Here is a 72,089-nt window from a genome sequence, read left to right on the forward strand (position 1 = left end):
CGATCAAACTGATAAACCTTTAGATAAGAAGGAAGGGAGCTCCTATCCCATATTGACGAGACTCGATTGTAATTCTACACACGTCATCTATGTGTTAGAATGTCCATGTGAACTGCTGTATGTTGGGAGAACTATACAAACATTAACGAATAGATTAAACAAATATTGATCCAACATATATGAAACACAGTGTTTCCAGACACGCCGCTGAATACCACGACGGGAGCCTGGTCGGCTTTAAAATTACTCCTATTGAACAGATACCAGCACATCAAAAAGATAATGTACAGTTCATAAGAAGGAGAGAAATGTACTGGATTTACAAACTCAATACTCTGAATCCGCACGGATTAAACAAGGCATTTGAAATTAATTTATAAACTACCACTATTTAGTATTAACTCCATGTCACCATTCCTATATCCCCCCGTCCCTACCCCTCCCTCTTCACCTATCCCAGGCTATTTTATCCGACTCATTAGTAGATTTTAATATTTTCATTCCTACCCCCCAATTTTATAAATTTTTTATATACATTTTAAGTCTATTATTCTGTATTTACCAATTATTATTCATTATTATCCATTTTATATCATTCATATATATATATTTTTATTTTATTCTTTCTATCATCATTACTTAATTCATTCCTCAGCATGCCCATCATTTAACACACTATATCCCCCCATCCCACTGGCCATACTCACGTATAGCATAGGTGTATACATTGAGGTTTATAGGCGTCCCCCTTTCCATCATTCCTCATATATCCCCTTATCTATTTCCTTTTTATTTCTATATAGTATATATGTATACACGCGTCCTCCCAATTTTTCCCTCTATTATCCCCGTTATATTCTCCATTATATTCATATTCATCTATATATATCATTTACACATTGTGCTACAGCCTGACCCCTGCCACCATTCCCCTCCCCTCCGAGTGACGCATTTTCAAGCCGCGCCTATCACCTTTCATCACTCATCTCCACCAGCCGCAGGACCTTTCTCTCTCCACCACCTTTGGGGAGCACGTGACCGGAGATCGACACGTGCCCTCCAAAATATCTGTCTCTATTGGCCGCTTCTCCCACAGCATCTCTGGTACCCATGAAAACTGGGCACGTGAATGGTGACTTCCGGATCACGTGACCCTCCTGCCGCAGGAGGGACCATGCAAAATTCTAGTTTTAGTCCGGTGAGAAGTGTCTAGAATCCACGAGTTGCAAGAAATCTTGGACCGGGGGGGGAAGCAGCTTTAATCTGCCCCCTACCTGACTTCTGGTGTCATTGCTGATCCTGTTTCTTTTTGTCTCCAAAGGGCTGGTTGAAAAAATAACTTCTTACCTTTCTTTGGTTTCTAAATCTATTCCCCCTTGATTTTTTTATCCCCTTCTCGGCTATTCCTAAATAGATGAAAAGGACGGCTAAATTTATTCCTCGAGGAAAAGGAACCCTGAAAATCTTTTCCTTTTATCCGCAGCTTTGTCTAATAGATCATCCAGCACTGACACAAAGATATTCCCCTTCACACAGCTTTTTTTTTTTTTTTTATGGGAAGTCACCAACCCAGTTTTTTAGCAAGAGAGCTCTACAGGCAGAATCTGATAAAGCGGCAGATCTAGCCACCAATCTAACAGAATCGGCTCAGAGAGCCAGACCATAAGGGAAGGGGCCGTACATGTGGAAGCTATACTTTGTCTGAATGAAGAGGTAGACACCTCCCAGGCTCCTTTTAAAAAAGACTCAGCTTTTTTTTAATCTAAAGGATCCTTTAGTACTCCCATGTCAAAGGGAAGCACAGTTTTCCTAGAGACTTCAGATATAGCTACATCTATTCTAGGCGACTTATCCCAAGTAACACTTTAAAAGGATATTTTCGCTTAACGTTTTTTTCTAGACCCCCCCCCCCCCCCAAACATAACACCCTGAATGGACTTTGGTTCTTTCATCTCTTCTATGCCCATTGTGGATCTTATGTCTTTTAAAAGTCAATCCGTATCTTCTATTGGAAAACATGGCTTGCCACTTATCTCGCCTTCCTCAGAAGATAGGGACAAAGTTTCAGAATGCCAATATAAGATGGAGTGCATTTCATCTTCATAATCAGATTAAAGGGAGTCTGTCAGCAGATTTACCCCTTTTTAACAGTTGCCATACCGCTGTAGCCGCAAAACAGATGATTAACACAGTACCTTTATATGCTTTGGTGGACTTTTAAATATGCCAAAAATGAACTTTGATGAGGGCTCGCAAGTGCCCAGGGCGGAGTCCACCAGGTTGGAGCCCAGGCAGCTCTGCCTCTTCGGCTCTTATCCCCGCCCAGCCTCCTCTGCCCGCCTATCTGTTGTCTCTCCCCCTCAGCGAGATCCCGCGCTGACACGATGACTTCCTTGGTCGGGGCAAGAGTAGATAAAGTGGGATTATATGCAGATCTCCTTTTTTATGGATGAGCCTGAGACCACGCTTCCTAGAGCGATTGAAACAGGAAAATTTGGGGAGTACTCGGGCTGGCACATAAATTGGACGAAGTCTGCAATTATGCCCCTATGGGCACATACATGGCACTCACAATACTGTAATTTACCGGTTCAAATACCTGGGAGTTATGATCACCAAGGATCCCCAATTGTCATACTCCCTAAATATAGCACCCCTGGAATCCCTGTTTATTGATAAATTTAGAACGTGGAAGTCCCTATCGTTATCAATCATGGGGAGATTGAACCTGGTCAAGATTATTCTCTTGCCCAAGGGTCTATATCTAAGCTGGTACCGCAGGGATTCTTTGGTCGCATCCACGGCCTGGTGGCTAACTTTGTCTGGGGAGGAGCTAGAAGGAAACTTTCCCTTAATGTTCTGCAGAGCTCTGAGGGGAGGGGGGGGGGGGGGGGGGGAGTGTCATGGCTTGTCCCCACACATCTGCTCCCTCTACATAAATTGGCTCATCAGGTGTGGAATGCTGCCAAGATGCGATCATTTACAGATTTCCTGGATGATATTTCAATATGGGATAATCCCATGTTTGCTACTGAGAGAACTGGAAGGAATCTGGAAATCTCATGGTGTCCTTATCCTGCGAGACCTATATGTTGAGGACACTTTGCGCTCCTTCTTGCAGATGCAGGAGAAATTCGAGCTATCTTGTAACTTTCTTTAGCTATTTGCAACTGAGACCTGCCTTAAAGGCCCAGTTTGGGGATAGAGCAAAACATTTTAAAATACCCTTTTAAGTGGGTATACTGAGGTCACAGGGCCTGAGGTGTATCATTTTTTGTGCTTTATACACACCCGCTTAGTAATCGCATGTTGAACCCTCTAGCCATCGAGGGAAAGTGGAAAATCTCAATACAGTCTGACAGCTGGATGATTGGAATGAAGCCTTAATGGCCCCATTGAAGGTTTCTCCATCAACTAATAGGTTGAGTCAGCTGTTTATTCTGCATAGAAGTTACCTTACACCCACTAGGCTACACAAAATTTGTAGATTACCACACTATAGATGTCACAGATGCTTAGAGGATAACGCTGATTTTTGGCACCTGATGTGGGGTTACACACTTGAGGCTTCTGGTGAGAAGTGATTGAGGTATTGACAACTCTGGTCCCCTCTGCAGTACCACTGTGCCCTAAAATTTGTGTTCTGGGTATATTAGATGGAGATTTGGGGGCATTATCACAGGGTGTTCCTGAGTGAGACTATTCTTTGCTAGAAAAGCAATTGCCTTGAGGTGGCTGATCGAGCACCCACACTAAGGCAGTGGGAATCACTGGTCAATCACCCTGTGAGTATGGAACAAGATTGTAATTATCCACAGAAAATTGCCACAAAAGTTTCACAAGATGTGGGGAGAGTGGTGCTCATCTAACTTTACACAATGCCTGCATGCACTCTGGCTGATATTGTTCACACATCTGCTGTATAATAATGTGCTGCTCTCGGGTTCTGGATTATTGCTTTATCATACATGCTACTTACCTCTGATTAAGAATAGATCTTTCTTATATCTGCTGTAGGATTCTAAAAGCTCCATCATGTCAGTGTATGCAATGTGGGATTTATCCCACAATGCTCTATTGTAACATGCCTTATTTGTTAAACTTCAATAAAACAAGTTTAAAAAAAGTGCAAAGCCAAGTAAATTTTAATTGTTGCAGGTTTTTTGCTACCATTTTGTACAGAACACAATTTGCAGTACAATCATGCTGCTATACACTATTAACCACCTACAGGTCACTTTTTAAACTGTTGGGCCTAGTGAAAAGGCTAGGCCATCCTCCACCCAACACCAAGTAACTGAAACCTGTTAGCTAGAGTAGAGTGGATTTTACAGTAATTTTGGCAAGCAATACAAGTTTATTAAGAGGTAAGCCCTGCTTAATAAGTTTAGCATGGTCACTCCACACTACTATTTCCCCCCCAAGACTGGCATATGAAATGCCAGCCTTTAGTAAATCTGCCCCTTTACCTTACCCATACAAGGCACATGTCAGGTGGCACCAATTGTCTTCATCTCTTGGACATAAGCTCCTGGACAAACTATTGGGCACCAATCATGTGAAGGAACCTGCAATCCTGCACCCATGTGTAAGCAATTTTTTGTAGATTAGAAACCAATAGAGTATTTGTGCATTTTACTGGTGAGCGCAATACTCTTTATGGAATTGTTTCAACTAGGGATGAGTGAATCGACTTGATGAATCTGCGTGCAAGTGCTGTGCATCAGTTTTCTGGTGAGTATTTTGTGCAAGCCTTCTCCCATATGCAATTTTCTAATGCCATCAACAAATGAGCACAAGCAGTCCTAGTGATGGGTGAGGCCACTGCAGCCCAAGAGACAACCTTCACTGGTGAAGAGGTGTAAACCCTAGCACATGATATCCAAAGAGGTGCCAAACCCTCCGAACCTGTCACTTCATGCCCCAGATCTTTAACAAAGTTCACAGATCAGCTCCCATTAATTCCTGGGAAAGCCATTTGATCACATACTTCATGAACACAAGGACTAGTTAAGAAATGTTTATTCAATTCTATGTACAAGTTACATTGTGACTGGTTGCATTCTGCACAAATCTTTGTGGTTTGATAATCTATTAGAGGAATCAAGTCAAAGATCCAACTTCATGATCAGTAAACATTCAGTCAAGCTGGAGCGCTCCATCTAGGAAGAAAAGGGTTGTTAGAACTGCAGGAAAAGCAAGGAACTTTACATGACTGACAGCATGGTTTCCAAGTAATACTACATTAAAGGGGTATGGATAACAGACTGGTGGGGGTCCTACGATTGGGAGCCCATACCCCTGCAGCCTTTTAAAAAAAAAAAAAATGAAACAGCTGGTTGGGCTAGTGCATATCCCCTCCATTTCTATGGGAGACCCACAGATGGCAGTAGGACTATAATACCCCTTTAATGAAAATGCAGCATGGCAAGTGGACTTGTTATGCAAGATCTGCATGTTAAAGGCTTGTCTCATCAGGGTGAACCCAGGTCCACATCATAGGGATGCCCCTACTTGGGCACTCAACAGTAAGGCCCATTCACACGTCCACAATTTTGTTCTGCATTTTCCGGAACAGAATTGCAGACCCATTCATTTCTATGGGGCCACACGATGTGCTGCCCAGATCCAGAATTGCAGATCTGCACTTCTGGGTCCTGGATTTTTAATTATTTTTTTTTTAAATCCTATTGTCTGCAATTGCAGACAAGATTAGGCATTTTCTATAGAATGCCGGCGATGTGCGGTCCATGGAATGCACATTGTCAGTGTCTGTTTTGCGGATTTGCAAAACACACAAGGACATTTGAATGACCCTAAAAGGGGAAAACCCTCCCAAAATTTCACTATTGTAGATTTTTGGACGCATACCTTGGAGCACAACTCAGGGAACGATTGGGTGAAATACCAATTTAAGCCTTAAAGGGGTTGTCCGGGTTCAGCTCTGAACCCGGACATACCCTTATTTTTTCACCCCGGCAGCCCCCTGAGGCATCGGAGCATCTCATGCTCCGATGTGCTCCCGTGCCCTTTTGTTTTCAATAACACACTGCTGGGCGGTAACTTCCGCCCGGCAGTGTGTTCAGTGCCAGTGACGTCACTGGGGTTCCTGTCAGCCCCATGGAGAGCCCCGATACGTCACCGGAAGTCCTAAAATGCCTTTGCCCTGCACGATTTAGCGCAGGGCAAAGGAGAGCATCGGAGCATGAACTGCTCCGATCCTCCTGTCAGGGGGGCTGCCTGGGTGAAAATGGAGGGATGTCTGGGTTCAGCTCTGAACCCGGACAACCCCTTTAAGGACCAGTGACATTTCCCCTTTGTGTTTCAGCAGTCATAACAATTTGTTTTATTTTGTGGGATTAGTTGTTTAAGAAACCATTTAGTAATGTATTAAACAACTATTTTAGGGGAAAAGAAACCGCAATTTACATTTTACAGCATTCACTGTTTAGTATAAACAACCATAAGCGGGTCAGCACAATGATTCCCAATTTATGTCTATTTTATTTTTTCATGCTGCCAGCACCACAACTGCTTGCCCTCCAGACTAAAGGGGCTGGCTGTTTTAGCCGCTTGTGTATCTCTAGATAGGTAGCAGCTAAAATGGGCTTTGCCTTGTTTGAAAGCTCCATGGGAAGACATCGTTGTTTGAAATCAGGATGGCCGTGAATGCAGATTTTGCATATTTTTTTCCAGACTCCCCCATGCTCCGGCAGAACTTTTAAGTGCTTTTCCCAAAGGCCAGGCGATTAAAGAGGCAGTTTTCTCACCTGGCTCCTGTGATGTGCATTACAGGTATTGGCTTATAATTATCACCCCTACCAGGTGAGTGCTGCACTCCCTGGTCTAATTAGGTCACAGGCACTTCCAGGATCATGTGCAGATCATTGGGACACATGATTCTAGCCTGGTTTTACCCCACAATTTATACAGGCAACCCATGTGCATTGTGGGTTGAAACCAGGCTAGGATCACATTTGATCCCTGGAAGTGCTTGTGACCTAGATATAATGGGCAAGCACTGCCAAGTCTAGAAATTTTAATCATAAGGCAATAACTGTACTACACATTACAGGGGGCAAGACTACCACATCAGCACACTTCCTTAGATTGAGTCCAAGGGTGCCTTCACATGGCAAATTGTTGCAGAAACTTAAAAGGGAACCTGTCAGTTTTATGGTGTCCTAACTAAGGGCAACATAAATAAGTGACTGATTCTTTTAGCAAAATGCTGGGTCACCTTCTTTAATTGACCCAGTCAATCTGCCAACATCTTGTATTGAAAAGCTCCAGCTGATGAGTCCTGAATATTCATGAGCTCCTGATTCTCCCCACCCACCTGCTGAATGACTTTCCATATAAACCAGCAGCAGGTGGGCAGGGGAGTGGCTATAGCTCTGAATTAAATATACGCTGGACTCAATGACATCACGCTGGACTCAAATCAGCTCATTAGCATGCTGCATCTGTGTGTATATTATGAGGTAACCATCTGGCACACCAGTAAGTGAATACATCTAATGCACTTTTTAGTAGTTAATGATTGTATATATTTAGTTAGATTATAATCAAATATCCACATGACAGGTTCCCTTTAACAGATCCATTATTCTGAATGGGGTTATAGCAGCAAGCACATGGTTTTTAGCAGGCCCCATTCAGATGACGGGAGAGAGTTTCTCGTTTCAGAAACTTCTGCAATAATCTGCATAGTGGGAAGACACCCCAAAATGGCAGCTAGAAAAACATGTCAAGTGTGGACTTTAACCCTTGGACAATCCCTTTTACCACACAAGACATGCAGAGTACGTAGCACAACTGCTACAGAGAACCAGCCATTGATTTGCAGAGGCCTCAGTAGTAGAGTGTCTTCATGTATAACATGTCAGACAGGGATAACAAACATCACAGGCTCTCCACACTGCATAAATCCCCCACAGCATAGTTCTTACCTGATCAGCGCCATACGTTTTCCTTCACATGCAGCAAAGACTTGAAAGGGATATGGCATCTTAAAAAAAAAAAAAACACAAGTGTAAAGGCATGGAACCAGGATATGACAGTCATCTGGATTTTACAGAGATGGTGACAATCAGCAGGAATAGTTATTCGTCAGTTATCGCATCTGACGGCACTTCCTATAATCCTGGTCTCATCCTGTGTCAACCAAAGTTACGGGGTGACCATGTTACAAGTGGAGCACTATAGTTTTAGTTGATGGCCCCCTAAGGTGCCCATCTCCAGCTTTACCTCCTTTATCTGCAAGCTGAGAAGTGTGACCTTCAGTGATTAGTAATAGGCTCACTTGGCTGTTTTTAGATCTAGCACAGGTTAACCCCATAAGGACCAGGCAAATTTTTGTTTTAGCTTCTGCTTTTTACTTCCCATATGGCACCATTTAATATTTTATATGATGCATTGAGATGCTGAAAAATTCCAAATGTGCTGGAGTTTGGGTTTTGTTTTTATATAGTGTTCCATATGCAGTAAAACTGACCCATTACCTTTATTCTGCAGATCACTACAATTACAGCGAAAGTGTATTGTCATGTTCTCATACAAAACATTCAACTAGAGTGCTGAGGGTGCTCTGCAGTTTACCACCATTAGAGCGTCATTGTGATCACTATTCAATTTTAAAGAGGACCTTTCACTGATCCTGACATTGTGAACCAAGAATACAGACATGGAGAGCAGCGCCCGGGGATCTCACTGCACTTATCCCTGGGCGCCGCTCTGTTCTCCTGCTATGCCCTCCTGTATCTTGGGTCACTAAGTTATAGTAGGCGGAGTCTGCCCTTGTAATGCTGGCCAATCGCAGCACAGAGCTCACAGCCTGGGAGGTTATTTTCTCCCAGGCTGTGAGCTCTGCAATGCGATTGGCCAGCAGAACAAGGGCAGACTCCGCCTACTATAACTTAGTGACCCAAGATACAGGAGGGCATAGCAGGAGAACGGAGCGGCGCCCAGGGATAATCTCCATGTCTGTATTCTTAGTTCACAATGTTAGGATCGGTGAAAGGTCCTCTTTAAGGGTTAAAGTGATGAACAGTGAATCAGACACTTTTCTTAGCGATTAATAAGTTAATATTTTAATAGTATTGGCATTTTGGGATGTGGTGATTTTTTATTTTTTTATTGTTTGATAAGGGTCATTTGATTTTTATAACACCTATCCCCACAGGGCTCTTTAATATGCAATTCTCTGATGGCTTGTGCCAGACTGCAATGAAGTACCACTACAGCCCAGGGCAGTTTATGTTCCTATGGAGCCTCAGGCAGAAACATTGTATGGTAGGCATAGGAGCCGCGATCAGGCTCAATGCTACCACAGCAAACAGGGCTGCTGTTTGGGACCCAGGAGTGCAGCACCCCTAAGGTTACAGTGCTCAGATGCTGCTGTCAATTTGTAACAGAATGAGGGTTTAAATGCCTGCAATCAGGTTCATTGCCGATTGAGGACACTGCCTCTGTGTGCCTGCTATGTAAAACATCTAAGGCAATGAAGGCTAACCTTGGCACTCCAGCTGTGGTGAAACTACAACTCCCAGCATGCTCTATTTATTTCTATACAGTTCTGAGAGCAGCCAAGCAAGGGGGGCATCTTGGGAGTTGTAGTTTTACCAGTTTGAGTGCCAAGGTTAGCCATCACTGATCTAAGGCATCGGCTCCATCTTTAAAGAACTGCACCTGGATGGACAGTTATGCTCAGCTGCAGGAAGTGTCCTTATACTTTTTTTACAGAAGAAATCAATTTCTGAAATTACGTCGTGAAGTCTCATGAGACTTTGGGTAATGACCAGCTCATAGCCAATACTATACAGCAGGGATGTCAAACTCGTGGCCCTCCAGCTGTTGCAAAACTACAACTCCCATCATGCCTGGGCATACTACAGCTATCAGGGAATGATGGGAGTTGTAGTTTTGCAACATCTGGAGGGCCATGAGTTTGACATCCATGCTGTACAGAGTGCTCGCTCTGTACAGTATTGGAACAGTTATGCGAATTGACTTTGGATGCATCATCCAAAGTAGATTTGCTTATCCCTACTTGTGACCAAGTGATGTCCAGAGTGATGGCTGCATCTGGTGCCCATAATACGCTAGGCTACCCGCCACTAGCCTAGAGTGTATGCTCTCAAGTGAAAGCAGGTAGAAAGAGCAGTTAAAACTAGTGAACTTACCGAGTACAGAACCAAATCAAACCTAAAAAACAAATAAGAACTGCAGTTAGTTATCTGAGAATACAACTCCACTGTACATTATAGCCTTCTATATGTACTCCACAGTCCAGGAACAAACTATGCCACAGGTGTCCAAGAGTCAAGACAACTTCTGAAGTGCTCAGATCAACCTTTATCACCACCAACAATCTGACGGTAATTCCAGCTCTTTTAAGGTTAGTCTCATCACTGCACAAACCAAGAGGGTGTCTAGTTCTAATCCTGGGCATTTCATCTGGGCCATCTGAAAGTTATGGAGATCAGAAGCCCAGTCACTAGCTTTGCACAGTATTTGATTACATGTAGGTATGGGACCAACTTCCCAGGGAGTCACCCCAGCTGCACAACTATCCCTGTGCTTTGAGTCCCTGTGAGAAAAAGTACATTACAAGTGTTTGTCGCTCAGACAAAAGCTAGACCTTAAAGGGGGGGTGGGGGTCACCCACCAGGCCTGTGGAGGGAAACATAACTTGCCTGTCCCCACTGCCAACTTCCCTCTGTCCAGCACTATGTTCTGGTGTCTGCAGAAATTATTGGGCAACCAATGACTGGTTACAACAATCACATCTCCACAAAGTGGCAACCCACTGACATGCTATGTCACTTTGGGACAACTCCATTCAGCTATGGTAGCATATGACCCTCACTCATTTCAGAAGTTTCCAAGCAGGGACATAGCTGTGACATAGCAGGAAAGTATGCCATGTGAAGGCTTGAAGGTTGGTTAAAAAAAAAAAAAAACTACAAAAGCAGAACAAACCCTTTTAAGACCAAGTGCAGCTAATGATATTGCAGTTTAACAGTAGTGTGAACATAACCTAACCCTGCAGTCCTACCTTTCCCACTTGCTGACATATCTGAGTGTTACCCAGAAGCACACAATTACAGCCCATTCACACCCATATTTTTATATTCACACCCACTCAGCAATTTTAAATATCTGATGTGGACCCATTCATTTCAACACGGCCGCAAAAGACGCTGACAGCACACCATGTGCTGTGCGCATCTGTATTTTCATTCTGTGGCCCCACAAAAAAAATATGAACATGTCCTATTCTTATCTGTTTTTGCAGAGAATAGGCATTTTTACCATGGACATTGATCTGCAAAATGCAGAACACACAGCCTGCAATTGTTTTGCAGATCCACAGAGACTGATAGTTGTGTGAATGCACCTGAAGTAGTATGACCCTGTAGTAGGAGCAGTATTGTGATCACTTCAGATTAAAACAAGTTACCTTGCCAGTCACTCGATGCCCTCCGGCCTCTTCAGAAACAAGGGCTCCCATACCTGAAAGATACAAGAGTACAGTTAGTACATTATAAATCATGTACATAACATGAGCTGTAACATCCATCGTGTGCTCAGAGACCTGTCTCACCACCTGCAGTCTGCCGGTAATTCCAGCTATTTAAAGGTTAATCTCATCATTGCACTACATAGGCATAGCGGTCAATAGGGCTTCCATGCACATTTAAGGAGTAGTCTTACCTCTAGTAGCATTCTTTGATGTCTGGTCACACCAGCAGACACCTAGAGAGAAAAAATAAAATATCAGGCATCCTGTCCTCAAGTTAGAAAATAAGAAAAGCCTCAGTGTGTACGGTGTCCTCATCATTTCAGACAGGGATAACAAAGCATCATCGGCTTTTCGTGCACAGCAGGTAAAGAGCTCCAATTCACCTGAGAAATAAGCCTATGGATCCAGCCGGCAGCCATATACTGCTCCCATTGAGGCCATTAAAGGGAGATCCTGGTGAGATGGAGTTCTGTCACCCACAGGACAGAGAATCATCATAAGATTACGAGTACAGGGACCTGTACCCCACCATAGTGAACAAACCAGCACTAGGTGCTCCACTCCATCTCTATGGAACTGCTGAGGGCTGTTCTGTGCCATCTACCAGTCGAAGAGCAACAGAGAACACTCAACCTGATATGGTCATTTTAGGGATACAGGACCACCATTCTCAAGATAGCGGAGGTCCAGCAGATGGAGGCCCACCATTTAATAGTTAGACAGGGGATCACTTAATCTAACCAGAATTCCCTTTAGGGTCAATAGACTGGATCCCTTAGTAGTGACAAGCTACAAAGATTTTAAGCAGGGCCAGTAGGAGGCACCATATGCTCCTATCCCAAAGAGTATGGCGTGTTAATATAAGATGTGACCACAGATCAATAGGTGGCATAGCAGCACCAAGCAAGATGTTACTGGAAGCCTCAAAAGTAAAGTTCAATCTTACCAAAGACTAAAGGCCCCTTTAGAGGAGACAATTAGGAGGGAAGTGTTCCTCCCTAGCAATGACTTACTCATTGGTGAAGGAGACCTGTATTTACATGCAGCGATCTCTATAGTATGGGGAGGGACACTCTGCCATCACTCATCCCCATAAATAAGCCATCTACCCAATGAATGTACATTCCACATTCATCAGCAGGACCTTCACTATAGCAGATCACTAATGAGAATTCGGAGGAACGCTTGTTAAAAATGATCTGCCCAATGCTTGGTCAGTGTGATAGGCCCTTAAGGCATGAAAGTGAAAATTCAGGACTTGTGTTACCACCAGACTACTTTACTGCAGCTTATAGTAAATTTATTGGCTCAAATCTACGGTAAAATTGACACCAACAGGGTAAAAGGAGTCAGTGCAAGGCTTCCAACAAGCCATGATAGGTTCCTACAGTAATGTCCAAGCTGGCCAATTTTGGAAGGACCAGTCAGCCATCTAATGAGTTTGTCCCAATTGACCAATGCCAAAGAACCTAGGGTTGGGCACACTATCAATATATCCAGGAGCTTAGTGGAGATAGGTCATGGCCCATGAATGTGTCAGAACTCACCAGCTTTAGTGTCAGCCAGGATCAAAGTGCTTCTTGAATGACATCTGCACAGCTGTCCTGTAAAAGGAGAAATCCAGGTTACTAAGAAACTGTCAAAATCAGGTACCACAGATAACTGCATCATTCACAAGAGCGACCACACAACCCCTAAGAGAGGACACTGCCTGAGCCTGCTGATAGCAAGCAAATGTGGGATGTGAGGTATGTGGTGCAAGAACCATCTAATGCCATCCATACAGGCAGAACTACCCATCATATGTGACTGAGTGTCAATACCCCCATACTTCCAAACCATTAATGTCTGCTGAGATGTGACGACCCACATTTATCACCAGAAAAGATGTCCACCTGCTCCTGGGCACCACATGCAGGTGGAGAATGAATGGAGGTGCCACACGTGCTCAGATGGCTCCATTCAAACCAATGCAATCTGCCAGGCATGCCTGCTAGAAGTGAAGCGAGAGATCTGTCATCTGCATGGCAGGCCTTCATCCAATCTCCAGAAGGATGACGCACGTGGTGCCCCAGGCATGATGAGGGTTGTGGAACCCCCCTGTCTGAAGGTAAATATGGGTCCCAAAGGCTGGATCCCACAGCGATCAGACATGTCTAACATCCTAGGGAAAGGCTGTCAATGGGCTCAAAACCTAACTATCACCAAACCACAGGATGGGTAATCAACCACTGAGACCCTCAATTAGGAGAACAGCGGTCCCATGTGAGCAGAGCATTGGTGGAGGTGCACACTGCGGCCCCAAACTAAAAAGGACTATATGGTCAGTCACAGGAACCCCATTAGAATGAGTGGGACCACTACCATGACTATGCCACAGGTTTCCAAGAGTAAAGACAACTTCTGAAGTGCTCAGATCAACCTTTATCACCACCAACAATCTGACGGTAATTCCAGCTCTTTTAAGGTTAGTCTCATCACTGCACAAACCAAGAGGGTGTCTAGTTCTAATCCTGGGCATTTCATCTGGGCCATTGAAAGTTATGGAGATCAGAAGCCCAGTTACTAGCTTTGCACACTATTTCATTACATGTAGAGCCCCGAATATGGGACCAACTTCCCAGGGAGTCACCCCAGCCGCACAACTATCCCTGCGCTTTGAGTCCATGAGAAAAAGTACATTACAAGTGTTTGCTGATCAGACAAAAGCTAGACCTTAAAGGGTCACCCACCAGACCTGTGGAGGGAAGCATACTTGCCTGTCCCCACTGCCAACTTCCCTCTGTCCAGCACTAAGTTCTGGTGTGCCTACAAATTTCTGCAACCAATGACTGGTTGCAGCAGAGTCATGTCTCCGCAAAATGGCACAACCCAGAGACATGCCATGTCACTTGGGGACACAACTGGCCATTCAGCTATGGTAGCATGTGACCCTCACCCATTCCAGAAGTTTCCAAGCGGGGACAAAGGGGTGGACATAAGCTGGCAAATAGCAGGAAAGTATGCCATGTGAAGGCTGGTAAACAAAACAGGTCTACAAAAGCACAACAAACCCTTTTAAGACCATGTCTATAAGTGCAACTAATGATATTGCAGTGTAACAGTAGTGTGAATGTACCCCAACCCTGCAGTCCTACCTTTCCCACTGTGCTGCCATATATCTGAGTGTTATCCAGAAGCACACAATTAGGGCCCATTCACACCCATATTTCTATTCACATCCATTCAGCAAATTTGCATACCTGATGTGGACCCATTCATATTAACGGGGCTGCAAAAGACGCCGACAGCACACCATGTGCTGTCTGTATTTTCATTCTGTGGCCCCACAAAAAAAAAATTATGAACATGTCCTATTCTTGTCAGTATTTTGAGAATAGGCATTTCTACCATGGACATTGATCTGCAAAAAATGCAGCACACGGCCTGTAACTGTTTTGCAGATCCACAAAGACTGATAGTGGTGTGAATGCACCTGGAGTAGTATGACCCTGTAGTAGGAGCAGTATTGTGATCACTTCAGATTAAAACCAGTTACCTTGCCAGTCACGCGATGCCCTCTGGCCTCTTCAGAAACAAGGGCTCCCATACCTGAAAGATACAAGAGTACCGTTAGTACATTATAAATTATGTACATAACATGAGCTGTAACATCCATCGTGTGCTCAGAGACCTGTCTCACCACCTGCAGTCTGCCGGTAATTCCAGCTATTTAAAGGTTAATCTCATCATTGCACTACATAGGTATAGCGGTCAATAGAGCTTCCATGCACATTAAGGAGTAGTCTTACCTCTAGTAGCATTCTTTGCTGTCTGGTCGCACCAGCAGACACCTAGAAAAGAAAAAAGAATCAGGCATCACTGACATCACACAGCGTCGGCTCAGGAAGAAAGTGTAGCATGCAGGCTGGCGGGTGACCCTAGAGCGGTAATAGCAAGCGCTTCACTCCCGCTCCATGGTCACATGACAAAAATCCTCAATGCTAAAAAATTTGCAATGATGTTGGTGTTGTATTACTCAATTGAAAATAGAGTAATAGTTTCAGCCCTACAGCAGAGCACTTGGTGGAAGTGCACACTGCTGCCCCAAACTAAGACTATGGTGGGTCACAAGAACCCCATTAGGATGAGTGGGACTCTTACCAGTCTAAGTCTGCCCCTATCCAGCAGAAAGGCATTAACTCATTCCTGGAATACCCCTTAAAGAACATGACCACCATGGTAAGCTATGACAAGCCTATAGTCACATAAGTCGCAAAAACAGCTTCTATATGTACTCCACAGTCCAGGAACAAACTATGACACAGGTTTCCAAGAGTCAAGACAACTTCTGAAGTGCTCAGATCAACCTTTATCACCACCAACAATCTGACGGTAATTCCAGCTCTTTTAAGGTTAGTCTCATCACTGCACAAACCAAGAGGGTGTTTAGTTCTAATCCTGGGCATTTCATCTGGGCCATCTGAAAGTTATGGAGATCAGAAGCCCAGTATTTGATTACATGTAGATGCCCGAATATGGGATTAACTTCCCAGGGAGTCACCCCAGGCGCACAGCTATCCCTGCGCTTTGAGTCCCTGTGAGAAAAAGTACATTACAAGTTTTTGTCGATCAAACAAAAGCTAGACCTTAAAGGGGGAGTGGGGGGGGGGGGGGGTTACCCACCAGGCCTGTGGAGGGAAGCACACATGCCTGTCCCCACTGCCAACTTCCCTCTGTTCAGCACCATGTTCTGGGGTGCCTATAAATTTCTGCAACCAATGACTAGTTGCAACAGTCACATCTCCCCAAAATGGCACATAAGCCACTGCCATGTCACTTGGGGACAACTGGCCATTCAGCTATGGTAGCACGTGACCCTCATCCATTTTAGTAGTTTCCAAGCAGGGACAAAGTGGTGGACAAAATAAGCTGTGACAAGGCATGAAAGTATGCCATGTGAAGGCTGGTAAACAAAACAGGTCTACAAAAGCAGAACAAACCCTTTTAAGACCATGTCTATAAGTGCAACTAATGATATTGCAGTTTAGCAGTAGTGTGAATGTACCCCAACCCTGAAGTCCCTTTCCCCACTTTTCTACTTTGAGCTGCCATATATCTGAGTGTTACCCAGAAGCACACAATTAGGGCCCATTCACACCCATATTTTTCTATTCACATCCATTCAGCAATTTTGAATATCTGATGTGGACCCATTCATTTTTTAACATGGCCACAAAAGATGCCGATAGCACACCATGTGCTGTCCGCATTTGTATTTTCATTCTGTGCCCCCCCAAAAAAAAAAATTATGAACATGTCCTATTCTTGTCTGTATTTTCAGAGAATAGGCATTTCTACCATTGACATTGATCTGCAAAAAATGCAGCACACACAGCCTGTAACTGTTTTGCAGATCCACAAAGACTGATAGTTGTGTGAATGCACCTGAAGTAGTATGACCCTGTAGTAGGAGCAGTATTGTGATCACTTCAGATTAAGACCAGTTACCTTGCCAGTCACTGCGATGCCCTCCGGCCTCTTCAGAAACAAGGGCTCCCATACCTGAAAGATACAAGAGTACAGTTAGTACATTATAAATCATGTACATAACATGAGCTGTAACATCCATCGTGTGCTCAGAGACCTGTCTCACCACCTGCAGTCTGCCGGTAATTCCAGCTATTTAAAGGTTACTCTCATCATTGAACAACATAGGCATAGCGGTCAATAGGGCCTCCATGCACATTTAAGGAGTAGTCTTACCTCTAGTAGCATTCTTTGATGTCTGGTCACACCAGCAGACACCTAGAGAGAAAAAAAATAAAGAAGAATCAGGCATCCTGTCCTCAAGTTGGAAAATGATAAGAAAAGCCTCAGTGTGTACGGTGTCCTCATCATTTCAGACAGGGATAACAAAGCATCATCGGCTTTTCGTGCACAGCAGGTAAAGAGCTCCAATTCACCTGAGAAATAAGCCTATGGATCCAGCCGGCAGCCATATACTGCTCCCATTGAGGCCATTAAAGGGAGATCCTGGTTAGATGAAGTTCTGTCATCCACAGGACAGGAAATCATCTTGAGATTACCCCCCATAGTGAACAGACCAGCACTAGGAACATGTGCACCCCCACTCCATCTTTATGGAACCACTGAGGGCTGTTCAGTACCACCTACCAGTCTGAGAAGAGCAACAGGGAACACTCAACCTGATATGCTGGTCATTTTAGGGGTATAGGACCTACCATTTGATAGTTAGAAAGTGGATCACTTAATCTAACCAGAATTCCCTTTAGGATCTATAGACTGGATCCCTTAGTGGTGGCAAGCTACAAAGATTTTAAGCAGGGTCAATAGGAGGCACCATATGCTCCTACCCCAGAGTATGGCGTGTTAATATAAAATGTGACCACCGATCAATAGGTGGCATAGCAGCACCAAGCAAGATTTTACTGGAACCCTCTGAAGTTCAATCTTACCAAAGACTAAAGGCCCCTTTAGAGCAGACAATTGTCAGGAGGGAAGCATTCCTTCCTAGCAATGACTTCCTCATCAGTGAAGACCTGTATTTACATGCAGCGATCTCCTCTATAGTATGAGGGGCACTCTAATGCCATCACTCATACCCATAAAAGATCCATATACCCAATGAATGAACATTCCACATTCATCAGCAGGACCTTCACTATAGCAGATCACTAATTAGCATTCTGAGGAATGCTTGTTAGAAATGATCTGCCCAATGCTTGGGCAGTGTGATGGGCCCTTAAAGGGAGTCTGTCACCTCCATATGGCAAAATAGTGCTTACATGGCTCTGTAGCACACATACAGGATTATAACAGTACCCTTGTTCTTTTCTTTAGACTTGCACCAGCAGGAAAAACGAAGTTTATTTCATATGCAAATGAGCACTCGCAAGTGCCCAGGGGCGGCGTCAGTGTGTAGGTGCCCAGGCTGCTCTGCCTTCTTTTCACTTTACTCCTCCCCAGTCTCTGCCTTTGCCCGCCCTCCAAGTCTGGACCTATCGATAGGTCAAGAGACTTGGAGGGCGGGCAAAGGCAGAGACTGGGGAGGAGTAAAGTGAAAAGGCAGAGCAGCCTGGGCACCTACACACTGAATGCCGCCCCTGGGCACTTGCAAAACTCAGTTTTTCCTGCTGGTGCAAGTCTAAAGACAAAGGTACCATTACAGTCCTGTATAGGTGTGCTACAGAGCCATGTAAGTGCTGTATATGGCCATATGGAGGTGACCGATTCCCTTTGAGGCATGAAAGTGGAAATTCAGGACTTGTGTTGCCACAAGACTACTTTACTGCAGCTTGTAGTAAATTTATTGGCTCAAACCTACGGTAAAATTGACAACAGGTACAAGGAGTCAGTGCAGGGACTTCCAACAAGCCATGGTAAGTCTGTGTATGAGAACCTATGTACAAGCTGGCCAATTTTGGAAGGAGCAGACCACCATCTGATTAGTTTGTCCAAATCGACCAATGCCAAAGAAGCTAGGGTTGGGCACATTGAATTTTAATATACCCAGGAGCTCAGTGGAGACTGGTCATTGCCCATGAAGGTGTCAGAACTCACCAGCTTTAGTGTCAGCCAGGATCAAAATGCTTCTTGAATGACATCTGCACAGCTGTCCTGTAAAAGGAGAAATCCAGGTTACTAAGAAACTGGCAAAAGCACATGTGAGGTATGTGGTGCAAGAACTGTCATGCCATCCATACAGGTAGAACTACCCATATGTGATTGAGTGTGAATACCCTCATACTTGCAAACCATTAAGGTCTGACAGTGTGATGACCCACATTTATCACCAGAAGAGATGTCCACCTGCTCCTGGGCACCACATGCAGGTGGAGAATGTATGGAGGTGCCATATATGTGCTCAGATGGCTTTATTCAAAAGCATGCAATTCGCCAGGCATGCCTGCTAGAAGTGAAGCGAGAGCCAATCTCCAGAAGGATGATGCAGGTGGTGCACCAGGCATGAGGGTTGTCGAACCCCCTGTCTGAAGGTAAATATGGGTCCCAAAGGCTGGATCCCACAGCGATCAGACACATTCCAACATCCTGTGGAAAGGCTGTCAATGGGCTCAAAACCTAACTATCACCAAACCACAGGATGGGTAATAAGTGTGATGGGTGGGTGGTCAGCCACTGAGACCTTCAATTAGGAGAACAGTGGTCCCATGTGAGCAGAGCATTGGTGGAGGTGCACACTGCAGCCCCAAACTAAAAGGACTATATGGTCAGCCAAAGGAACCTCATTAGAATGAGTGGGATCCCTACCAGTCTGCCCCTATCCAGCAGAAAGGCATTAACTCACTCCTGGAATACCCCTTGAAGCACATGACCACCATGATAAGCTATGACAAGCCTATGGTCACAAATACATTATAGCCTTCTTTGTACGTCACAGACCAGGAACAAACTATGCCACAGGTTTCCAAGAGTCAAGACAACTTCTGAAGTGCTCAGATCAACCTTTATCACCACCAACAATCTGACGGTAATTCCAGCTCTTTTAAGGTTAGTCTCATCACTGCACAAACCAAGAGGGCGTCTAGTTCTAATCCTGGGCATTTCATCTGGGCCATCTGAAAGTTATGGAGATCAGAAGCCCAGTCACTAGCTTTGCACAGTATTTGATTACATGTAGATCCGAATATGGGACCAACTTCCCAGGGAGTTGCCCCAGCCTGCACAACTATCCCTGCGCGAAAAAGTACATTACAAGTGTTTGCCGCTCAGACAAAAGCTAGACCTTAAAAAGGGGTGTCAGCCACCAGACCTGTGGACAGAAGCATAATTGCCTGTCCCCACTGCCAACTTCCCTCTGTCCAGCACTATGTTCTAGTGTCTGCCCATAAAGTTCTGCAACCAATGACTAGTTGCAGCAGAGTCATGTCTCTGCAAAATGGCACATAACCCACAGACATGCCATGTCACTTGGGGACACAACTGGCCATTCAGCTATGGTAGCATGTGACCCTCATCTATTCCAGAAGTTTCCAAGCAGGGACAATCCTGCAGTCCTACCTTTCCCACTTGCTGCTATATATCTGAGTGCTACCCAGAAGTACACAATTAGGGCCCATTCCTACCTGTATATTCTTATCCATTTTTACAGAGAATAGGCATTTCTACCATGGACATTGATCTGCAAAATGCAGAACACACGGCCTGTAACTGTTTTGCAGATCCACAGAGACTGATAGTTGTGTGAATGCGGCTGGAGTAGTATGACCCTGTAGTAGGAGCAGTATTGTGATCACTTCAGATTAAAACCAGTTACCTTGCCAGTCACGCGATGCCCTCCGGCCTCTTCAGAAACAAGGGCTCCCATACCTGAAAGATACAAGAGTACAGTTAGTACATTATAAATCATGTACATAACATGAGCTGTAACATCCATCGTGTGCTCAGAGACCTGTCTCACCACCTGCAGTCTGCCGGTAATTCCAGCTATTTAAAGGTTACTCTCATCATTGCACTACATAGGCATAGCGGTCAATAGGGCCTCCATGCAGATAAGGAGTAGTCTTACCTCTAGTAGCATTCTTTGATGTCTGGTCACACCAGCAGACACCTAGAGAAATAAAAGAAGAATCAGGCATCCTGTCCTCAAGTTGGAAAATGATAAAAGCCTCAGTGTGTACTGGTGTCCTCATCATTTCAGACAGGGATAACAAAGCATCAGCTTTTTGTGCACAGCAGGTAAAGAGCTCCAATTCACCTGAGATCTAAGCCCATGGATCCGGCCGGCAGCCATATACTGCTCCCATTAAAGGGAGATCCTGGTTAGAGGAAGTTCTGTCATCCACAGGACAGGGAATCATCATGAGATTACGATTACAGGGACCTGTGAATACGCTCCTATTTTGGGAGTAGTATTCATGTGCACTTTCACCCCACCTATCTAATAGACGACCTTGATTATGGTGGTACATATAGGTGTGTGCTCCTCCTCCCACCGGTTGCTATTGCACATGGAGGTAACTAGGAGCTACACTATATGTGCGGGGTCTGCACTCCTGAACATAAATGCATAACGGCATAGGCAGGTTTAGCGTAGGACCCGCCTGAATTGAGACCACCTTGTCGCTTGGTAGGTGGGCTTAGATGTGTTTTGATCAAAGTGTATTGAACAAGTGTCAGATTTTATCGAGAGTGAGTGCTTAGTCCAAATGTTATACTTGCATCTATTATAGTGCATTATTCTCTGACTATAAATGTAGCCATGTACATCCGCAAAATTAATTATATTGTGCAGGATGCGTTATATATTTTTCCCTGTGATTGGCAGTGTAATAGGCCCTTAAGGCATGGAAATTCAGGACTTGTGTTACCACCAAACTACTTTACTGCAGCTTGTTGGAACTTTATTGGGTCAAACCTACAGTAAAATGGACATCAACTGGTACAAGGAGGCAGTGCAAGGCTTCCAACAAGCCATGATAGGTTCATACAGACTAATCTCCAAGCTGGCCAATTTTGGAAGGAGCAGCCAGCCATCTAATGAGTTTGTCCCAATCGACCAATGCCAAGGAAGCTAGGGTGGGGCACATTGAATTTCAATATACCCAGGAGCTCAGTGGAGACAGGCCGTGGCCCATGAAGGTGTCAGAACTCACCAGCTTTAGTGTCAGCCAGGATCAAAATGCTTCTTGAATGACATCTGCACAGCTGTCCTGTAAAAGGAGAAATCCAGGTTATTTTTATTATTTATTATTAAAGCGCCATTCATTCCATAGCGCTGTACATATAAGGGGTGCACATACATAATACAGACAATTGCACTAAGGTTACTAAGAAACTGGCAAAATCAGGTACCACCGATAACTGCATCATTCACAAGAGCGACCACACTACCCCCGAGAGGACATTGCCTGAGCCTGCTGATAGCAAGCATATGTGGGATGTGATGCATGTGGTTCAAGAAGCGTCTAATGCCATCCACACAGGCAGAACTACCCATCATATGTGACTGAGGGTGTGAATACCCTTATACTTCCAAACCATTAAGGTCTGAGATGTGACAACCCACATTTATCACCAGAAGAGATGTCCACCTGCTCCTGGGCACCACATGCAGGTGGAGAATGAATGGAGGTGCCACACGTGCTCAGATGGCTTCATGCAAACCAATGCACCAAGCATGCCTGCTAGAAGTGAAGCAAGAGATCTGTCATCTGCATGGCCAGCCTCCATCCAATCTCCAGGAGGGTGATGCAGGTGGTGCTCCAGGCATGACAAGGGTTGTGGAACCCCCCCTGTCTGAAGGCAACTATGGGTCCCAAAGGCTGGATCCCACAGCGATCAGACATGTCTAACATCCTGGAGAAAGGCTGTCAATGGGTTCAAACTTAATCACCACCAAACTACAGGATGGGTAATAAGTGTGATGGGTGGGTGGTCAGCCACTGAGACAATCAATTAGGAGAACAGGGGTCCCATGTGAGCAGAGCATTGGTGGAGGGGCACACTGCAGCCCCAAACTAAAGGACCATCTATGGTGGGTCACAAGAACCCCATTAGGATGAGTGGGCCCCTACCAGTCTAACAGTCTGCCCCCACCCAGCAGAAAGGCATTAACCCATTCCTGGAATAACCCTTAAAGCACATGACCACCATAAAAGCCTATGGTCACATAAACCACAGCTCTCAGCTTCTGCTTTCAGGGCATGCTGGGTGTTGTAGTATAAGAACAGAGACACATGTTGGCTATCATAACTCTAGATATAACCCATTGACCCCCAGTACTACACGTGGCACTGCCAACTAAACATAATGCCACCTCCAGCTAAAGATAAGCCTAGAACAGGCCCCAAGGTACCCTCCTACCACGGATGGCACCGGATTGTGCACAGACAGATGACGTACCTCACTCCTGCCGCTACCGCCATGCTAAAAGACCATACACGGATGTAAAGCGAGTTTTTATAGTACGGAAATCCCGCCATGAGGCACCGCGATGCTAACAGGAGCATGTCGGGAAATGTAGTCCTAAGTGATTCTACAGCGCATGCGTCCTTCAGTAAACGACCGAGGAGATTCATTATTATTCAGCAAAATAACGACACGAAGTAGAGCCGAGTTACCTTTTAATCTGCGGATGAATTTGCAGTAAATGTGATTGTTTCCTTATTTTCCTCGTTCCGCTGAGGTGTACTGTGGCAGAGTGACCACTAGGTGGCGCTCTTTAGCCATATACTGTAGAATCCATGCGCAGTGCGGGGAATGTTACCCTGCTCAGTGCACTGTAAAGTGCACCTGGATGAAGGGGGGCTGCCATGGTGAGAAATATTGCTGGTGGCATGAAGATCCACCAGGGGCTGGAAGTGCTGAACAGCGGATCTGGAGAGATAATGAGATTTCTGACTTTGCATAGTACTTGGGCCATTAAGCAGACGGTTAATTAGAAATGAAATGGAAGATTACCCTCTTATAGAGAGATAAAGGCATAATCGAGCCCTGCGTCTGTATCCTTGTGCCTTGGTAGTCACCGCTGTGCTATCACCCCCCTGCCCGTTATTAATGGTAATGGGGATCCACGCACCGTCACCGACTTCATCCCTCTCCTTTTTTATTTGCAAGGAGTCTCTTGGAATTTGTGCAATGCTGGCCCGCTGCCATTCCCCAGAAAAACAAATCCTTCTCTAGAAAACGATGATGCCGTCTTCCTGATAATTGGGCTTTAGAGCGTAATTTTCCATGACTAAATAATTTTGCTAATAAACAGACAAAACGTGACTAAAACCGGATGCTTGTCCCAGAGGTGCGGCGGGAACAAATATTACACTACATCTGGCTGAAAGCTGCTTTATGCCAGGTGCACACTTGGTGGTAGTGCCACATCATAAAGCCGTGGTGCAACCGCACCGCACACATACCGTGAATTCTAGTCCAGTGAGCGCCTGAGAGGGCATCTCCAGGTATTTTCCTGCCTGATGAGACGGGAACCATAAGTAATGGTAGAACGGCAGTGACTGGGATTGGTGAAGGTTGTAATCTCTTGTTTAAAAGGGCATCTGCCAGCAGTTTTGTATGTATGAAACTGTCACGCCTTGCCCTGTGAATGTGCGGAGATCTGCCAGGCTGGCTGCACATGTCTGATTCTTCTCTTTGTTTTGGTTTGGGTTTGAGCTGGATCCATCTTCCCTCAGGTGTACTGGGTTGATTATTAGCAAGGCTATTTATTCCTCCTTCTCCCAGTGGCCTGTGCGGGTTATAGTTCTTTCCTGGGAGCTCTTGATTTGTGGTGGATCGTCTGCACCAGCTCTGCTCAAGATAAGTCCTCTCCTTCCTTTCCCTTTGTGTGTTATCTAGGCCTCTAGGGAGACGCTTGCTTCCTCCTGGTTTGAAGAAGCAGGTTGCCTCTTCCCTTTTCCCTGCTGCTTAGGGTTTGCCCAGGGTGTTCAGGTTTAGGCACGAGGGCATGTGCATGTCCACCCTAAGGGTATGCACATGGGCACAGCAGTTTAGGGAAAGCTTTTAGGGATCGCTAGGAGGCGACCCTTTTCTCCCCTGCTTTTGGGCCTAGTTGTTTATTCTGTTTGTTTTCCAGTGTTTGGTTATTTCCCTGCTTACCTACCTATCGTGACAGAAACTGGCTGACCTGTTGGCAGCTGAAGGCATCTGTGTTGGTCCAATGTTCATATGTGCCCGCAATGTCTGAAAAACATGATGTTTTAATATATGCAAATGACCCTCTAGGAGCAACGGAGGCCTCGCCATTACACCTAGAGGCTCTGCTCTCTCTGCAACTGCTGCGCCCTCTTCACTTTGATTGACAGGACCAAGCAATGTAAATGTGATCACACCTGGCCCTGTCAGTCACAGTGCAGAGGGTGCGGCAGCTACAAAGAGAGCAGAGCCTCTAGGAGTAATGGCAACGCCCCTGTTGCTCCTAGAGGCTCATTTGCATATAGTAAAATCTCATTTTTCTCAGCAATGTGGGGACATATGAACACAGGACCAACACAGATGCCTTCAGCTGCCTGTATTTTTTCTATTTTTTTTTTCAATTCATTTTATCAAAAAAATTAAACAATGTTAACCATAACATGTTTCAAACACAGTGTCATACAGGTACTTTCACACTTGCGGCAGAGGATTCCGGGAGGCAGTTCTGTCGCCGGAACTGCCTGCCGGATCCGTCAAAACGCATGCAAACTGATGGCATTTGTCAGACGGATCAGGATCCTGATCAGTATGACAAATGCATTGAGATGCTGGATCTGTCTCTCCAGTGTCATCCGGTAAAACGGATCCGGCATTTATTTATTTAAAATTTTTGCCGTCTGAGCATGTGCAGACCACAATGCCGGATCCATTTTGCCGGAACACACGGGACGGATCCGGCATTAATGCATTTCAATAGGAAAAAATGCCAGATCCAGCATTCTTGCAAGTGTTCCGGAATTTTGGACGGAGATTATCCGTATTATCTCCGTCCTGAAAAGTAAAAAAGACTGAACTGAAGACATCCTGATGCATTCTGAACGGATTGCTCTCCATTCAGAATGCATTAGGATAAAACTGATCAGTTCTTTTCCGGTATTGAGCCACTAGGATGGAACTCTATGCCGGAAAAGAAAAACGCAAGTGTGAAAGTACCCAACTAAAACATATTTCCATGAAGTCATCTCTGGGAAAATCGGATGTTAAGTCAGCACATTTACAAATCAGGGAAACCACCTAGATTACAAAGGCTTGTAAAACATGTATGACACATATCATTAAATTCAGCCCCAACACGTACGTGCTTGAGGGTTTCCCACCGCCTGTCTCTCCAAAGATCACTCCAACCAAGGTAATTATAAGGGATTCATCAACAAGGTCATCTTCAATGAAGAGAAAACCACATGGTTGTATTAAGGGAACTCATAGTAGATGTTGGACAGTAACCACTGAGACCAGGATGACCACCCGGGCACATCATCGGTAGGGCAGCCACGACACAACAAAGAAATGCAAAGATGAAACCCAAAAATTTACTAATAACACATTGGCCAATCTCCACTCTCATTCTCACATCCTTTAGTATCAAAGGGTTTAGGTAACCCCGTAGTCTACTCAGGGTCCTGGGCAATTTCTGGCAATGGATGCCGGATTATTGCACGGACCTCCGCCAAATTTGATACAAGAGAATGATGAGAAGACAGGTAAAAATTTTTGTTCTTTTTTGGGAATGTCATATTGTGTTTTATCTATAAAGCTCAAGATCGCCCAGGTAGAGTTCAAGGGCGTGTTAGGGTTCAGGTGTTGAGTAGAATATTAATGTATTTGTCCCAAAATACTTGTATTTTTGGGCATTTACAGATGCAAAATTATATAGATTTGCCTAGGGGGCGCTACATTTGAAAAAATTAAAGAGGTGGAAAAGATATCCATTTTGTATCCTTGAATAGAGGTTATATATGCTGTGTGGATTACAAATGAATATTTTTCAAGGTATTTAGGCCATGAAGCGGATTATTCCAAATTATCTGCTTCTATTCCCATTATAAATGATTAAAGGGAACCTGTCATCGGGATTTGGGGTATAGAGCTGAGGACATGGGTTGCTAGATGGCCGCTTTTATTGTGTATACATCCGCAGTACCCAGTACCCATAGCTCTGTGTGCTTTTATTGTGTATAAAAACCGATTCAATACATATGCAAATTAACCTGAGATGAGTCAGAGCTTGAAAATATGACTCTTCTCTGGTCACACAAGTAAGATATGGCTCTTGTATGTTAATTTGCATATGTATCAAATCGTTTTTTTTACACAATAAAGCACACAGAGCTATGGGGACAGTGTATTGCGGATGTGCTAGCGGCCATCTAGCAACCCATGTCCTCAGCTCTATACCCAAAATACCGGTGACAGGTTCCCTTTAAACTCTGGATGTCTGTAAACACCACTAGGGGGAGCTAAGTACCTAGGACTTTATACAGCTAGAACTTAGTAGAAAGTGTATGAATCTCTATGCAGTGAGCACCCCCTAGTGGAGGCTGCAGAAAAAAACACTTGACTGTGTCAGGAAGCAATAAAAGCTGCTCTGTGATGGATCTCCCTCTTCCACCTTGAGCCAGTGGTCTGCCTCCATGAAAGGTACGCCACTGGCTGGCAGTTTTTATTACCTGGGGAGGTTACAGTCAGCTATACTAATCAATAGCTGAACAAAGATGGGTCGGAAACACTGGGAACTATTGCTTGATAGTGGCTCTCTGCTCAGGGCCACAGTGGGAGGCTTAAATAGGGGACCCTCTATGACATTGATATGTCTTAACAGGATATATGGACAGGAGTTTTTTCTCAGTGAAACAAGTCATTTAAACAATTTGGGTTCTATCTACAGTACTATATAACCAACTCGTTATAGCTCAGATTTCTCATAAATTCTGTTATTCTGTTGTATCCTTCTTAGATAATGACTTTTCTTGCTGATAACAGGGCAATGACCATAGGATCCTGGAAAAAGGCGGAGGTCCTGCCCTAGAGAGAGAAATGGAAAATACGAGTGGTGCTGATAAGTCTTTGGCTTTGTTAAGAAGACAATGAACTACGGATACTTTGGCACAGATACTCAAACTCCCCCGAGTGCAACACGCTCCACTGCTCTAACGTCTTTAAATCATAGAAGGATAAGGTTGAATCGCTGTCCGTCCACATGGCATCTGCAACAGCTGAAAATGTCATCCTTTTATAGATGATTTCAATTGGGAACAAACTTTAGGGGTCCACATTAGGTTGAGCAAAGTGTTGTAGCCCTTTATAAGGGAAATTGCAGATTTTTGTAAGAAGGGTCCTTTGTCGATAAGCTGATCACTGCTGGATATAATTGCGGATATCGGGCCTATGAAAGCACTTTAGATGCCTGTATCTTCAATGCTTCTAGAATGGGTGAAAGGCTTCAGGCCAACCAGATCGTTCTTCCAGAGCTCAGAAGACTGCCCAATCTGCAGGTCACCGGTATCATTTGTAATCGTGACTGACAAAGCGTTTGGTTGTCACCCCATGGGATGCAGCCTTTCCCAAGAGACTGCTGGTATCCAGGGAAACAGGGGGTGGGTGGGGGACCACCTTTAACTCACCCTTGGCCCCTTTACCCAACCTTGACCCATAACAAAAGACACCGACAACTGTATCACTTTATTGCTGGGTGGTGATCGGCCACAGCTTCTTTATTAAAGTGGCAAACCTTAATAAACCATAATATCGGAGCGACATGCGAAAGGCTGGACTCCCAGCGGGCAAGTTAAACCGTAATCATCCGAGCTGTCTGCCAACCGCTGGACTCCCAGCGGGCAGTTACTCCATCTGCTACCACCATATCTCCGCTGTACTCAAATGCCGCCAGCTGTGACTTCATAAACTCGACCAAAATTCGCAGCTCTCCAAAGCCATAATCATCGGAGCAATATCCAAAACCGCTGGACTCCCAGCAGGGTCTCTTAAGAATAGAAAAAAACAAAACAGAATAACCAAGTATCCATAACTGATCGGAACCGCGCACCTCGACCCGCCTCCCAAGAATAACTGCAAAGGGAGGAAGGGCCAATCTGCTTCCACTTGCAAGAGGAAGTGACCAGGACAGAGAAGAGATATATGTGACCTTCAGGATTTCTTGCACCGCCCCCATCCTGTCTAAGGAGGATCCCCAGTGAATTAACCCTCAATGACCCTAATCTGCCACCTACTTAACCATTACTGAGACGGGCCAGATTCTTAAATGCCCCTAAGGGAAAAAGGGGGGGGGGGGGAGGGGGACCATCAGTCCCTAAGCACCCTCCCTATACAGTCGGGCGCTTTCCAGACAACTTAGACAACAGGAGGCACATTTTCAACTACTGGCAGACTAGAGCCCATTTGTGGAGTGCACTTTTGGAATACTTTCCAAAAAGTGGAGGGTATTCATGTCGTCCCCACAGATGGATCCAGATAATGCCACCCTGGTGATTTAAGCCTACAAAACTTCACCAGGATCCATGTGGCTTTTTTGGACCTAGCTTTGACCTGCACCAATATCTGACCAAAATAACTGTCACTTTGGACCAGACACTGCATAGACCACCTGGAAACATCAGGACTGGCTGTTTGGGAACTCTATACGGACTACTTCAGCAGCCCTGAGACAGCAGTTCCATGGCAGATGTACCATATTTGTGGCAGTCACTGATTTGATCTGGCCCCTTTAGTTTACCCACTTCTCTAGTTAGTTACCCTGTTGTTAGTGTAGGATTCGTAAGAGAATGAAGACTCTTGAGGTTGGCTCGTAAGGGTGGCACAACCAGTGTAGTATAGAAGCACAGGAACCAGGCAGGTGGAAGATTTTACACAACTTTACTTCAATAATGAAATATATATAAGTCTGGGTTGTACAGTGACACAATATCAGTCTCTGCAGATTCCCACAAACCACCAACACAGGTCTCCCCTCAGCTTCCAACTGCCCCTCTCAGTGGTAACTGTCCCAGCCGCTCTCCTGTAGCTGTGCTGTCTCTACCCCTGGCCTCAGTCTTCTCATATGTCTCACTAGAATCCACTCTCCTTGATGACTATCCTCAGGGATCTGTCCACAATCCTTGCAGACTCCCATCTCATAATGGCTCATTCAGATGGCCGTAGTGTTTTGCAGTCTGCACAGATACCGGCCGTGAGCTTTCCGCGTTTTTTGGACCGCACATGCCTGGCCCTATAATAGTGATTACTATTTTTGTCCGCAATTGAGGACAAGAATAGGACTTGCTCTATCTTTCTTGTGAGGCCGCATTACGGAACTACAAATGCGGACAGCACACAGTGTGCTGTCCGCATCTTTTGCGGCCTCATTGAAATGAATAGGTCCGCACCCGTAATGAGGCCAAAATCTTTGCGTATATTAAACCACTGCACAATCCCTGAAACCTTTATTATTAGCACGTTCCTCTCGGATACTGCAGTTGTCATTGGCTTGGCAGTAGTTGGTCGCTGGTCTATGTAGTTGTACCCACCACGTTCTGGTCAGTGGTAAATATGGTAGATCCACCTTTCATATTCTTTTTATCTTGCAAAATAGATCCCAGATGTTTAGGAGGTCAACTCTGCCCACCCCACAGCACCATGCTTGGACTTCCTTCAGGTTAGCCAATTGATCTATGAGGCTGGCAAGAGAAGTCATTATTTCTTCAAGAATTTTTTTTCTTCTCTGTACTTGAGAACTCAATAGATGGTCTTGGGGTGGCTCTGGGGCTTCTTCCTGCTCCCCATGTTCATTCTGAATCCACTCCTCTTTGCTATATTCAATTGCCTCTGTGAGTAACTTTTGAAAACTTTTGGTTGAGACTTGATTCTTCTTCTCAAAAACTGTTTTACGGGAATATACTTTAGCCCCAAAACAAATTGGTCAAACAACAACTCATCAATAGGCCCAAGACTAATTTCACCATTCTCCTACATTCTCTGCATTAACTCCTGCAGTGCCAGGGCAAACTGCAGTAAAGTTTCTCCATTATGCCGACACCTGCTGAAGAATTTCCTCCTCAGTAAGGACGCAGATAAGGGGTCTCCATATAAGCAGTCTAAATAAGGCTACTTTCACACTAGCGTTTTTATTGGATTCAGCAGGGTTCAGCAAAAACTCTTCCGTTACTGATAATGCAACCATCTGCATCCGTTATGAACGGATCTGGTTGTATTATCTTTAACATAGCCAAGACGGATCCGCCATGAACTCCATTGAAAGTCAATGGAGGACGGATCCGTTTTTTATTGTGGCAGATTGTGTCAGAGAAAATGGATCCGTGGCCATTGACTTGCATTGGGGGTCATGCCGGATCCATCTTGCTCCGTATTCCAGGACAGAAAGCAAACTACAACATGTTGCAGTTTGCTCTCCAGTATGGGAACGCAATGGAACGGAACGCATTTTGGAGCCTTCCGTTCTGTTCATTTCAGTTTTGTCCCCATTGACAATGAATGGGGACAAAACGGAAGCGTTTTTTTTTCCAGTATTGAGCCCCTATGACGGATCTCAATACCGGAAAACTAAAACGCTAGTGTGAAAGTAGCCTAATCCACCACATCACTCAGTCTTTTCCTGATTTCTTCAGCAGTACAGCTCTCCAGGCTTCTCCTTCCAGGAACAGTATGGCCAGATCCACTTCATTAGCCTGTGGGACCCCATATAAGCGAGCGGCACATTTTAGTATCTCTGCCCATTCTGTCAGTGGCATGTTTAAGCCAAAGGGACACTGCCTGTACTTGTCATCATAGGAAATAATTGCAGGTATGTAGGGGCTTGCCACCATATTTGCATGTAATTGCTGTATATCCTGTTCGTGATGCCAAAATGTAAGGGTGGCACAACCAGTGTAGTATACAAGCACAGGAACCAGGCACATGGAAGATTTTACACAACTTTACTTTAATTATGAAATATATGTCTGGGTTGTACAGTGACACAATATCAGTCTGTGCAGATCTCCACAAAACATTGACACAGGTCTCCCCTCAGTTTCCAACTGCCCCTCTCAGTGGTAACAGTCCCAGCCACTCTTCTGCAGCTGTGATGTCTCTAACCCTGGCCCCAGTCTTCTCATATGTCTCCCTAGAAGCCACTCTCCTTGATGACCCTTCTCTCAGAGATCTGTCCACAATCTTTCCGGACTCCCTTCCCATAACTCTCCATGACAGTTCCTCACAGCTCTCCTCCATGTCAGCACCAAGCCACATCCCCTCCTTTCTAGCCCTTTCTACAATGTCTGAGGCAGGCCGTCTGAGCATGCTCAGTGCACTCAGTAACTGTAATATATTCACTCTATAGAGAGATGTATAACTTAAACAGGTTCTCGGGGTATTAAGAAAATGAAAATACTTAAATATTACTTCATTATAAAAAATATTACCAAATACCTTTCATTAGTTATAATGGCTTGTTTTGTCTGGGGAACAATCATTAGAAAAAATAAAATGGCTGCCATCCTACTAGTACACACAAAACCTGTCCTAATTCCACAGGTGGACAAGTTAAAGAGCTGCGCCATCTTCCTCTCTTACTTGTCAGGCATTATGATCCTGAATACAGTTTAAAGGGCTTCTACCACCAGAAATACTGTTATGTAGCTGACTGATATAGCGATGCGCTAATGTCAGCACTACATAACAGTATGTTTTTTACATTTCTCCCTGCAGCCGTTTTAGTAAAAAAAAAAGCACTTTTATAATATGCTTATGAGGCTCTAGATGCTATGTGGGCGTAAAATCAGCACCTAGAGGCTCCGTCTACTCACCCTTTATCCCGCCCAGGTCCCTTGTTCTGCCCGCCCCGCTCCTCTTGATTGATGCCACGGTCCAACGCATCGTTGACGAAATCCCGTGCCTGCGCCGTTCACTTCTGTCTTCGGCGCAGGCGCAGTGAGTGAAGGCCGCTCTCCTGATGCTGGCTTCCTCACTGTGACCTAGTCGGCGCAGGCGCAGTGAGGAATCCGGCACCAAGAGTGCATCATTCACTCACTGCGCCTGCACCGAATACAGAAGTGAACGGCGCAGGCGCGGGATTTCGTCTGCAATGCAGGGAACAGTGACATCAATCAAGAGAAGCGGGGCAGGCAGAACAGAGGACCTGGGAGAGATAAAGGGTGAGTAAACGGAGCCTCTAGGTGCTGATTCTACGCCCACATAGCACCTAGAGGCTCATTAGCATATTATAAAAGTGCTTATTTTACAAAAAAAACGGCTGCAGGGACAAATGTTAGAAACATACTGTTATGTAGTGCTGACATTAGCGCATCGCTATTGTCAGTCAGCTACATAACAGTATTTCTGGTGGTAGAAGCCCTTTAATATGATCTTCAGCTGAATCTCTGTAGGAATGGAGTCCATGAGGAGACATGAAGTACAGAGAGGTGGTGGGGGTGATGTGGCTAATGAGCAGCAGCTCATGTATGCAGTCTCCATTACCACAGTCTGTCCTTCCTCTCTGTACTTCATGTCTCTTCATGAACTCCATTCCTACAGAGATTCAGCTGAAGATCTTATAAGCTGTATTCAGGATCATAATCCCTGACAAGCAGAGCAGAGAGAAGGATGAGGCAGCTCTTTAGCTCAATGTTGTGAAACTTGTCTTGCTGTGTGATTAGGACTAGTTTTGTGTGTGCTAATAGGACGGTGGCCATTTTATTTCTCCTAATGATTGCTTCCTAGACAAAATGAACCATTATAACTAATGAAAGGAATTTGGGAATTTATTTAAACTAAAGTAATATTTAAGTATTTTCATATTCTTAATTCCCTGAGAACCCCTTTAAAGGCTATGTACATCTTTGAGGGTATTTTTATTATTGCATTGTATTCATTTTGAGCTAAAAATATTTATTTAAATTGGTCTTTATTAAAGATATGGAGTCCTTTTCTCTGTACAGCCTCAGAATTTTCTCTCTCTTTTGTCTACCAGCTCACGTGACGGGCTCCTTATCTTTGCTCTCTGACATTATAAACACTAGTCATAACTCGTTGTTATTTTACTGATAAGGACTCATTCATACAACTGTGTGTGTCCTGTGCCCGTTTGAATCCCGTATTGCGGCACTGACCCATTGACTTGAATGGGTCCACGATCCGCAATATATGGCAAAAGATAGGACAGGTCCTATCTTTTGCGCTGTGGAGGCACAGACCGGAAAGCCCACGGAATCCATGTCTCTGCTCCGCACCGTGCTGTATCTTGTGGATTGTGGACCCATTCAAATCAACGGGTCTGCATGTGTGATACAGGATTCACATGGCCAGTGACCCATATATTGCAAACCCGCTGTGGAATACTACTCATAAAAAGCAGTCTTCAGGAAGGATAAGGTTTATTGCGGCTAGCCAGGAGCATTAACAGCCTTAATCACACAGAGGAAAATGCTCAATTGGAGAGGTCCACAGTCATCTTATACAAACCATCCTAAACCATACACACATGTATTATCCTCATTGGATGGATTAAACTCTCTCTGCCAAACCACGCATGCTTGCTTCATGTTCTTCTTAGCCAACATCTGCTATCAGTTACCAAAACTTTCTTCATCCTGTCTAATCTATAGCCCCCCACCCAAGTGAGCCCTACACCCACCTTTGGAATGTGTACATATGCATAAGATTTGGGAATGTAGTATCTGGCATAATCAGTAACATATAACATAGCAAACAATGGAATACAGGTTGTACAAATTATAGGACAGGCTGCAGTATATACCACAGGCATGTTTACCCCTCTTACAGGCTCGCAGGTATTTTATTGTACAAATCCCACTTTCAATCCGATTTTTAGGATTGATTGTGTGCAATTAACTTCATTTTTTTCCAAGCAATAGCAACATAAAATCGAATTTGGCATAAAATACCTTTCAATACCTCATTACAATCAACTCCTCCAAATTACACCTATAGGACAGTGGTGGCGAACCTATGGCCCGCGTGCCCTCTCTGTGGACTGCTGTGAGCACTTCCATCAATACAGGTAGAAGCGCTCATTGCAGTGCAGGGGAGCCAGCCTCAAAAATCGCAGGTTAACAGCAGCTCAGATTAGAGACCAGGTCAATGCCACACAGAGTTCTAGCAGCAGACACATCTCTAGAACAACTGTTAAGAGGAGACTGTGTGAATCAGGCCTTCATGGTAGAATATCTGCTAGGAAACCACTGCTAAGGACAGGCAACAAGCAGAAGAGACTTGTTTGGGCTAAAGAACACAAGGAATGGACATTAGACCAGTGGAAATCTGTGCTTTGGTCTGATGAGTCCAAATCTAAGATCTTTGGTTCCAACCACCATGTTTTTGTGCGATGCAGAAAAGGTGAACGGATGGACTCTACATGCCTGGTTCCCACTGTGAAGCATGGAGGAGGAGGTGTGATGGTGTGGGGGTGCTTAGCTGGTGATACTGTTGGGGATTTATTCAAAATTGAAGGCATACTGAACCAGCATGGCTACCACAGCATCTTGCAGTGGCATGCTATTTCATCCGGTTTGCGTTTAGTTGGACCATCATTTATTTTTCAACAGGACAATGACCCTAAACACACCTCCAGGCTGTGTAAGGGCTATTTGACCATGAAGGAGAGTGATGGGGTGCTGCGCCAGATGACCTGGCCTCCACAGTCACCGGACCTGAACCCAATCGAGATGGTTTGGGGTGAGCTGGACCGCAGAGTGAAGGCAAAAGGGCCAACAAGCGCTAAGCATCTCTGGGAACTCCTTCAAGACTGTTGGAAGACCATTTCAGGTGACTACCTCTTGAAGCTCATCAAGTGAATGCCAAGAGTGTGCAAAGCAGTAATCAAAGCAAAAGGTGGCTACTTTGAAGAACCTAGAATATGATATATTTTCAGTTGTTTCACACTTGTTTGTTATGTATATAATTCCCCATGTGTTAATTCATAGTTTTGATGCCTTCAGTGTGAATCTACAATTTTCATAGTCATGAAAATAAAGAAAACTCTTTGAATGAGAAGGTGTGTCCAAACTTTTGGTCTGTACTGTACTTTAGGTTGCAGTAGGGGGTTAACATACTTTAGGGTGCAAAAAAGGGGTTCACGTGCTTGGAGGCACCTACCCGTTTTTCAATGCTGACCCTGGATTGCAGGCTCCCATTTCGTAGGCAGCCACCTCCCATGTCGCATCCTTTCGAACTTAGTCATGGTAAGAATGGCAGGGTGTGTCCTACAGCTTGGGTCTCTACTGGACCAACATTATCAGTTTTTGTAAATGTCCAAGTGGGGTATTTTGGTAAAATTTGGTGGATCAGGTCCTAGTAGTGCTGTTATCTGCTGTTCCAGGACTTGTCTGCACAGTTGGCACATGGCTCAGAGGGCTGTCCCTAGTATTTCCAGGAAACAGGTCCGCAAACCTGTTTGCGGACCCACTGACTTGAATGGGACCATGGACAGCAGTTTGTGTACAAGAAAAGGACACGTTCCATAATTTACAGAATGGATATATGGATGCGGACAGCGCATGGATTAGTTCCCTGGGTCCCCATCTGTAAGCTGTGTAACCATCTGAACTCATGCTGCTGCCTCCAAAAGGTTCTACAGTCGTGTCCATAAGTTTAGAGAATTACATAAATATTGGAAATTGGAAAAGTTGCTGCTTAAGTTTTTATAATAGCAATTTGCATATACGCCAGAATGTTATGAAGAGTGATCAGATGAATTGCATAGTCCTTCTAAAATTTACTTAATCCCAAAAATGCACTGCATTTCATTGCTGTCATTAAAGGACCTGCTGAGATCATTTCAGTAATCGTCTTGTTAACTCAGGTGAGAATGTTGACGAGCACAAGGCTGGAGATCATTATGTCAGGCTGATTGGGTTAAAATGGCAGACTTGACCTGTTAAAAGGAGGGTGATGCTTGAAATCATTGTTCTTCCATTGTTAAACATGGTGACCTGCAAAAAAAAACGCGTGCAGCCATCATTGCGTTGCATAAAAATGGCTTCACAGGCAAGGATATTGTGGCTACTAAGATTGCACCTCAATCAACAATTTATAGGATCATCAAGAACTTCAAAGAAAGGGGTTCAATTCTTGTTAAGAAGGCTTCAGGGTGTCCAAGAAAGTCCAGCAAGCGCCAGGATTGTCTCCTAAAGAGGATTCAGCTGCGGGATCGGCGTGCCACCAGTGCAGAGCTTGCTCAGGAATGGCAGCAGGCAGGTGTGAGCGCATCTGCACGCACAGTGAGGCGAAGACTTTTGGAAGATGGACTGGTGTCAAGAAGGATAGATTGATCTTCTGCAGAAAATATGGTGAATGGACTGCTGAGTACTGGGGCAAAGTCATATTCTCCGATGAAGCCTCTTTCCGATTGTTTGGGGCATCAGGAAAAAGGCTTTTCCGGAGAAGAAAAGGTGAGCGCTACCATCAGTCCTGTGTCATGCCAACAGTAAAGCATCCTGAGTAGAGTTGAGCGGACACCTGGATGTTCGGGTTCGAGAAGTTCGGTCGAACTTCCCGGAAATGTTCGGGTTCGGGATCCGAACCCGATCCGAACTTCGTCCCGAACCCCATTGAAGTCAATGGGGACCCGAACTTTTCGGCACTAAAAAGGCTGTAAAACAGCCCAGGAAAGGGCTAGAGGGCTGCAAAAGGCAGCAACATGTAGGTAAATCCCCTGCAAACAAATGTGGATAGGGAAATTAATAAAAATAAAAATAAAATAAATAAAAATTAACCAATATCAATTGGAGAGAGGTCCCATAGCAGAGAATCAGGCTTCACGTCAGCCACCACTGCAACAGTCCATTGTCAGATATTTAGGCCCAGCACCCAGGCAGAGGAGAAAGGTCCCGTAACAGAGAATTTGTCTTCATGTCAGCAGAGAATCAGTCTGCATGTCATAGCAGAGAATCAGGCTTCACGTCAGCCACCACTGCAACAGTCCATTGGCATATATTTAGGCCCAGCACCCAGGCAGAGGAGAGAGGTCCCGTAACAGAGACTCTGGCTTCATGTCAGCAGAGAATCAGTCTGCATGTCATAGCAGAGAATCAGGCTTCACGTCAGCCACCACTGCAACAGTCCATTGGCATATATTTAGGCCCCGGCACCCAGACAGAGGAGAGGTTCATTCAACTTTGGGTAGCCTTGCAATATAATGGTAAAATGAAAATAAAAATAGGATTGAATGAGGAAGTGCCCTGGAGTACAATAATATATGGTTAAGGGGAGGTAGTTAATGTCTAATCTGGACAAGGGACGGACAGGTCCTGTGGGATCCATGCCTGGTTCATTTTTATGAACGTCAGCTTGTCCACATTGGCTGTAGACAGGCGGCTGCGTTTGTCTGTAACGACGCCCCCTGCCGTGCTGAATACACGTTCAGACAAAACGCTGGCCGCCGGGCAGGCCAGCACCTCCACGGCATAAAAGGCTAGCTCTGGCCACGTGGACAATTTAGAGACCCAGAAGTTGAATGGGGCCGAACCATCAGTCAGTACGTGGAGGGGTGTGCACACGTTCTGTTCCACCATGTTAGTGAAATGTTGCCTCCCGCTAGCACGTTGCGTATCAGGTGGTGGTGCAGTTAGCTGTGGCGTGTTGACAAAACTTTTCCACATCTCTGCCATGCTAACTCTGCCCTCAGAGGAGCTGGCCGTGACACAGCTGCCTTGGCGACCTCTTGCTCCTCCTCTGCCTTGGCCTTGGGCTTCCACTTGTTCCCCTGTGACATTTGGGAATGCTCTCAGTAGCGCGTCTACCAACGTGCGCTTGAACTCGCGCATCTTCCTATCACGCTCCAGTGCAGGAAGTAAGGTGGGCACATTGTCTTTGTACCGTGGATCCAGCAGGGTGGCAACCCAGTAGTCCGCACACGTTAAAATGTGGGCAACTCTGCTGTCGTTGCGCAGGCACTGCAGCATGTAGTCGCTCATGTGTGCCAGGCTGCCCAGGGGTAAGGACAAGCTGTCCTCTGTGGGAGGCGTATCGTCATCGTCCTGCCTTTCCCCCCAGCCACGCACCAGTGATGGGCCCGAGCTGCGTTGGGTGCCACCCCGCTGTGACCATGCTTCATCCTCATCCTCCTCCACCTCCTCCTCATCCTCGTCCTCCAGTAGTGGGCCCTGGCTGGCCACATTTGTACCTGGCCTCTGCGGTTGCAAAAAACCTCCCTCTGAGTCACTTCGAAGAGACTGGCCTGAAAGGGCTAAAAATGACCCCTCTTCTTCCTCCTCCTCCTCCTCCTGGGCCACCTCCTCTTCCATCATCGCCCTAAGTGTTTTCTCAAGGAGACATAGAAGTGGTATTGTAACGCTGATAACGGCGTCATCGCCACTGGCTATGTTGGTGGAGTACTCGAAACAGCGCAACAGGGCACACAGGTCTCGCATGGAGGCCCAGTCATTGGTGGTGAAGTGGTGCTGTTCCGCAGTGCGACTGACCCGTGCGTGCTGCAGCTGAAACTCCACTATGGCCTGCTGCTGCTCGCACAGTCTGTCCAGCATGTGCAAGGTGGAGTTCCACCTGGTGGGCACGTCGCATATGAGGCGGTGAGCGGGAAGGCCGAAGTTACGCTGTAGCGCAGACAGGCGAGCAGCGGCAGGATGTGAACGCCGGAAGCGCGAACAGACGGCCCGCACTTTATGCAGCAGCTCTGACATGTCGGGGTAGTTGTGAATGAACTTCTGCACCACCAAATTCAGCACATGCGCCAGGCAAGGGATGTGCGTCAAACCGGCTAGTCCCAGAGCTGCAACGAGATTTCGCCCATTATCGCACACCACCAGGCCGGGCTTGAGGCTCACCGGCAGCAACCACTCGTCGGTCTGTTGTTCTATACCACGCCACAACTCCTGTGCGGTGTGGGGCCTGTCCCCCAAACATATGAGTTTCAGAATGGCCTGCTGACGTTTACCCCGGGCTGTGCTGAAGTTGGTGGTGAAGGTGTGTGGCTGACTGGATGAGCAGGTGGAAGAAGAGGAGGAGGAAGCCGAGAAGGAGGAGGTGGCAACAGGAGGCAAAGAATGTTGCCCTGCGATCCTTGGCGGCGGAAGGACGTGCGCCAAACAGCTCTCCGCCTGGGGCCCAGCTGCCACTACATTTACCCAGTGTGCAGTTAGGGAGATATAGCGTCCCTGGCCGTGCTTACTGGTCCACGTATCTGTGGTTAGGTGGACCTTGCTACAGATGGCGTTGCGCAGTGCACACTTGATTTTATCGGATACTTGGTTGTGCAGGGAAGGCACGGCTCTCTTGGAGAAGTAGTGCCGGCTGGGAACAACATACTGTGGGACAGCAAGCGACATGAGCTGTTTGAAGCTGTCTGTGTCCACCAGCCTAAATGACAGCATTTCATAGGCCAGTAGTTTAGAAATGCTGGCATTCAGGGCCAGGGATCGAGGGTGGCTAGGTGGGAATTTACGCTTTCTCTCAAATGTTTGTGAGATGGAGAGCTGAACGCTGCCGTGTGACATGGTTGAGATGCTTGGTGACGGAGGTGGTGGTGGTGTTTGTGGTACATCCCCTGTTTGCTGGGCGGCAGGTGCCAATGTTCCTCCAGAGGCGGAGAAAGAGGCCGAGGCGGCAGCAGCAGAAGAGGCCGAGGTGGCAGCAGCAGAGCAGAAGAGGCCGAGGCGGCAGCAGCAGAAGAGGTAGCAGGGGGAGCCTGAGTGACTTCCTTGTTTTTAAGGTGTTTACTCCACTGCAGTTCATGCTTTGCATGCAGGTGCCTGGTCATGCAGGTTGTGCTCAGGTTCAGAACGTTAATGCCTCGCTTCAGGCTCTGATGGCACAGCATGCAAACCACTCGGGTTTTGTCGTCAGCACATTGTTTGAAGAAGTGCCATGCCAGGGAACTCCTTGAAGCTGCCTTTGGGGTGCTCGGTCCCAGATGGCGGCGGTCAGTAGCAGGCGGAGTCTCTTGGGGGCGGGTGTTCTGCTTTTGCCCACTGCTCCCTCTTTTGCTACGCTGTTGGCTCGGTCTCACCACTGCCTCTTCCTCCGAACTGTGAAAGTCAGTGGCACGACCTTCATTCCATGTGGGGTCTAGGACCTCATCGTCCCCTGCATCGTCTTCCACCCAGTCTTGATCCCTGACCTCCTGTTCAGTCTGCACACTGCAGAAAGACGCAGCAGTTGGCACCTGTGTTTCATCATCATCAGAGACATGCTGAGGTGGTATTCCCATGTCCTCATCATCAGGAAACATAAGTGGTTGTGCGTCAGTGCATTCTATGTCTTCCACCGCTGGGGAAGGGCTAGGTGGATGCCCTTGGGAAACCCTGCCAGCAGAGTCTTCAAACAGCATAAGAGACTGCTGCATAACTTGAGGCTCAGACAGTTTCCCTGATATTCATGGGGGTGATGTGACAGACTGATGGGGTTGGTTTTCAGGCGCCATCTGTGCTCTTTCTGCAGAAGACTGGGTGGGAGATAATGTGAACGTGCTGGATCCACTGTCGGCCACCCAATTGACTAATGCCTGTACCTGCTCAGGCCTTATCATCCTTAGAACGGCATTGGGCCCCACCATATATCGCTGTAAATTCTTGCGGCTACTGGGACCTGAGGTAGTTGGTACACTAGGACGTGTGGATGTGGCAGAACGGCCACGTCCTCTCCCAGCACCAGAGGGTCCACTAACACCACCACGACCATGTCCACGTCCGCGTCCCTTACTAGATGTTTTCCTCATTGTTATCGTTCACCACAACAACAAAAATATTATTTGGCCCAATGTATTGAATTCAAATTCAGGCCTTTTTTTACAGACACCTAACACTATCTGGCTATCTATTTAGGTACCGTATTACACTAATACAGGCACAGCAGTAACCACAGATTTAGCTGACTATGAATTTGAGGCCTAGTATTTAGGCGCTGGGTGATAGGTATACTTTTTTACGGACAGAATTAGACTGGGATATGCACAGTAGCGTGTGTGTGAAGTTATTGAGAATGACCCTATCAGCACCTTGATTCTGATATACCCTTTTAAGGATGTATTTAAAGTAGGCCTGATACAGCAGAAACCACTAAATTAGGAAATTGCTAAATTGGGAATTGTATTTCAACCCAGAACAAAAAATGTGCTTTGACGGACACTAAATAACTTGCCCAGCCGCAACAGTACAGCAGTAACGACAGATTTAGCTGAATATAAATTTGAGGCCTAGTATTTAGGCGCTGGGTGACAGGTATAGATTTACTGACAGAATTAGACTTGGAAATGCACAGTAGCGTGTGTGTGAAGTTATTCAGAATGACCCTATGTGCACCTTGAATATTATATACCCTTTTAGGGATAGATTTCAAATAGCTCTGATACAGCAGAAACCACTAAATTAGGAAATTGCTAAATTGGGAATTGTATTTCAACCCAGAACAAAAAATGTGCTTTGACGGACACTAAATAACTTGCCCAGCCACAACAGTACAGCAGTAACGACAGATTTAGCTGGATATAAATTTGAGGCCTAGTATTTAGGCGCTGGGTGACAGGTATAGGTTTACTGACAGAATTAGACTTGGAAATGCACAGTAGCGTGTGTGTGAAGTTATTCAGAATGACCCTATGTGCACCTTGAATATTATATACCCTTTTAGGGATAGATTTCAAATAGCTCTGATACAGCAGAAACCACTAAATTAGGAAATTGCTAAATTGGGAATTGTATTTCAACCCAGAACAAAAAATGTGCTTTGACGGACACTAAATAACTTGCCCAGCCACAACAGTACAGCAGTAACGACAGATTTAGCTGACTATGAATTTGAGGCCTAGTATTTAGGCGCTGGGTGACAGGTATAGGTTTACTGACAGAATTAGACTTGGAAATGCACAGTAGCGTGTGTGTGAAGTTATTCAGAATGACCCTATGTGCACCTTGAATATTATATACCCTTTTAGGGATATATTTCAAATAGCTCTGATACAGCAGAAACCACTAAATTAGGAAATTGCTAAATTGGGAATTGTATTTCAACCCAGAACAAAAAATGTGCTTTGACGGACACTAAATAACTTGACCAGCCACAACAGTACAGCAGTAATGACAGATTTAGCTGGATATAAATTTGAGGCCTAGTATTTAGGCGCTGGGTGACAGGTATAGGTTTACTGACAGAATTAGACTTGGAAATGCACAGTAGCGTGTGTGTGAAGTTATTCAGAATGACCCTATGTGCACCTTGAATATTATATACCCTTTTAGGGATATATTTCAAATAGCTCTGATACAGAACCACTAAATTAGGAAATTGCTAAATTGGGAATTGTATTTCAACCCAGAACAAAAAATGTGCTTTGACGGACACTAAATAACTTGACCAGCCACAACAGTACAGCAGTAACGACAGATTTAGCTGGATATAAATTTGAGGCCTAGTATTTAGGCGCTGGGTGACAGGTATAGGTTTACTGACAGAATTAGACTTGGAAATGCACAGTAGCGTGTGTGTGAAGTTATTCAGAATGACCCTATGTGCACCTTGAATATTATATACCCTTTTAGGGATAGATTTCAAATAGCTCTGATACAGCAGAAACCACTAAATAAGGAAATTGCTAAATTGGGAATTGTATTTCAACCCAGAACAAAAAATGTGCTTTGACGGACACTAAATAACTTGACCAGCCACAACAGTACAGCAGTAACGACAGATTTAGCTGGATATAAATTTGAGGCCTAGTATTTAGGCGCTGGGTGACAGGTATAGGTTTACTGACAGAATTAGACTTGGAAATGCACAGTAGCGTGTGTGTGAAGTTATTCAGAATGACCCTATGTGCACCTTGAATATTATATACCCTTTTAGGGATAGGTTTCAAATAGCTCTGATACAGCAGAAACCACTAAATTAGGAAATTGCTAAATTGGGAATTGTATTTCAACCCAGAACAAAAAATGTGCTTTGACGTACACTAAATAACTTGCCCAGCCACAACAGTACAGCAGTAACGACAGATTCAGCTGACTATGAATTTGAGGCCTAGTATTTAGGCGCTGGGTGACAGGTATAGGTTTACTGACAGAATTAGACTTGGAAATGCACAGTAGCGTGTGTGTGAAGTTATTCAGAATGACCCTATGTGCACCTTGAATATAATATACCCTTTTAGGGATATATTTCAAATAGCTCTGATACAGCAGAAACCACTAAATAAGGAAATTGCTAAATTGGGAATTGTATTTCAACCCAGAACAAAAAATGTGCTTTGACGGACACTAAATAACTTGCCCAGCCACAACAGTACAGCAGTAACGACAGATTTAGCTGACTATGAATTTGAGGCCTAGTATTTAGGCGCTGGGTGACAGGTATAGGTTTACTGACAGAATTAGACTTGGAAATGCACAGTAGCGTGTGTGTGAAGTTATTCAGAATGACCCTATGTGCACCTTGAATATTATATACCCTTTTAGGGATATATTTCAAATAGCTCTGATACAGCAGAAACCACTAAATTAGGAAATTGCTAAATTGGGAATTGTATTTCAACCCAGAACAAAAAATGTGCTTTGACGGACACTAAATAACTTGACCAGCCACAACAGTACAGCAGTAACTGACAGATTTAGCTGGATATAAATTTGAGGCCTAGTATTTAGGCGCTGGGTGACAGGTATAGGTTTACTGACAGAATTAGACTTGGAAATGCACAGTAGCGTGTGTGTGAAGTTATTCAGAATGACCCTATGTGCACCTTGAATATTATATACCCTTTTAGGGATATATTTCAAATAGCTCTGATACAGAACCACTAAATTAGGAAATTGCTAAATTGGGAATTGTATTTCAACCCAGAACAAAAAATGTGCTTTGACGGACACTAAATAACTTGACCAGCCACAACAGTACAGCAGTAACGACAGATTTAGCTGGATATAAATTTGAGGCCTAGTATTTAGGCGCTGGGTGACAGGTATAGGTTTACTGACAGAATTAGACTTGGAAATGCACAGTAGCGTGTGTGTGAAGTTATTTAGAATGACCCTATGTGCACCTTGAATATTATATACCCTTTTAGGGATAGATTTCAAATAGCTCTGATACAGCAGAAACCACTAAATAAGGAAATTGCTAAATTGGGAATTGTATTTCAACCCAGAACAAAAAATGTGCTTTGACGGACACTAAATAACTTGACCAGCCACAACAGTACAGCAGTAACGACAGATTTAGCTGGATATAAATTTGAGGCCTAGTATTTAGGCGCTGGGTGACAGGTATAGGTTTACTGACAGAATTAGACTTGGAAATGCACAGTAGCGTGTGTGTGAAGTTATTCAGAATGACCCTATGTGCACCTTGAATATTATATACCCTTTTAGGGATAGGTTTCAAATAGCTCTGATACAGCAGAAACCACTAAATTAGGAAATTGCTAAATTGGGAATTGTATTTCAACCCAGAACAAAAAATGTGCTTTGACGTACACTAAATAACTTGCCCAGCCACAACAGTACAGCAGTAACGACAGATTCAGCTGACTATGAATTTGAGGCCTAGTATTTAGGCGCTGGGTGACAGGTATAGGTTTACTGACAGAATTAGACTTGGAAATGCACAGTAGCGTGTGTGTGAAGTTATTCAGAATGACCCTATGTGCACCTTGAATATAATATACCCTTTTAGGGATATATTTCAAATAGCTCTGATACAGCAGAAACCACTAAATAAGGAAATTGCTAAATTGGGAATTGTATTTCAACCCAGAACAAAAAATTTGCTTTGACGGACACTAAATAACTTGACCAGCCACAACAGTACAGCAGTAATGACAGATTTAGCTGGATAGAAATTTGAGGCCTAGTATTTAAGCGCTGGGTGACAGGTGTAGGTTTACTGACAGAATTAGACTTGGAAATGCACAGTAGCGTGTGTGTGAAGTTATTCAGAATGACCCTATGTGCACCTTGAATATTATATACCCTTTTAGGGATATATTTCAAATAGCTCTGATACAGCAGAAACCACTAAATTAGGAAATTGCTAAATTGGGAATTGTATTTCAACCCAGAACAAAAAATGTGCTTTGACGGACACTAAATATCTTGCCCAGCCACAACAGTACAGCGGTAACAACAGATTTAGCTGGATATAAACTTGAGGCCTAGTATTTAGGCGCTGGGTGACAGGTATACGTTTACTGACAGAATTAGACTGGGATATGGCCAAAAAATAACTACACAATTGATGGTTAAATGCACTTGGTGTGACAGCTTGACCAACCACACTACTGAGGGTTAAATGCACTTGGTGACAGCCGCAGCTTGCCCCTGATGTAGTATATGGCCAAAAAATAAACAGACTATTGCTGGTTAAATGCACTTGGTTTGACAGCTTGACCAACCACACTACTGAGAGTTAAATGCACTTGGTGACAGGCGCAGCTTGCCCCTGATGTAGTATATGGCCAAAAAATAACCAGACTATTGTTGGTTAAATGCACTTGGTGTGACAGCTTCACACTGATGTAGGAATTAGCCAAAAAACAACCACACCATTAAGGGTTAAATGCACTTGGTCGCAGCTTGTGCTGGCGCACCACAAGACACAAAATGGCCGCCGATCACCCCAGAAAAAAGTGACTGACAAACGGTCTGGGCAGCCTAAAAACAGTGAGCAATTGAGTATCAGCAGCTCAATGATCCACAGCTGCAGATCGATCAATTAATCAAGTCCTTTGGAGGAGTTAATCTGCCTAATCTCGCCCTACTGTCGCAGCCGCAACCTCTCCCTATGCTGATCAGAGCAGAGTGACGGGCGGCGCTATGTGACTCCAGCTTAAATAGAGGCTGGGTCACATGGTGCTCTGGCCAATCACAGCCATGCCAATAGTAGGCATGGCTGTGATGGCCTCTTGGGGCAAGTAGTATGACGCTTGTTGATTGGCTGCTTTGCAGCCTTTCAAAAAGCGCCAAGAAAGCGACGAACACTGAACCCGAACCCAGACTTTTACGAAAATGTCCGGGTTCGGGTCCGTGTCACGGACACCCCAAAATTCGGTACGAACCCGAACTATACAGTTCGGGTTCGCTCATCCCTAATCCTGAGACCATTCATGTGTGGGGTTGCTTCTCATCCAAGGGAGTGGGCTCACTCACAATTTTGCCCAAAAACACAGCCATGAATAAAGAATGGTACCAAAACACCCTCCAACAGCAACTTCTTCCAACAATCCAACAACAGTTTTGTGAAGAACAATGCATTTTCCAGCACGATGGAGCACCGTGCCATAAGACAAAAGTGATAACTAAGTGGCTCGGGGACCAAAACGTTGACATTTTGGGTTCATGGCCTGGAAACTCCCCAGATCTTAATCCCATTGAGAACTTGTGGTCAATCCTCAAGAGGCGGGTGGACAAACAAAAACCCACTAATTCTGACAAACTCCAAGAAGTGATTATGAAAGAATGGGTTGCTATCAGTCGGGAATTGGCCCAGAAGTTGATTGAGAGCATGCCCAGTCGAATTGCAGAGGTCCTGAAAAAGAAGGGCCAACACTGCAAATACTGACTCTTTGCATAAATGTCATGTAATTGTCGATAAAAGCCTTTGAAACGTATGAAGTGCGTGTAATTATATTTCACTACATCACAGAAATAACTGAAACAAAGATCTAAAAGCAGTTTAGCAGCAAACTTTGTGAAAACTAATATTTGTGTCATTCTCAAAACTTTTGGCCACGACTGTAGATGGTGATGGTGACATGATTTACCCACTGCTTTCTGTTCTGCCCTGGACATATCCCCTCCTGTGCATGCACTGAGCAATAAATGGACTATTCGCACAAGCACAGGAGAGAATCTGTCTATGGCAGCACATAATGCAAGTGAATCACATCACCACCACTATCTTGGGATCTGATGACATTGTTCAATATGCAATCAAAGGACTCCCAGAATATCTCCAGAGTTTCCACAATATTTTTGGATGAGATTTTTGGATCTGACAAGATTATCCTGTGAACAATAGGTATATGTTTATGCCTGCGATCACAAATAGACTTTCTGGATGATTTCCAGCTACAGTGCCAAAATGTCCTGTCTGACTGTCAAGTAGAAAGGACCTTTCTTCACCTGCTGTGAATGATATGACAGGAGCGCAATGTTTTGTTCTAAAATCCTCACCAGAGGGACGCCGTCTTCAGTCCAGATCCAAAAAATAAAAGTAAACTAATCTGCTTAGAAGTTGTGTACAAATACTGATACCCTGGTCAAGGCAGAGTGGCTGGTTGGTGCCCCCAAAGGCATCCACCCAGGGCACATGCCCACCATTTCGTACTTAATTAAGCCCATGAGTTAATTTCATTTTTTATTTTCTGTAGATATATATATATATATATATTATATTTTTTTTTTTTTTTTTAAACTGTAATGATTGTGACTATAATTATACTTAAGGGGAACCTGTCACATTGAAAATGTAGTTTGGACTGTAGAAGTTACAGGACAGGAGGAGCTGAGCAGACTGATATATAAGTTTGTAGGATAATAGTTTAATTTGTCATTTCCTTTCCTGCTTATTCTGGGCTAGAAGTTCAGTGGCAGTTGTCTTAGTGATTGACAACTATCTCTATATCCACACTCATAGAGGCAAGGCTGCCATGTACTGATTAACTCCTTTTCGAAAAAGTCTGGCTGAAGCCATGCATTTAAGTATAGCACCCACTCAGAAGCTGAGTAGGTGCCATAGCCACCAGGTTTCTGCTGTTTGAAACAGCAGACACCTGGAGCTAAAGGCTATGATCAGTGATAACACGAATCATGGACATTTAATTTTTCAGATTCCAGGGTTAATTCAGAACAAGGGCATTTCAAGGGCTTTTCTCCGGAAGTTCTGTTGTCCTGAGGCCTGAACAGGGGCGGACTGAGAACCCTCAGGGCCCCCGGGCAAAATAAATCAAGGGCCCCCTTACAGGCCCCACCCATGTTCTGCTGCAAGCCCCACCCTTGTCCCGCCTCCATGCCCCGCCTCCAGTCACTCCCTACACAATCTTTAATAAGATTTCAAAGTTAAAGTGACACAAAAGGCACCCAGACCACTTCAGCTCATTAGTAGAAGGTCAATATAATAAACATTATATACACCCCAGTATAATAAACATTGGTGGCGCAGTGCGCCCCCCCAGTATAATAAGCATTGAGTGCGCCCCCCCAGTACAATAAACATTGAGTGCGCCCCCCAATATAATAAACATTGAGTGCGCCCCCCCCAGTATAATAAACATTGAGTGCGCCCCCCCCAGTAAACAGGCCAGTTCTCTTCATTGGTGGCGCAGTGGCCACACCCCCTCTCCTCCTCCCATCTCTCTTCTTATTGGCGGAGGCGGCGGCAGCACAGGGGGGAGGGAGAGGATCACAGAGGATTTCAAGTTGTTCACATATGAATATTACTATTACAGTGAGCGGGACCCAGTGTTATGTTATTCTGCGGCGCCCCCATCCCGGCCAGGCCCTCGGACCATGTCCGAAGTGCCCGACCGGTCAGTCCGCCCCTGGGCCTGAATGACTTCTCCATGTGGAGATTGGGGGGAGCCGTTCATTCATTGTGGTAGTCTCATGTTCCTATAGATCCCTGCCTGAGGCTGGGCTCCATAGGAAAAAAATTAAACTGCCATAGCCTGCAATGGTAATTCCTTGCAATCTATGGGAGAAGCGATCTGACGATTACATGGTCAAGTCCTCTAGAGGGGCTGGAAAAGTAAAAAAAAAGTACAAATTCAAATCAACCACCCTTTTCTCATTTTAAAGATAAACAATTAAAAAATAAAGATCATAGGTATCGCCATATCCCCAAATACCATCTTAACACAAAAAGTATTTATCCTGTATGGTGAACGCTGTAAAGAAAAAAAATCTAAATGGTATCCATGGAAAAATACAGATCACCTTGCAAAAAATGAGCTCTCACACAGCAAAATATGTAGACGCAAAGAAAAAATTATTTCGTTTTCAAAGTTTTTTTTACATTTATTAAAGCGGTTGTCCGCTATTCTCAGAATAGATCATCAATATCAGATCGACGGGGCCTATTACAAGCAGGTAAACATTTAGGATAAGTCAGTGCTCATACTAGCGCAGCGTTCTCTTCCAACAGTTGATCATCGGGGGTGCCATGTGTCGGACCTCCGCTGATCTGATATTGATGACCTGTCCTAAAGCTAGGTCATCGATATAAAAAAATGTACAACCCTTTTAATACACAAGAAAAACTATATAAGGGTGGGTTCGCACTAGCATTATGCCATTCCGTTATAGGTTCCATTTATAACAGAATATTACGGAATGGCCAGAAGGAATGCAAAACCGAAGCCTTTAAGAGGCATTCCATTTTTCTCCGGCCTAATACAATTCTATGGGCAAGCGTAACGGATCCGTCCTGTCCTTATGCATAACGGAAACGTTACACTTGCCCATAGAATTGTATTAGAATGTGTCATGGAACCATGAACCAGACGTACAACAAGAGATAAGTGGAAATAAGAAGGCTTTATTGAAAATCAAGCTGTAAGGCAAAAGTCCAAACGGATGGCTAAACCGAAGCAGGGTCTTGCGAAGCCAGAGGTCAGGAACCAGAAGGGTAGTCAGACGAAGCCTGGATCAGGAACCAGCAGGGTAGTCGGACGAAGCCTGGATCAGGAACCAGCAGGGTAATCAGACGAAGCCTGGATCAGGAACCAGCAGGGTAGTCAGACGAAGCCAGGATCAGGAACCAGAAGCAGCAGCAGTCTTAGAAGCATGTGAACACAGGAGGACCAAGCAAGGAACTGAAGCCACAGACCTCCTATATATATGAGCTAGGCATCCAGCTCCTCCCAGTGGGAAGGAGAAGCCGCAGGGTGGGAGGCTACAAGAAACCCAGAAACCAAGATGGCCGACAGCACATGTCAAACGAAGGAGAACAGCAAGAAGGTAAGACCATGACAGTACCTCCCCCTCAAGGGCCCCTCCTCCGCGGAGTAAAGAACGGTTTCTGAGGGAAGCGTGCGTGGAAGGCTCGGAGCAAGGCAGGAGCATGGACATCTGCGGAGGGAACCCAGGAACGCTCCTCTGGACCATAACCACGCCAATGGACCAAAAACTGCACCCGACCGCGGACCAGGCGTGAGTCCAGGATATTGCTCACCTCATACTCCTCACGATTGCCCACTTGGACCGGACGAGGCCGAGGAACCGAGGAAGTGAAACGATTACACACCAGTGGCTTCAACAGGGAGACATGAAACACGTTGGAGATCCGCATGCCAGGAGGAAGCGCAAGGGCATAGGCTACCGGGTTTACCCTGCGAAGCACTCGGAAGGGACCAACAAAGCGAGGCGCCAGCTTGGGAGTGGGCACACGAAGGTTGAGGTTGCGGGTGGACAACCATACGCGGTCTCCGACCTGGTAGGAAGGAGCGGGCGCTCGTCTGCGATCAGCCTGGAGTCTCTGGCGCTGCGCAGAGACCTCAAGGGACCTCTGGATCTGTACCCAAGAAGCACGTAGGACGGAAAGGTGATCCTCCACAGCCGGAATATCCTGGGGAGAGAATACCTCCGGTAACACGGCAGGTTGGAACCCATAATTGGCCCATGAAGGGAGACGTCCCAGAGGAAGAGTTCACCGCCGTGTTCCTGGCAAACTCAGCCCAAGGCAGGAGGTCAACCCAATTGTCTTGGTGATCGGAGACATAGCAACGAAGGAATTGCTCCAAGGCCTGATTGGATCGTTCTGCGGCCCCATTGGACTGAGGGTGGTAGGCCGAGGAGAAAGAGAGATGAATCCCCAACTGGGAGCAAAAGGCGCGCCAGAACCTGGACACAAACTGACTCCCCCGATCCGACACAATCTCCTTGGGCAAACCGTGCAACCGGAAGACCTCCCTGGCAAAAATCGAGGCCAACTCTTGTGCAGAGGGTAACTTCTTGAGAGGAACATAGTGGCACATTTTGGAAAACCGATCCACAATCATGAGAATGACCGTATGGCCTCGGGATGCAGGAAGGTCCACAATGAAATCCATCCCCAGGTGTGACCATGGACGCTCCCCGGTGGCTATGGGTTGCAAAAGGCCCAACGGAAGGTGCCGAGGGGACTTACTCTGGGCACAAACGGAGCATGCCGCTACATATGCGGCGATGTCGGAACGTAGAGAAGGCCACCAGAACAGACGTGAAACAGCCCAGGACAGCTGATTCTTTCCAGGATGCCCCGCGGCCTTGGAGTTATGGTAGGTTCGCAACAACCGAGTGCGCAACTCCTCAGGCACAAAACATCTGCCGTTGGGTCTCCCAGAGGGAGCACCAGATTGAGCCGCCAAAATCTGCTCACCCAGGGGAGAGGTCAGGCTGGTGCGAATAGCGGCCAGGATCTGATTCGGAGGTATGACCGAAGTCGGAATCGACTCCTCCCCGGACAGCTCGGAGTACTGCCGTGATAAGGCATCCGCTCTGATGTTCTTGGAACCGGGTAGGTAGGAGACCACGTAATTAAAACGTGACAAGAACAGAGCCCATCTGGCCTGACGTGGTGTCAATCTCTTGGCCTCAGAGAGGTAGGTCAGATTCTTGTGGTCCGTCAGGATGAGAACCGGAACCACCGAGCCCTCGAGCAAGTGCCTCCATTCTTTAAGGGCCTGCACGATGGCCAATAACTCCCTGTCACCAATCTGATAGTTGCACTCCACGGAAGACAGTTTCCGGGAGTAAAACCCACAAGGAAGCAGAGGACCCTCTGGTGTTCTACGCTGAGACAGAAGGGCGCCTACTCCCGTCTCAGACGCGTCCACCTCGAGGACAAAAGGCAACCCAGGGTTGGGATGCGACAGAATCGGAGCCGACACAAAGGCGGACTTTAGAGCCTCAAAAGCTCGGATGGCCTCGAGCGGCCAGACCTGGGGATTACTGCCCTTCCTGGTCAGATCCGTGAGAGGCTTGGCTAGCATGGAAAAGTCCCTGATGAACTTCCGATAATAATTGGCGAAGCCCAAAAAGCGCTGCAGGGCACGAAGACCACTGGGCTGGGGCCACTGTAAGACAGCCGAAACCTTCTCAGGATCCATGGAGAACCCCTCAGCGGAAATGATGTAACCTAAGAAGGTTACCTGGGATCGGTGAAATTCGCATTTCTCAAGCTTACCGAACAGCTTGTTCTCTCGTAACCGTTGCAACACTCGTCTGACATCCAGAATGTGGGCCTCCATGGATTCAGAATATACCAAGATGTCATCCAAATAGACCACCACACACTGCTGCAACAGGTCACGGAAAACATCGTTGATGAATTCCTGGAAGACTGCGGGCGCATTGCACAACCCAAAGGGCATAACCAAGGATTCATAATGACCGGTCCTGGTGTTAAACGCGGTCTTCCACTCATCGCCCGCCTTGATCCTTACCAGGTTATATGCCGCCCTCAGGTCGAGTTTGGTAAAGACCGTGGCCCCTTTGAGGCGATCGAACAGCTCGGAAATCAAGGGTATCGGGTAAGCGTTCTTGATCGTGATGCGATTGAGACCCCTGTAATCGATGCAAGGCCTCAACTCACCGCCCTTCTTTTTCACAAAGAAAAATCCAGCCCCTGCCGGGGACGAGGATTTGCGAATGTGTCCGCGTGAAAGCGCCTCCCTCACGTACTCCTCCATGGCCTCATTCTCCGCTACCGACAGTGGATAGACTTTGCCACGAGGAGGAACGGCACCAGATTGTAACTCTATGGCACAATCGTATGGGCGGTGCGGAGGTAGGGCAACCGCACGCACCTTATCGAATACATCCCGGTACTCCTCGTATTCAGGAGGCAACAGAGAGTCTGAGGAAGTACACAGCAACTTGACAGGCCCATGGATGCAACTAGCCCCACACTGCGATGACCACGAGAGGATCTCGGCCGATCTCCAATCGAAAGTCGGATTATGCTTCTGGAGCCAGGGGTACCCCAAGACCACCGAGTAGTGTGGAGACTAAATAACCTGGAGACAGACCGACTCTCTGTGAACGGCACCAATGGCCATCCCCACTGGAAGGGTCTCCTGAGTCACGTGTGGCGGCAGAAGGGGTCTGCCGTCTATCGCCTCAAGAGCCAGTGGGGAACCTCGAGGCTGCAGAGGAATGGAATTGGCGGCAGCGAACACACTATCAATGAACAAACCACCAGCACCAGAGTCCACCAACGCCTGGGTCGTCAACGAGCCCCCGACCCAGGAGAGGACAACAGTAATCAGTGGTTTGTCAACACGGGAAACCGGGGACGAGGAGACTCCACCCAAGATCTGCCCCCGACAGGATCTCAGGTGCGAGCGTTTCCCGGACGGTTCGGGCATGCCAACCGAAAATGCCCACCGAGACCACAGTACATGCATCGGCCCTCGCGTCTCCGGAGTGCCCTCTCCCCCTCGGACAGGCGAGCAAACCCCAGCTGCATGGGTTCACCCCCAGACAAGTCATCCCCAGGAGGCGTGGGAGGAGAGGGAGGCACGGGTGGGACAGCAAACGTAGGCGCCAATCTGTTAGAAGACCTCCGCAGGCTCTCCTTAAAGGAAGGTCTCTCCCTGAGTCTGGTGTCAATCAAAATCAGGAAAGAAATAAGGGACTCGAGCTCCACTGGTAGGTCCTTAGCTGCAACCTCATCCTTCAAGGCATCCGAGAGACCATGAGAGAAAGCAGCAACCAGAGCCTCATTATTCCAGCCCACCTCTGCTGCCAGGGTACGAAACTCAATGGCGTATTCAGCTACGGATCGTGAACCCTGTCTGATGGACATAAGGAGCTTTGCAGCAGAGGCAGCACGAGCCGGCACATCGAATACCTTCCGAAGAGAAGCAACAAAACCGGAAAACTCGGCAACCACCGGATTGTTGTTCTCCCATAAAGGGCTGGCCCAGGCCAAGGCCTTGTCCGAGAGCAGCGAGATCAAGAAGCCCACCTTTGATCTCTCAGTAGGAAAGGCATGTGGCAGCAACTCGAAATAAATGCCCACCTGGTTAAGGAAACCTCGGCACTGAGTTGGCTCTCCCCCAAAGCGCTGTGGAAGGGGGGCAGAACCGGTCATACCCCGAAACACCGCAGGCGCAGCAACAGGTGTCGGGGTAGACTCTGGCGCAACAACCGGAGCGGCAGTAGGAGCGGGCCCAGGAGCGACAACCGACCCATCGGCAACGGAAGCTAAATGAGCCGTGCGTTCAAGCAGGGTTTGCAACGCCACAGCGAACCGACCCAACAGGTGATCCTGCTGATCAAGTCTGGCAACCAGCGTAGGTAGCGAGGATGGCCCTGTACCGTCAGAATTCATGGCTTGGTCCTAATGTCATGGAACCATGAACCAGACGTACAACAAGAGATAAGTGGAAATAAGAAGGCTTTATTGAAAATCAAGCTGTAAGGCAAAAGTCCAAACGGATGGCTAAACCGAAGCAGGGTCTTGCGAAGCCAGAGGTCAGGAACCAGAAGGGTAGTCAGACAAAGCCTGGATCAGGAACCAGCAGGGTAGTCGGACGAAGCCTGGATCAGGAACCAGCAGGGTAATCAGACGAAGCCTGGATCAGGAACCAGCAGGGTAGTCAGACGAAGCCAGGATCAGGAACCAGAAGCAGCAGCAGTCTTAGAAGCATGTGAACACAGGAGGACCAAGCAAGGAACTGAAGCCACAGACCTCCTATATATATGAGCTAGGCATCCAGCTCCTCCCAGTGGGAAGGAGAAGCCGCAGGGTGGGAGGCTACAAGAAACCCAGAAACCAAGATGGCCGCCAGCACATGTCAAACGAAGGAGAACAGCAAGAAGGTAAGACCATGACAGAATGGAGAAAAACTGAATGCCTCTAAAGGCTTCCGTTTTGCATTCCGTCTGGCCATTCCGTAATATTCTGTTATAAATGGAACCTATAACAAAATGGCATAACGCTAGTGCGAACCCACCCTTAATGTGCTATCAATCTAATTGTACTGACCCGGAGAATAAAGGTATTAGGTCAGTTTAACCGCATAGGGAATGCTATAAAACAAACAAAACTGTTTGTAAATTTTGTTTCTTTCCAATTGCATCAAATTTGGATTTTTTCCCCCATCTTACTATTACTTTGTATGCAATATTAAATGCTACCATTAGAAATATAATGTGTCCCATGTGTCTATGTGAGCGGAAAATTAAATTCTTATGGCTTCATGCAGGAAGATTAAAAAATGAAAATTATAAAATGGAAGATAGCAAGGTCCTGAAGGAATTAGGACCACCACCTGGACAGTGTGATGCTAATGTCTGCAAAGTGCTGCAGAAAATTGTAGCACTATATCAGTGCATAAAATAAATACAAACCGGATTCCCAAAAAGTTGGGACACTAAACAAATTGTGAATAAAAACTGAATGCAATGATGTGGAGATGGCAAATGTCAATATTTTATTTGTAATAGAACGTAGATGACAGATCAAACGTTTAATCCGAGTAAATGTATCATTTTAAAGGAAAAATACGTTGATTAAAATTTTCACGGTGTCAACAAATCCCAAAAAAGTTGGGACAAGTAGCAATAAGAGGCTGGAAAAAGTAAATTTGAGCATAACGAAGAGCTGGAAGACCAATTAACACTAATTAGGTCAATTGGCAACATGATTGGGTATAAAAAGAGCTTCTCAGAGTGGCAGTGTCTCTCAGAAGCCAAGATGGGTAGAGGATCACCCATTCCCACAATGTTGCGCAGAAAGATAGTGGAGCAATATCAGAAAGGTGTTACCCAGCGAAAAATTGCAAAGACTTTGCATCTATCATCATCAACTGTGCATAACATCATCCGAAGATTCAGAGAATCTGGAACAATCTCTGTGCGTAAGGGTCAAGGCCGTAAAACCATACTGGATGCCCGTGATCTCCGGGCCCTTAAACGACACTGCACCACAAACAGGAATGCTACTGTAAAGGAAATCACAGAATGGGCTCAGGAGCAACTGGGCCCAGGGCAGCTGACCCTTATGCCCCTTGGTAAAGACGGCCCTGTAGCTGAGGGTTTGTTTCAGTTTCAGCTAGCCTTAGGTTCCAGCGCATGAGCACTTCCACCCTAAGGATTTGCTCATGTTGTCAGCAGTCAGGGAAAGGCTCAGGGATTGTCAGGTGGTGACCTTTCCCTGTTCCCTAGCTTTGTGGCCTAGCCTGGTGTTTTGTTGCATTTGTTCTATTTGGTTTGCTTCCCATCCCTTACCTACCGTGACAACTATACAGCAAGGACGAGCTACTAGAGGGCAGTCAGCAGCTACTGGCCAGCCAAGATGTGGAGGAGACATCCGCCGCTTCCTCCGGTAGGTGGGCAAGTAGTGATGAGAGTAGCGTGGGAGCTGGTATTGCGAGCGGTCAGGCTCCTGACCCAGAGACCGTTAAGGAGGACATAAGTGACGTGCAAACAGTACTAGATGATAATGATTTAGCAGCTGATCGCACTTGGGAGCCGGGTGAATTAGGGAGAAGAGGGTGGCAGCTTACCCGTGAGGCAGCGGCGGAGCCAGAAAGTCGCTAGCGTGGCCGGGAGTCAGCAGGGTGGCAGCAGTGGGAGGTCGGGAGCCAAATGTGCCTGTAGGAGCCTACCTGCCCGGAAAGTAGTGGTGCAGGTGTTCACAGAAGCAGCGGCGGTAGCAGTCAGTCAGTGCGGAGTGTTGGGGGTAAAATCACCTACTCGGCCGTGTGGCAGTATTTTGTTAAGCTGCCGGAGGAGGTGAACATGGCCATTTGTGGAATCTGTGGGCAGAAGGTAAAGCGTGGCTAGGGTGCCAATGTTGGCACCATGGCCCTGCGTCAACATATGCAGCTTTACCATAAAGTGGCCTGGGAGAACTGTGGCTCAAATGTGGTGGTCTAGCCTGCCGCAGAAACCACTGCATCACCCAGTGGCACTCACCCGATTTCAGGCAGTCAAGGCTCCACCACCTCAGCCGAAGGGAGCTGTCTGTCCTACCCATCATCTGCTGGTCCTGATGCTCTTGCTCCTCCTCCTACTGCTCGTCAGTCATTGCGTCAGCAATTGATCACCAAAGCGATTGCCAAGAGACAACAGTATGCGTGTGTAGTGTCCTGAAACACACTGCTTAACCACCTCAGCTCCCCTAGCCTAAACCCCCTTAATGACCAGACCACTTTTTACAATTCTGCACTACACTATTTTCACCGTTTATTGCTCGGTCATACAACTTACCACCCAAATGAATTTTACCTCCTTTTCTTCTCACTAATAGAGCTTTCATTTGGTGGTAATTCATTGCTGCTGACAATTTAACTTCTTTTGTTATTAATCAAAATTTACCGATTTTTTTTGCAAAAAAATGACATTTTTCACTTTCAGTTGTAAAATTTTTCAAATAAAACGACATTTCTATATACATTTTTCTCTGAATTTATTGTTTTACATATCTTTGATAAAAAAAATGCAATAAGTGTATATTTATTGGTTTGCGCAAAAGTTATAGCGTTTACAAACTATGGTACAAAAATGGGAATTTCCGCATTTTGAAGCAGCTCTGACTTTCTGAGCACCTGTCATGTTTCCTGAGGTTCTACAATGCACAGACAGTAGAAATACCAAGTGACCCCATTTTTCTTGTCACAAAAAATAAAAACTTCTATGAACTCACTATGCCCATCAGCGAATACCTTAGGGTGTCTTCTTTCCAAAATGGGGTCATTTGTGGGGTGTTTGTACTGCCCTGGCATTTGAGGGTCTCCGCAATCATTACATGTATGGCCAGCTTTAGGAGTTTCTGCTATTCTCCTTATATTGAGCATACAGGTAATGAGATTTTTTTTTTCCGTTCAGCCTCTGGGCTGAAAGAAAAAACGAACGGCACAGATTTCTTCATTCGCATCAATTAATGTGGATGAAAAAATCTCTGCCAAAAAAAAAAAAAGGAGAGGAAAGGCGTCTGCCTGGACATAGGAGCTCCGCCCAACATCCATACCCACTCAGCTCGTATGCCCTGGCAAACCCGATTTCTCCATTCACATCAATCGATGTGGATGAATAAATCATTGCCGGGTTTTTGTTTTTGTTTTTTTTTATATACAAAGTGTTTGCCAAAGCATATGAACACCGCCACCTCCTCAGCTCATAAGCCTCGGCAAACATATCTTTTTTATTGCAGAGGAGAAAATCTCGTCTTGCAGCGCCGCATACACCGACTTTTGTGTAATCTGACAGCAGCGCAATGCTTCTGTCAGAATGCACATCAGTGCTGCAGCTGGTTCATCGGTTGGTCCACCTAGAAGGTAAAAAAAAGAAAGAAAAACCAGGCCGCAACGCAATAAATTTATTAACATGAACTTTATAATAACATTTGAACAGAACATTAACTTTTATGAACTTTTGAAACAGAACATTAACTTTTTTGCTTACCGGTGATTTTTTTTTTTGTTTTGCTTTTTTTTTACCTTTATAGGACAAACCTCTCCTTCCCCATGGGACAATGTGCAAAGCGCAAATCACCCAGAGATGTGGCGAAGTACATTATGCACTTTGTCCCAGGTGAAAGAAGAGGTTTGCAGCAGCTGTGAGTGAAATAGCCCTAAGCGCCCTGTGTGCCTGTCCTGTGAGATGCAATCCCTATGCTAAGTGTACCTGTGTGTGGTACTTCCGGAAACACTCCCCTAAGCATAGGGCAGGGTGGTCAGGGCAGTCAAGTCAGAAATAGCGGGTGTCACGCCTTATTCCACTCCTGCTACAGACACGACAGTTTTTTCGGGGTGGCGGTTGGTTTGAGGTACCAGCAACGACATTGGGGAAATGTCGCTCGTGTAGACGGCTCACTACACTGGTGGTTGGGGCCACGGAACCTCCTGGAACCTCCTGGATGCTTCTGTACTGCACCCGCTTATCCCAACTACCAGAGCGAATCCCCACAACAGCCATACCAGCAACTTGGCCAGGTGACGCCGCTTCCGCATCCACGTTCTCACTCCGTTGGTCCTGCAACAATGTCCGCCTCTGCCTCTTCATCCTCCACCGTGTCCTCAGCCTCCACTGCAGAGACAATTCACAGTGCCCCTCCAGCATACCACATGTGCAGGGCACGGCTGTGTCATGCTGTTCTGCACCTCGTTTGCCTGGGCAAACGGAGTCACACAGGGGAGGAACTGCTCAGTTTCCTATATTAAGAAATTGAATCCTGGCTTTCTCTGCGACAACTCAAAATCGGAACCATGGTGACCGACAATGGGAAGAACACGGTGTCGGTGCTGTGTCAAGGAGGGCTGAGCCATGCTACTATTCTGATGCTGCCACCCGCCTGATGCCACACATCTGATGCCATATGCCACCCACCTTCCCACTCTGTCACCGAGTCACTCTGTGGTCTCCTGATGCTACTGCCACCTTCACACTGTCATTGTGCCATCCTGTGGCCTCCCCCTGATGCTGCTGCCGCCACCTCCACACTCTGTCATTGTGCTACTCTGTGGGCTCCTGATGATGATGCTGCCACCTCCACACTGTCATTGTGCCACCCTGTGGCCTCCTCCTGATGCTGCTGCCGCCACCTCCACACTCAATCATTGTGCCACTCTTTGGCCTCCTCATGCTGCCACCACCTCCATACTGTCATTGTGCCACCCTGTGGCCTACTCCTGATGCTGCTGCTGCCGCCACCTCCACACTCTTTCATTGTCCCACTCTGTGGTCTCCTCATGCTGCTGCTGCCACTTCCACAGTGTCATTGTGCCTATGTAACAGCTGTAAGGCCTGCATGACCTATTTTGCATCAGAATTGGCTTATGATTTGGTAGCCAAAAGCAGGAGTGGGTACAAAACACAGAAGAAATGCAAATATTCCATTCACGTGTCATCTCTGATTTGGATCCACTCCTGTTTTTTTGGGCTTTAGCAATACTAATGGTTTACTGACCAAATGCTGACCGAGTGAAGGCGGATGCTCCACAGACAGGATCCGTTTTTTGGGGTTTATTGTTCTGACGGATCAGAGGAAAGACAAAATAATCAGTGACATCAACACAAGCTTTCTGCTGACACCCTCTCTACTCTGTCCTGGGGGGGCTCTAGTTGTATAAGCGTTTAATGGAACAGGTTCTGTAGACATCTATGTGGAATCAGCTGCCAATGGTGTAAAAGGAGTGCTGCTTCTTCTTGACACTAACATTGACCTGTAAGGCTGAGTTCACACAAGTTATTTGGTCAGTTTTGGCCTTGTAACTGCCCAAATAAGTGAAGTGTGCAGTGATTCTAAGAGCGACGCCTGTCATCTACATGTTATTCTGACTCACAGTATTGTTTCACTACCACAGCAGTCTACCTATGCGTGTTACTGAAAGGCACAGTGTTCTACACCCCTATAAAGGCTCTCTGCAGCTATGAAATTTTTAACGCGATTCGCCACGAATAAATTCGTATCAAACCAAATTTTTTAACAAAATTCGGCAAACCGGCCGACATGGTTGGATTATTCACATGACTGGGCTGTAAATATTGAGGGTTTTACACTATTTAGGAAAGACAGGGTCAATAGAAAAGGTGGTGGTGTGTGCCTGTATGTGAGGAGTGATCTGAAGACAAGTGTGAAAGAGGCAATTGTGGGTGAGGATGGTGAGGATGTGGAAACCTTATGGGTGGAAGTTCAAAGGGATATAAACACTGAAAAAAATAATACTTGGTGTAATCTATAGACCCCCTAACATCACAGAGAAGATAGAAACGCAACTGTATAACCAAATAAAGCGGGCGGCACAGGCTGGTACAGTGGTCTTAATGGGAGATTTTAACTTCTCAGACATTGACTGGGGTCATGATTCTGCCTCAACCGCAAAGGGGAGAAAATGCCTCAACTTGCTGCAGGACCACTTTATGTGCCAGTTTGTAGAAGCTCCCACTAGGGGCGATGCTCTGTTGGATCTGGTAATTTCTAATGATGCAGAGCTTGTTGGAAATGTTACTGTTTGAGAAACACTAGGTAATAGCAGTGGCGTGCCGCGGGGGGGGGGGGAGGGGGCGGTCCGCCCCGGGTGCCGGTTCTCAGGCCTATGCAGTAGTCAAATCCTGGCGCAGGCGTGCTCGCCATCATGCTCGCCTGTGCCGGCACGTAGCAGCACAGTGAAGTGTGCGTGCCTTCCTCTCCTCTGCAAGCGTAGGTGAGTATTTAGCTTTTAGCTGTTTTTTTGTTTTTTATTTTTTATTTTATGTGCTAACTTTGGGGGATGACATGTGGGGGGCACACATGTGGGGGTAAAATATTATGGCGGGATACTGTGTGGGGGAAAATTATTATGGGAGGGAATATTATTTGGGTGGCAAATAATTATGGGAGGAATTACTTTGTGGGGGGCAAATTACTATATGGGGCAATGTGGGGCAAATTACTATATGGGGGCAGTGTGGGGGAAAATACTGTGTGGGGGGCAATGTGGAGAAAATTACTATGGAGGAAACTACTGTGTGGGGGCAGCGTGGGGGAAACTACTGTGTGGGGGCAGCGTGGGGGAAACTACTGTGTGGGTGAAATTACTGTGGGGGGCAGTGTGGGGGAAACTACTGTGTGGGGCAAATTACTATATGGGGCAGTGTGGGGGAAATTACTGTATGGGGCAGTGTGGGGGAAATAACTATGGGGGCAGTGTGGGGGAAATTACTGTATGGGGCAGCGTGGGAGGTATTGTTATTGGGGAGGCACTGTAGGGGTAATTCTATTATTTCTGGGGACACTATACAGGGATTATTACCTGGAGCACAATATAGGGTGTTATTATTACTGGGGGCACTCTAGGGGACATTATAGCTCCTGTAGACACTATAGGGACATTTGGAGTAATTTATCAAACTGCTGTAAAGTAGATCTGGCTTAGTTGCCCATAGCAGCCAATCAGATTCCACCTTTCTTTGACAGCTCTTTTGGAAATCTAGTTCTACTTTACACCAGTTTAATAAATGACCCCAATTATGTCTACTGGGGTCACTATTATTTCAGAAGTATAGTACCGGGGGCATTGGGGGGCACAACGGGCACAGTATTGGGGGTGGCAGCAGGATGACACTGTGGGGACACCAGAATGGAGAGGTTGATGGAAAAACTGAGAAATCTAACGTGTCTTTGTTACAAACTCTGTAGATACGAGATGCGGCTGAAAAAAATTGTCATGGCTGTCTAACGGAGGAGAAGAGGAAAGAGAAGGTCTACATAACAGGAGATGTCCCTGGATGTAAGACGTATGTGGTCAAGTATTAGGGGGCAGGGGGGGTTACCAGAGAAAGGACCCGCCCCGGGTGCCAAACACCCTAGGCACGCCACTGGGTAATAGTGACCACAATATAATTATATTCCCCCTAAACTTTAAGAAGCAAACTCTGTCAGGCAGAGCAAAGACACTGAATTCTAAAAAGGCTAATTTCCCTGGGTTAAGGGAGGCATTTCAGGGCATAGACTGGGATGCATCTACTGTCACATAATAAGGCCTCATGCACACGACCGGTGTTTTTTGCGGTCCGCAAAAACGGGTTCCGTAGTTCCGTGATCCGTGTCCATTTTTCCTTCCGTGGGTCTTCCTTGATTTTTGGAGGATCCACGGACATGAAGGAAAAGGTCGTTTTGGTGTCCGCCTGGCCGTGCGGAGCCAAACGTATCCATCCTGACTTATAATGCAAGTCAATGGGGACGGATCCGTTTGACTTTGACACAATATGGTGCAATTGCAAACGGATCCGTCCCCCATTGAGTTTCAATGTAAAGTCAGGAGTCCCTATCCGATGGTATATTTTAACTTGAAGCGTCCCCATAACCATGGGAACGCCTCTATGTTAGAATATACCATCGGATTTGAGTTACATAGTGAAAACTCATATCCAACAGTATATTCTAACACAGAGGCGTTCCCATGGTGATGGGGACGCTTCAAGTTAGAATATACTACTAAATGTGTACATAACTGCCCCCTGCTGCCTGGCAGCACCCGATCTCTTACAGGGGGCTGTGAGCCGCACAATTAACCCCTCAGGTGTCGCACCTGAAGGGGTTAATTGTGATGGGGGCGCTTCAAGTTAAAATATACCATCGGATTGGAGAAAACTCCGATCCTCCCCAGTTTGAATATCATTGGTGGCCAGTGCAGCCCCCCTCCCTCCCTCTATTGTATTATCATTGGTAGCCCAGTGTACAGCCCCCCGGCCCCCCTCCCTCCCTCTATTGTATTATCATTGGTGGCACAGTGTGCGGCCCCCCCGGCCCCCCTCCCTCCCTCTATTGTATTATCATTGGTGGCCAGTGTGTGCCCCCCCGGCCCCCCTCCCTCTATTGTATTAATATCATTGGTGGCACAGTGTGCGGCCTCCCCTCAACCCTCTCCCTCCAACCCGATCGTTGGTGGCAGGTCTGTGCGGTACATTGCTTAATGATCTGTCACTTACCAGTAGAAGGAGCGCCCGGTCACAGACAGCGCAGCAGGTAAGTATGATGCTTCTAATATTGCTAAGTAACCATGGCAACCAGGACTGCTGTAGCATCCTGGTTGCCATGGTTACCGATCGGAGCCCCAGCGATTAAATTAGGACTCCGATCGGAACTCTCCACTGCCACCAATGATCGGGGGGGGGGGAGAGGGGAGGCCGCACACTGTGCCACCAATGATATTAATACAATAGAGGGAGGGGGGGCGGGGGGGCCGCACACTGGCCACCAATGATAATACAATAGAGGGCGGGAGGGGGGGGCGGGGGGGGCGCACACTGCCACCAATGATAATACAATAGAGGGAGGGGGGCCGGGGGGCCGCACTGGCCACCAATGATATTAAAACTGGGGAGGGAGGGGGGTCTGCCCCCTGCTGCCTGGCAGCCCCTGATCTCTTACAGGGGGCTATGATACGCACAATTAACCCCTTCAGGTGCGGCACCTGAGGGGTTAATTGTGCGGATCACAGCCCCCTGTAAGAGATCGGGTGCTGCCAGGCAGCAGGGGGCAGTCATGTACACAGTTCGTAGTATATTCTAACTTGAAGCGTCCCCATCACTATGGGAACGCCTCTTTGTTAGAATATACTGTCGGATCTGAGTTTTCACAAAATGAAAACTCAGCTCTGAAAAAGCTTTTATGCAGACGGATCTTCGGATCCGTCTGTATGAAAGTAACCTCCGGCCACGGATCACGGACACGGATGCCAATCTTGTGTGCATCCGTGTTTTTCCACGGACCCATTGACTTGAATGGGTCCGTGAACCGTTGTCCGTCAAAAAAATAGGACAGGTCATATTTTTGGGACGGACAGGATACACGGATCACGGAGGCGGATGACAAACTGTTAATTTTCCGGGTTTTCAACGGAAGAACGCAGAAAATCACGGAAAACGGAACAACGGCCACGGGTGCACACAACGGTCGTGTGCATGAGGCCTAATACTGAGGATAAATGGGAGAGCTTCAAATCCACATTGAGTAATTGCACAAAAACATTTATTCCTTTAGGTAACAAGTATAAACGGCTAAAATTAAACCCCCATGGCTTATAGCTACTGTAAAAATGTCAATAAAAGACAAAAAAGGGCATTTAAAAAATACAAATCTAAAGGGGTCAGCTGTAGAGTTTGAAGATTACAAAGGGCTTAATAAAATCTGTAAAAAGGAGATAAAATTAGCAAAAATACAAAACGAACAGCAGGTGGCAAAAGAGAGCAAAACAAATCACCAAAAATGATTTAAATATATAAATGCTAAAAAATCAAGGTCCAAGCAGGTAGGTCTCCTAAATAATGGTAAAGTGGGGGTAGTCACTGAAGATAAGGAAAAGGCAGAGTTACTAAAAAAAATTTAGCTCTGTATATACAAAAGAAGATAAAGGAGCTGATATCTGTGGTGCTGGGGCTGTTAGTACATCCAGTAATATACTCAATTGGCTAACTGTAGATATGGTCCAAGACAAGTTAAATAAGGTAAACGTGAACAAGGCCCTGGGTCCAGATGGATTACACCCAAGAGTGCTTAAAGAGCTCAGTTCAGTCATTGCTGTGCCCCTGTTTATAAATTTTTAAGATTCTCTAGGTCCTGGTACATTGCCAAGTGATTGGCGCAAGGCAAATGTGGTGCCCATATTCAAAAAAGGATCTAGGTCCTTCACAGGTAATTATAGACCAGTTAGTTTAACTTCTGTTGTGGGAAAAATGTTTGAAGGACTCTTAAGGGACTATATACAGGAGTATGTGACTGTAAATAATATTATGTGTCAACCAACATGGGTTTACCAAGGTCAGAAGTTGTCAGACTGACCTGATTTGTTTTTATGAGGAGGTGACTAGAAGCCTGGACAGAGGGGGCTGTGGATGTAGTGTTTCTGCTGGATTTTGCAAAGGCTTTTGATACTGTCCCTCAGAGATTTTTAAAAGGTAAAGTGAGGTCTATAGGCTTGGAAAGTATAGTCTGTAATTGGATTGAAAACTGGCTGTAGGACCGTGTCCAGAGAGTTGTGGTCAATGATTCCTATTCAGAATGGTCCCAGGTTATAAGTGGTGTACCCCAAGGTTCAGTGCTGGGCCCTCTCTATTATTTAATTTATTTAATTTATTTATTAATGATATCGAGAACGGGATTAATAGCACCATTTCTATTTTTTAGGCTGACACTAAGCTATGTAGTACTGTACAATCTATGGAAGATGTCCATAAACACTATGATTGGGCATCAACTTGGCAAATGAGGTTCAATGTGGATAAATGTAAAGTTATGCATTTTGGTAGTAATAATTTCTGTGCTTCATATGTCCTAGGTGATGTAACACTGGGCGAGTCACTTATAGAGAAGGATTTGGGTGTCCTTGTAGATAACAGATTAAATAACAGCATATAATGTCAATCAGCTGCTTCTAAGGCTACCAGGATATTGTCATGCATTAAACGAGGCATGTACTTGCGGGGCAGGGATGTATTATTACCACTTTACAAAGCGCTGGGGTAGCCTCATCTGGAATATGCAGTTCAGTTCTGTGCCTCAGTCCATAGAAAGGACGCACTGCAGCTGGTAAAAGTACAGAGGAGAGCGACTAAACTGATAAGGGGCATGGAGGGTCTTAGTTATGAAGAAAGATTAAAAGAATTGAATTTATTAAGTCTTGAGAAGAGACGTCTAAGGGGGGACATGATTAACCTATACAAATATATAAATGGGCCATACAAAAATATGGTAAAAAACTGTTCCATGTAAAATGCCCTCAAAAGACAAGGGGCCACTGCCTCCGATTGGAGAAGAAAAAGTCCAGAAGCGTCAAAGCTTTTTTACTGTAAGAACTGTGAATCTGTGGAATAGACTTCCTCGGGACGTGGTCCCAGCAGGAACAGTGGACAGTTTTAAAAAGGGTTTAGATGAATTCTTAAAAGTAAACAACATTAATGCTTATGAACACGTGGAGAAATCTGAGTCTCACTTCCTTCTGTGATTCGCGTCCCCACCTATCCCTTGGTTGAACTTGATGGACTTATGTCTTTTTTCAACCATATCAGCTATATAACTATGAATTTCTGAGAAATTCTCTCATCTCTAGAAATCACAATCAGAATTTGGCTGGAGGTCCCAAATATTTCTAGTTACTCCCTCGTTATCAAGCATTTATCTTGTACAAGAATGTTATTCATTTGGTTTCAGACAGTTGTTTAAACTAACGTTTGTTGCCATCTGAGATAATCTTAGACATAATCTTAAGACATGAACCATAAGGATATTGTTCTGTCATACAGCGTTTACTAGAAAAATAGTGGACACTGTGGGGATACTTACAAATTGTAAAATATCCGTCTGCCCTCTGTATGACAGGCTGCAAAGAATGCTCATTGTTCACTTTTGCACCAAATTAGATGAGAAAGGAAACAAAAATGTTAAATGATTTGTCTAGTTTAGAAGAACATCTTCTATTAGGGAATTATGATTGAAGTCCCTGTACCTGATCTCCTGGCACCGCGACTGGGTACCTCCATTAATGGATGCTCCTAGTGCCTCCCAAGAACTCCACTTGACACCGTAAGCACTGCCGACCCCACAAACCGCCGCAGCTTGGCGGGGGGATCTCGCCGCCTTCCACCCACCCTGGGGTAGAACCGTGTTGTAACCCCAGGGGAGTATAATACCGATAACAATCCCCCCACACATGAGACGAGGCTCTATGTTGAAGGTAAAATAGGAACTTGCTTTATTGAAGACCAACTCAGTATATATACAGTTCAAGAAGTCTAACAACATAACGCAATCAACCATGAACAACATACAAACAGACATCCCCCCCCCTCCATAATCTGTTACTCCTAGAGTCAGCTATCTTAATCCCATCCCTAACACAATCAGCGGGAGTCTGAGTGCAGAGTTAACCCTTTTGTAAAAACTGTTGTGGTGGTGGCTCACTCCTTGTTACCTATGGTATGGTGCTACCAGCCCGGTGGAGAGGACACCCTACCTCTCAAGAATGTAAATTAAGAATAAGAGTATATATTAGGTGAGCACTCTAACATAAAGCACACATTTATTCTGAAAAATAAAATGTAAAATCGAGTACATAAAATCAATAAAAAATTGTATCAATAATATCAATTGAAACACAATCACCACAATGGGACAACTACTGCGTGCTACTGTGAGAGTCCGTAGTGCAAAGGAGGATCTCTTTCACCATATAATGCTTTTGGTTCCTTGTGAGGCTTGATGTTATATCCTCAGTATAGTCGACAATATTCAACAAAGATAATCGACAAAGTAATCACAGTTGTTGTGAATGTTATTCTTACTTATTATTGCCTTATGGGGCTAAGGAGGTTGATCTTAGGTCAACAGGCAACAATCGCAATAAACTGTGTACGATGATGTTACTTGAATATTCGAATACAGTCTGAAAGTACATATTATCGGTGTTGACAGTGTTTGGTCTAATTATAACTGACGATAATCTCGGCTATTCAGCCGCTTACCTCCTTCTTCCAAGGAATATTCAGGTGTCTCCGCTGGTGTTTGTCGAGGGGCGAGTAGTGCGGGAAACTCCGGCGTCTTGCGTCGCACTCCTCGATTGCTGTAATTACAAACTCTCGCGGGATCACGCTTACGCAGCTTCCTCATTCATCCGGAGATGACGTCTCTGGTATATAGATCCGAATTTTTTTAATAATGTCTGCATGGCCATGCGACTGGAAGTATTTTGACAGGTGTGTGGCGTTTAACAGACGTGTTTCGGGATATGTCGCTATCCCTTCCTCAGTGGTTACGCTACACCTGTCTGTATCCGCCTTATATACTCAGTAAAGATGTAATCAAAACATGGAAGCCGGATCCAGAATCTAGGATTCGATATTTGTGGTTTTTTTAAGACTTGTATTTTTTTTCTTGCGATTTTTTTCCCGATTTCTTTTTTGGGAAAGAAGAAAGCATTCATTGCGATTTATTTGTGATCTATTTCTTGTGTTTTTTTCTTCTTTTGTGTATTTTCTGGATCAGACCCTATATTTTTATCAAATCAAGTTCCACTCAAAATTCAGTTTCTGCAGTATTTCGTATGTTGTCCCAGAGGTTTATTCACGGTTTTTAAGATATATATTAATTTAAGACACAGTTCAAACACAATTAAAACACTGTTAATAATATATGTGGATAGCTAGTTCCGACATCAACATGGGATAAAACTAAGTCATATGTCAAAAGGAAAGTATCCTTTCATTCAAAGGATGGTAACCTTTCATATATTTAAGAGTGAATTCAGGGATGGATTCAGGAGTAGGGCCCAACGGTGAGGGAAGAGTCGGGGGCCCCAGGCCGAGGGAGGGTCGCAGGGTTGTAGGCCACTGGAGTACAGGCCCCAAAAATTAGGCATTCACCTGACAGAAAAGAACTTGTGATGATGTGGCTGGAGGTACATTAGGTGGTCAGTGGATACAATTTTTACTGTTGGCCAGTACAGGCCCAGAAAATTAGGCATTCACCTGACAGAAAACATTTTTTATGTCTCAGTATATACAGACAAGGACCATAGATGCCCGTGATAAGAACATAGTCCTACCACTTTACAAATCGCTAGTCAGACCACACATGGAGTACTGTGTACAGTTCTGGGCTCCTGTGAAAAAGGCAGACATAGCAGAGCTGGAGAGGGTTCAGAGGAGGGCAACTAAAGTAATAACTGGAATGGGGCAACTACAGTACCCTGAAAGATTATCAAAATTGGGGTTATTCACTTTAGAAAATAAGACAACTGAGGGGAGATCTAATTACTATGTATAAATATATCAAGGGTCAGTACAGAGATCTATCCCATCATCTATTTATCCCCAGGACTGTGACTGTGACGAGGGGACATCCTCTGCGTCTGGAGGAAAGAAACATAGAAGAGGATTCTTTATAGTAAGAGCAGTAAGACTATGGAACTCTCTGCCTGAGGAGGTGGTGATGGTGAGTACAATAAAGGAATTCAAAAGAGGCCTGGATGTATTTCTGGAGAGTAATAATATTACAGGCTATAGCTACTAGAGAGGGGTCGTTGATCCAGGGAGTTATTCTGATTGCCTGATTGGAGTCGGGAAGGAATTTTTTATTCCCCTAAAGGGGGGAAAATTGGCTTCTACCTCACAGGGGATTTTTTGCATTCCTCTGGATCAACTTGCAGGATGACAGGCTGAACTGGATGGACAAATGTCTTTTTTCGGCCTTATGTACTATGTTAATATGTATACTATGTTATCATTCTTTTTTCTGGGTGGTGGCTGATATGTGTGGGTTGGCATGAGGAAATTTAATTACACGTGGTCGTCACAGGCGTTGAATTCCTCAGAGATCCATGCCGCATTCATTTTTAGAAATGTGAGGTAGTCCACGCTGTCTTGAGCTAGGCGAGTGCACTTAGCGGTCACGATCCCCCCTGCTATGTTGAACGTCCTTTCGGACAGGACACTCGACGAGGGGCAAGCCAAGAGTTCCATGGCAAATTGTGCCAGCTCTGGCCACAGGTCAAGCTTGCACACCCAGTAGTCAAGGGATTCCTCGCTTCTCAGAGTGTCCACAGCGGCCGTTAACCTGATGTAGTCAGACACCTGTGGGTCTAGGCATTCCCTGAGGTTGGATCCGGAGGGAGGCTGTCGATGGGTTGGCTGAAAGATCGATCTCATATCTGAAGTGACCAACACATCTTTAAAACGCCCTCTTCTTGCAGGCGCAGTAGGATTGGTACCCGCACCTGTTTCGCTGTGGGTCGAAATTCTTCTGCCAGTGCCTGCAACAGAAGGATGCAGCATCTTTCGCAGCAAGGCCTGGAAATGCTGCATTCTGCCAGCCCTCTGTGATGCTGGTAACATGTCCGCCATTTTGTGTTTGCAACGGGGATCTAAGTACGTTGCCACCCAGTACATTGCCACCCAGTACCGGGGGTCCCTCTTCAAACACTGGATCATGAAGGCCCCCATTTGCACTAAATTGGAAGCGGTGGAGTGCCCTGGCTCCTGCTTATCGCCCAGGAGAATGTCATCCTTGGTCTCCTCCCCCCAGCCACGGACAACACCAGGGATCCCCAAAAAGTTTAAAGTCTCCCTCAAAGCCTGCTCTTCTTGCTATTTCCTTCTGGGGACCTTCCATTGCAGTGTGCCAAATTTTCTAAAGGTCTCCGAGTCCACCAGTTTATATGGCAGTAGTTGGCGGGCTAGCAGTTCCGATAAGCCAGCGGTCAGCCGTTAGGCAAGAGAGTTATCCGGGATCATCAACTATATCACACCCCTCAATCATTTTTTGGGGGGCTTTGGGGCAACAAATATATCACACCCGTTGCAATTTAGTTGTTCCAATAGTGCTTATCTCTCTATATAGCTGCGGTATCGCAGCAGAACCGCACACAACTGCTGTACAATACAAATGTACTATATACTTTCTATGTTAGAAAGTATATTATAGGTATATCACACCCCTCAATCAGTTTTTTTGGGGGGTAACAGGTATATTACACACGTTGCAATTAGTTGTTCCAATAGCGTTTGTCCCTCTATATAGCTGCGGTATCGCAGCAGAACCGCACACAACTGCTGCACAATACAAATGCACTATAATATACTTTCTATGTTAGAAAGTATATTATAATTATGGTCAGGGCTAGGAAACGTCAGCGTACGCAGAGACTCCTGCCCTGAGCAAGGTGGCTGAATTATGCCGGGAGCCACGGCGAGGGTACACC

General features: G+C 45.7%; 1 long non-coding RNA gene and 11 other non-coding genes across 12 annotated transcripts; all 12 read right to left on the reverse strand.

Moving 5' to 3' along the window:
- Nucleotides 1-5,007: 5,007 nt before the first annotated feature.
- On the reverse strand, nucleotides 5,008-23,442 carry LOC122940811. The gene is made up of 13 exons (XR_006390386.1): nucleotides 23,393-23,442; nucleotides 22,144-22,200; nucleotides 21,057-21,098; nucleotides 20,805-20,857; nucleotides 19,091-19,147; nucleotides 17,273-17,314; nucleotides 15,066-15,118; nucleotides 13,075-13,131; nucleotides 11,719-11,760; nucleotides 11,465-11,517; nucleotides 10,185-10,206; nucleotides 7,953-8,011; nucleotides 5,008-5,162 (listed from the first exon to the last, which is right to left on the reverse strand). It is a non-coding gene; the product is annotated as an uncharacterized LOC122940811 (long non-coding RNA).
- Nucleotides 8,091-8,163, reverse strand: LOC122942934. Its single transcript, XR_006390773.1, has one exon. It is a non-coding gene; the product is annotated as a small nucleolar RNA SNORD49 (small nucleolar RNA).
- LOC122942940 lies at nucleotides 10,343-10,415 on the reverse strand. The gene has a single exon (XR_006390779.1). It is a non-coding gene; the product is annotated as a small nucleolar RNA SNORD65 (small nucleolar RNA).
- LOC122942936 lies at nucleotides 11,590-11,660 on the reverse strand. Its single transcript, XR_006390775.1, has one exon. It is a non-coding gene; the product is annotated as a small nucleolar RNA SNORD65 (small nucleolar RNA).
- LOC122942930 lies at nucleotides 11,814-11,879 on the reverse strand. Its single transcript, XR_006390768.1, has one exon. It is a non-coding gene; the product is annotated as a small nucleolar RNA R38 (small nucleolar RNA).
- Nucleotides 13,938-14,010, reverse strand: LOC122942941. The gene has a single exon (XR_006390780.1). It is a non-coding gene; the product is annotated as a small nucleolar RNA SNORD65 (small nucleolar RNA).
- On the reverse strand, nucleotides 15,191-15,261 carry LOC122942937. Its single transcript, XR_006390776.1, has one exon. It is a non-coding gene; the product is annotated as a small nucleolar RNA SNORD65 (small nucleolar RNA).
- On the reverse strand, nucleotides 15,865-15,937 carry LOC122942943. Its single transcript, XR_006390782.1, has one exon. It is a non-coding gene; the product is annotated as a small nucleolar RNA SNORD65 (small nucleolar RNA).
- LOC122942938 lies at nucleotides 17,144-17,214 on the reverse strand. The gene has a single exon (XR_006390777.1). It is a non-coding gene; the product is annotated as a small nucleolar RNA SNORD65 (small nucleolar RNA).
- On the reverse strand, nucleotides 17,376-17,441 carry LOC122942932. The gene has a single exon (XR_006390771.1). It is a non-coding gene; the product is annotated as a small nucleolar RNA R38 (small nucleolar RNA).
- Nucleotides 19,982-20,054, reverse strand: LOC122942944. Its single transcript, XR_006390783.1, has one exon. It is a non-coding gene; the product is annotated as a small nucleolar RNA SNORD65 (small nucleolar RNA).
- LOC122942939 lies at nucleotides 20,930-21,000 on the reverse strand. Its single transcript, XR_006390778.1, has one exon. It is a non-coding gene; the product is annotated as a small nucleolar RNA SNORD65 (small nucleolar RNA).
- Nucleotides 23,443-72,089: the final 48,647 nt, after the last annotated feature.

This window comes from Bufo gargarizans, chromosome 6, assembly GCF_014858855.1.
Source record: "Bufo gargarizans isolate SCDJY-AF-19 chromosome 6, ASM1485885v1, whole genome shotgun sequence".
Classification (NCBI taxonomy): domain Eukaryota; kingdom Metazoa; phylum Chordata; class Amphibia; order Anura; family Bufonidae; genus Bufo; species Bufo gargarizans.